This window comes from Lactuca saligna, chromosome 2 (assembly GCF_052625555.1).
Source record: "Lactuca saligna cultivar CGN05327 chromosome 2, ASM5262555v1, whole genome shotgun sequence".
NCBI classification, from domain to species: Eukaryota; Viridiplantae; Streptophyta; class Magnoliopsida; order Asterales; family Asteraceae; genus Lactuca; species Lactuca saligna.
Window position 1 is genome coordinate 108,676,212 of NC_136418.1, and position 72,089 is coordinate 108,748,300.

The window sequence follows — 72,089 nt, forward strand, 5'->3', positions numbered from 1 at the left end:
GTAACTACAACACTTGTGTCAATTATGAATCAAAAACATGAAAGCATGCATGATGCTTACTCTATGACAACAAAATTTCAATCAAACACTTCATACATGCACTACAAATAGTCAACAAATAATTGGAAACCCTAGAAGTCCTTGTTTAAGTCAATTTTGGACTAGGACTTCCTTATTGGGTCCAATGGACCAATAAGCTTCCAATTGGAATATCATGGGCTTAGACCTCTTAAATGGGCTCTAATTAGACCCACATTCATTTATTTCAATATTTTGGGCCATATTGGGCCTAAAATGAAATAAATTATTTAAATGGACCATATTGGGCCATAATTAACCTAATTTAGCCCTAATAGGTTATAAAAATCATATTTATATTTATTTGGGCCAAACATCACTTAACATAACCATGAAATAGGCTTAAGCATACAAGGCCCAATCCTTTTCTTTTTCCCTCTCCAAATCTCAGTCCAAGCACAAATGAAGGGATGAGTTGACTTTTCCTATGCCACCTCACAATTGCATAAAGGATTTCTATGCAAAGATAACCCATACATCCATGCATTTCCCATATTTCCATGAAAGCACTCTCTTCTCTCCTCTCTTCTTGCTCTTGGCCAAAACCAAACATACACACACACACACACTTCATTCAACAATTCTCTCAAAGAAACTCTCTCCCAATTCTCTCCAAATTTTCAGGATCTAAGAGGTGTTCAAGGGATTTCTTCCATAAAAATTGTCACACCCCCGAACCAGACGGCGGAAACGTCCGAGGGCTATCGTGACTCATTGAATACCATCACAATGCATATACATGAAACATAACATTCTACATCACCAACATTTGGAATAATACAACTGGTAACGTTACATTCATTACATTGTTCAGAACATTACATTCTCAAAAAAAAAAATAACTGTTTGATACTACTTAAACCACAGCAAAACGTCATAGAGTACAAATCATCCTTCACCTTATCTGTTACCTGAGAATACAAGTATTTTGAAAACGTCAACATATGAAATGTTGGTGAGTTCATAAGTAGTGTTTGAAATCCAATGTATTGTTTGAAACCCATCAGAAAATCCGATATTTTCTAAAAATAGAATAGTGTAAAAATATGTGTTGATCCATGAGTATGCTTGTTTGAATTCTATAGATGTAAGCGTAAGAGTTGTGAAAATTCGACCGGTAATTCATAATTGTAATTGTTGAAAACCCTAGGAAAACCCGACGTTTTCCTATCACTTTGCATTACTTAGTTTGTATACCATTGTTTCGTTGCATTAGAGGAAATCGTTGAGCTCCGGAGGCATTGAGAATACAATGGGTGGTGAAGTGTTGTGGCGTACGTTAATGAAAACGTCCAATCGACAACCTTACAAGCGATCCCTTAGGCGTCACTCGTAATTCTTCACACAACTCGATCCTCCCGGACTTGTGTAGTCCCACGACATGAGGGAAGGAGAGAAGGTGCGAAACCCTCGGTATTTCCCCGCATCGTTCAAGACCAATGCAATTGCGAAGGGCCCGAAGCCCAACCCGCAATCGTGAGTTACCAACTTTACTAGCAGCACTGAAGGACCCTTGGGGACCAGCAGTGTAACGACCCAAAATTTAAGACCAAAAATTTCTTTAATAAATCATTACTTAAAGTAACATCATCATTCCAAAACATAATATGAGTATAAGTTTTCAAAACATATGTTCGTTATCAGAGTAAACATTCCCAGGCTGTCTAATCTATGGTGTGTGCCATGCGATCACCCCGAGCTCTATCCTCCGCTACCGGAAGTACCTGAAACCAAAACTGAAAACCGTAAGCACGAAGCTTAGTGAGTTCCCCACCCTACCACATACCATGCATAACCACATACTGCACATACTGGGCCACGCCCCCTATCTTGGGCCTCGCCCCCTTCCTCGGGCCTCGCCCGCTACAACGGCCCCGCCACTCCAGGCCCCGCCTGGCTTCGAGCCCCGCTCGGATACAGATCTGTTTTACTTAGGCCTCGCCTGTCACAGGGCCTCGCCCGTCAACAAATAATAACACATAAACATTTCATAACACATAACTAACACATGTAACTGGTCCTGTCCTAAGGCCTCGCCTTTCCTGGGCCTCGCCCATGTCCTGCTACTGAGGAGTCATGGAACCCCATCCATGCTCCTAATGGTAGTGAGGTACGGCCTAGCCCACTCTTACTCCTGTTCTAATTCGGGCCTCGCCCCTAATCTGCTGCTAGTGAGATATGGAACCCCATCCACACTCTGCTATTGGTGAGATACGAGACCTCGCCCACACTCACCTCCCTACCAGGTACATACATGTATCACACAGACAACAAGTATAACCTATCATATATAAACAATTCCTTGGGCGCCCGCCCGCTATTACTGGACCTCGTACTGCAAACAATGCTAGCATACTGTGCCTAGGGCTAACCCCCAGGTCTTCTACTCATAACTACATGGGCCGGCATTGTGGCCTTAGACCCATTCACACAAAGCGAAACTCACCTGAACTGGCTGAACTTGCTGATGATCTCACTAGCTGCTTCCCGACAACTCACGGAACTCCTGCTCCCCCTTGCTCCCCGAACTACCAATATCAATGCAACACTGAGTCTAACTGACCCCCGAAAGACAATCAAGTCCACCCTGGTCCAAAGTCAAAGTCCGGGTTAAAGTCAACCTTCCAGGTCAACCCTACTCGCCGAGTCACCCTACTGACTCGCCGAGTTCAAAATGATTCGATTCCTTTCATTCGCGACTCGACTCGCCGAGTTAGTCCATGACTCGCCGAGTCTACCGATTTCTGAGTCCAGACCTGTTCAACTCACTGAGTCTCCACCCGACTCACTGATTCGAGTCACAATTCGAAGGGTTTGGGGTTTCGCGACCTGACTCGCCGAGTCCAAGAACAGACTCGCCGAGTCCAAGGCAATCTTCATACGACTCGACGAGTTGTTCATCCCACTCGTCGAGTTTCTCCACAACTTCATGCTACTCGCCGAGTCCACTCAAAGGACTCGTCGAGTCCCTTCAGATCTCCTTACATGCAGAGGATTTTTGAGTCATGCATGGACTCCAAACTATAGATCCACCCTTCCCAAGCCTATTCCACACGTAAAGTTGCAAACTTTACGTGTAGAGAAGGAGATCTATGCAAAATATGCCATAAACTAGAGTGTAAGGCCAAGGGACTTCAAAATCGACTCAATGGTTGATACTTTATGCTTCTCCAGGCCCTAAAACACTTGAATCTGAAGTAGCAACTCCAGATCCGGCTTCTAACCCAAAATAATAACATTATGGCAAAAGAGCCCCAACTACCACACATAGATCTAGGTGCAAAAAGGGTCCAGGAACTAGTTTATTACCTCAAAGTGCTCAGAATGAACTCACAATCCTAGATCTATAGCTCCTTCTTGCTCCTCCAAGTTCCTTCTTCCTTTTCCAAGCTTAAATGCACCTTCCAAGGCTCAACTAGGAGATATGACGGCTAGGGTTTGATATCCAGGGCTAAAGAGGCAGTAAGGAACCCTAGGAAGAAGATTAAGACATTTATATAGGCCCCAAGTCCCGAATTTAGGGTTTTCCACGCACAGACCAGACTCGCCGAGTCGGTCGCTTACACCTTGACCCGGATCCCGCTCGGACTCGCCGAGTCCCTCCTTGGACTCGCCGAGTCGGCCCTTTAATTAGGGCTTTTCTTTCCTTTCATGGCTTTTGAAACTTTGGGTGTTACAACTCTCCCCCACTTAAACTAAACTTCGCCCTCGAAGTTTACTATACTCTACTGTCGGCGATCAACCTCCAAAGCCCCACCATCCATTCTAGCACCAGCTGCCTAACTTTGCTGGCCTTCCGTTCAGTCATTCAGACCAATATCAATCCTTACAGATAATAATCTCGGGTCCATCCCGAGCCTGGACATCTTATAACACAACTTACTCAACCGACAATCTTTTGGTAATTTCCAAATACCGCACTGACCCCGTAGGGTTCACCCTTTCTTTCCTTACGCGCTTTCCTTGCCTCCCCAAGGCAATGTTCCATAACCATCTATCCCTTCTGCCGCGGTGAAGACCCTTTCCTCACCAAATCTATTACTCCCGTCACTCCCAGTACGGGTCATCGTTGCCAGTACCCACTGGGCATTCTTCTTACTATCATTCGGTGTCGAGCACTCCACGATCGACTAACTGAATCCCACCATACTCTGCATCCCCGCACTGCTACTGACTAGAAATCCTGCTATTCTTATCTGGCTTCCGAATGAACTGAGACCATCCTGGTCCCTACCAACCTATCAATATCTGGATTACCGACTCTCACCGATTACTGACCCAGCACAACCACTAGTCGCTCCCAGCGACATTCGAAGATACTTCCGCCACATATACTGCTTAATCTATTCCACCATGCTAGCACTACAATTTCCTGGGATCCCCGATCCCTTTGCCTAGACGCTAAGATCCTACCAGGTCCTACCTGTGCTGGTAAAATTCACGGGCCTCGCCCATGGGTCTCACCCAACCATTCTACTGAGCCACCCGGCTCTCAGGTCTCACCTATACTGCTATCCTCATATGGGCCTCGACCACGGGTCTCACCCGACTGTATCCTAGAGAGGCCTCTTCCAAGGTCTCATCTCTCCATGGCTATACAGGCAACTCCATACCATTCTCATCCATTCCCCATTCCCGATCCCTATCTGAATGTTAAGAGATAAGGGCCTCGCCCCGACCCCACCAACGAAGCTACTATGAAATGCTACGGCTACCCCGTGGTCTTACATCACTTTCCACCACTGACTGCTGACCCGAAAACATCTCCTGCTATTTGACCTCAAGATCCCCATTCCGACTCACGCGAGCTCTACATGTGGCCCTTTAGCCTGAATCCGAACCACATACCCACCATTACCCTTTACACGCACGCACTGATGGGAAGTTCTCAAACTCCCAACCCTGAACTTTTAAACGCTGAACTACCCCTTATCCTTATCAGAAATCATATACCCGCTCTGGATTTGCGTGCCCTTACCCTTATACACTCGGAGGATTCTCCCCCACTTAGATCCTGCTCACACCTCGATGATCGATGAGAAGAAATCCCAATCCTTGCTACCATAATCAATCCGCTGAGGAATCCCAAGCTTACCATAGCTAAGGATCCAACCTGTCCATTTTAAAACTTATACGGCTCCGAACTAGCGAGACATACCGAGTCCCTCCAAGGCATGCTACGGATACTGCACTCAAAGTAACCTTCTTCGATACAACTCATCCCTTAATTACTAACCAATAACCAAGGTATGCAAATGGCATATAACTCGATCCCAATGAACCCGCTCGAAAATAAAATTCTCAACCGCTAATGATGCAGAACCATAACAATATAATCATGCACAAAATAAAAGAACTGAAAACGGAAGTCGCATACCTGCAATGTCCGGTGTTGCTCGCATCTCCAAAGTAGCCATCTGAAAAGCCCTGCCTCCTACCGCAGGCGCCTCCGCACGGCCCTGACGGCCGTCTGCGATCCTCAAAGTTGCAGGAGCGGGTGCCATCACCCGTCCTGTTGAAAACAAACTAGGGCACTGGGCCTTCTAGTGGCCCCGCTGATTGCAGTGAAAACATATCAAGTCTGATCCCTGGGTGATGGTAGCAGTACAATCTCTGCTAAAATGACCTGTCCGACCGCACCTGAAACAGCCAGACTCACCACCACTACCACTCCTGCACGCGCCCCCGTGCGTCCTGCCACACCTTCCGCATCGACTGCGGTCCTGATAATCCCTCGACCTTGAATCCGTTCCCTTGGGCCTTTTTCCCGAACTCGCAGCTACCTGAACCTCATCCGACTTCCTCTTCCGGATCTGCTCCAAATCAATTTCCCTCTCCCTGGCCCGAGAAATCATATCCTCCAGCGTCTTACATCCGGACCTGCTCACGAACTCCCTGATGTCATCCCTCAGCATCTCGTGATATCGTGCCTTCTTCATCTCCTTATTCGCGACATACTGCGGAACAAGAAGGGCTCTCTCTCTGAACTTGGCGGTGATCTCCGCCACAGTCTCAGTAGTCTGCGTCAAATCCTGAAACTCCCGGGCCAACTGTTGCACCTCAATAATCGGCGAAAACTCCGCTCTAAACCTCGCTGAGAAATCACTCCAAGTCATCACGTCCAACGCGGCATCATCCCCCAAAGCGTGACCAATCTCCTCCCACCAATCCCTTGCTCTGTCCTTCAGAAGACAGGAAGCGAGTCTGACCTTGTCCTCCTCAGGACACCGGCTCGTACGGAATGCGTTGGCAACATCAGCCAACCATCTGCTGCTAGCGATGGGGTCCCTAGCCCCATGATAATCTGGTGCCCCGCAAGCCCTGAACTCCCGAAATGTCAAGGTACGCGCTCCCAACAAAGCCATCATCTCAGTACGGAAGGCTCCCAGCCTCTCATCCAAAATCTCCAATATACCCTCCTTGACCGTGCCAAAGATCACAGGAGTCTGAGCTAGAATACTGCGCGTAACCTCCGCTGATATCAACTCCCTCATCCGCTCCTCGAGCTGCTCGGCCCCTAAACCCGAGCCTAATCCCTCCCCGGCGCCTGATCCGCCCGCTGGTCCCTCTTGCAATGTCACCATACTGAAACATACAACATAACCACTATCAGAATACTCCTCGCTGCTGCGAGACCAAACATACTCACTACCAGGTTTCCGGTCTTGTCTCGGCCTTCCCTGAATCGAGTACGGATCCTCTGCTTTCAGTAGTACGGGCCCATACTACCTTCCACATCTATCCGTACTTTCCTCAGGAACTGCTTTGACTCCACCGGGTCCCTTTTTCTACTTCTACTGCTCCCAGCACTACCTCATCCTAGGCTTACCCTAGGGAAACCTTTGACTCAACTCAACCAGTCCTCAGGTGCTGAAGGCCTCCTCGCAATGCCAATTAGCAATCACCTGGATACCATCACATGTGATGAGGCTCAGATAATCCTTCAAGTAAAAGACTCGTTCCTACAACGGTTGGACTCAAACAAGAGCTGCGCAATAGGACCAAATCCAACACTCTGAGATTATTCAACCCTGATCACATGTGGCGTGACGTATCCACCTAATGGCTAACTCCCATCACTTAGAATCCCACAATGCACAAAGCAAGCAACATTCAGACAAGGGAAAATCTAACCATGACATACTCAAGCAATCATATCCACATAGCAAGAATCTGAGCTAGCATGCAACACAACTCATAACTTAGGCATAACCTAATCAAGTTATCCTACTACTGACTATTCAGCACTATCATGCAGATCAAAAGCACATATAACAAGCACATAAGGCATCCTCCCTAGATCCTTAGTCCTAATCTAGCATGCTGCTCTATTAACTGATAATCAAAACATAAACTTGTATGGGTATTTTGGGGTACTTACTTGAGCTCGGTTGATTGCATGCACCACACCTCTTTTCTCTTTTCAAGTTCTTTTCTTTCTGAATTCTTTTTACTTTTATAAATCCGTTTTCTTTCTCAAAACTCTCTTTACAAAACTATCTTTTCGCTTTTTGAAAACTTTTTATCCGACCCCTCGGTTTGAGTTCAGGCACACCCGAGAGTATGCCCGAATCCCTCAAACCAAGGCTTTGATACCAACTTGTAACGACCCAAAATTTAAGACCAAAAATTTCTTTAATAAATCATTACTTAAAGTAACATCATCATTCCAAAACATAATATGAGTATAAGTTTTCAAAACATATGTTCGTTATCAGAGTAAACATTCCCAGGCTGTCTAATCTATGGTGTGTGCCATGCGATCACCCCGAGCTCTTTCCTCCGCTACCGGAAGTACCTGAAACCAAAACTGAAAACCGTAAGCACGAAGCTTAGTGAGTTCCCCACCCTACCACATACCATGCATAACCACATACTGCACATACTGGGCCACGCCCCCTATCTTGGGCCTCGCCCCCTTCCTCGGGCCTCGCCCGCTACAACGGCCCCGCCACTCCAGGCCCCGCCTGGCTTCGAGCCCCGCTCGGATACAGATCTGTTTTACTTAGGCCTCGCCTGTCACAGGGCCTCGCCCGTCAACAAATAATAACACATAAACATTTCATAACACATAACTAACACATGTAACTGGTCCTGTCCTAAGGCCTCGCCTTTCCTGGGCCTCGCCCATGTCCTGCTACTGAGGAGTCATGGAACCCCATCCATGCTCCTAATGGTAGTGAGGTACGGCCTAGCCCACTCTTACTCCTGTTCTAATTCGGGCCTCGCCCCTAATCTGCTGCTAGTGAGATATGGAACCCCATCCACACTCTGCTATTGGTGAGATACGAGACCTCGCCCACACTCACCTCCCTACCAGGTACATACATGTATCACACAGACAACAAGTATAACCTATCATATATAAACAATTCCTTGGGCGCCCGCCCGCTATTACTGGACCTCGTACTGCAAACAATGCTAGCATACTGTGCCTAGGGCTAACCCCCAGGTCTTCTACTCATAACTACATGGGCCGGCATTGTGGCCTTAGACCCATTCACACAAAGCGAAACTCACCTGAACTGGCTGAACTTGCTGATGATCTCACTAGCTGCTTCCCGACAACTCACGGAACTCCTGCTCCCCCTTGCTCCCCGAACTACCAATATCAATGCAACACTGAGTCTAACTGACCCCCGAAAGACAATCAAGTCCACCCTGGTCCAAAGTCAAAGTCCGGGTCAAAGTCAACCTTCCAGGTCAACCCTACTCGCCGAGTCACCCTACTGACTCGCCGAGTTCAAAATGATTAGATTCCTTTCATTCGCGACTCGACTCGCCGAGTTAGTCCATGACTCGCCGAGTCTACCGATTTCTGAGTCCAGACCTGTTCAACTCACTGAGTCTCCACCCGACTCACTGATTCGAGTCACAATTCGAAGGGTTTGGGGTTTCGCGACCTGACTCGCCGAGTCCAAGAACAGACTCGCCGAGTCCAAGGCAATCTTCATACGACTCGACGAGTTGTTCATCCCACTCGTCGAGTTTCTCCACAACTTCATGCTACTCGCCGAGTCCACTCAAAGGACTCGTCGAGTCCCTTCAGATCTCCTTACATGCAGAGGATTTTTGAGTCATGCATGGACTCCAAACTATAGATCCACCCTTCCCAAGCCTATTCCACACGTAAAGTTGCAAACTTTACGTGTAGAGAAGGAGATCTATGCAAAATATGCCATAAACTAGAGTGTAAGGCCAAGGGACTTCAAAATCGACTCAATGGTTGATACTTTATGCTTCTCCAGGCCCTAAAACACTTGAATCTGAAGTAGCAACTCCAGATCCGGCTTCTAACCCAAAATAATAACATTATGGCAAAAGAGCCCCAACTACCACACATAGATCTAGGTGCAAAAAGGGTCCAGGAACTAGTTTATTACCTCAAAGTGCTCAGAATGAACTCACAATCCTAGATCTATAGCTCCTTCTTGCTCCTCCAAGTTCCTTCTTCCTTTTCCAAGCTTAAATGCACCTTCCAAGGCTCAACTAGGAGATATGACGGCTAGGGTTTGATATCCAGGGCTAAAGAGGCAGTAAGGAACCCTAGGAAGAAGATTAAGACATTTATATAGGCCCCAAGTCCCGGATTTAGGGTTTTCCACGCACAGACCAGACTCGCCGAGTCACCTTGACCGACTCACCGAGTCGGTCGCTTACACCTTGACCCGGATCCCGCTCGGACTCGCCGAGTCCCTCCTTGGACTCGCCGAGTCGGCCCTTTAATTAGGGATTTTCTTTCCTTTCATGGCTTTTGAAACTTTGGGTGTTACAAGCAGCATGTTTGCCATTGAAAGTCCTTTTACGTTATGTCGGATCGGTAAAACCCAACACTTCGTAAGAGAGAGAGATCTTCGGGCCTTAAGATCAGGTCATTGGGCTAGCTAGGCTCAACGAACAAGATTTTACACTTTTGGGGCCCAAAGATGGTGCGTAGACGTCTGTGCACACTCGCATGTATAGTGAATTCTCCATCGTTATTAGTTATGAATCGTAATGTCGTAACGTCGTCGTGTTAGTGGTTTCGGATTTTTATTGGTTCGAGACCGAACCAATTCGTTTAACAACGACTTTTGGTATTGTAATGTATTGTATTTCGTCGAGAAGCGTGGTACCATCATTTGGTCAAATTGCATGTATTAACTAGCCTTGAAGATTCTCTGTTTTCAGCCCCTCCTTAATTGTAGAATTTACCCTTTTCACCCCTTTATTTAAAAACTTTCCGGTTTGGTCCTTAAATCAATTTTCTTGACATTTTTAACACCAAAAATTATTGAAATAAGTATTTTCCAGCATATTTATCATAGAAAACAGTTTAAGTCCTTGAAATTGCAGTTTTCTCGGTTATAACCCCTCTTTTTCGCAATTTTTACATTTTTGACCCAATTTGGAAAAATTTTGCAACTTTGGTCCTTTTTAAATTTGAAAAGCATTTTAAACCTTTGAAAGGTACATGGAACACTTATAGTCCACTTTTTTACAGAAAAATGCAGTTTTGGTCCTCCAAATTAGAAAATTTCGCATATTGGGCCTCTTTGGGCCGAAAATGTCATATTTAGCCCAATAAGCTTGGAATTTATGTTTTTAACCCTCTAAATAGTATATTTTCAGAAAATACATTATGTAAACTGTTTTGACTCATCTCACCCATCAGATTTCGAGATATTTCATTTTAGGCCCTTTAACTTTGTATTTTCAACATTTTATGTCAAAAAAATGAGTTTTTAGCCCAAATTAAGTGTTGTCAAGCCATTTGGCCATTTTTCTTAGTATACTTTGCATGTAATAGTATATTTTATGCTATAATAAAATACATGTCTCGGTTTTTAGCATTTCATACTAGATCTATCATCAAAATCATACAAAACATGCATATAAGCATAGAAATCAACCACAACATACACATAATGATGGACCTACACCTTTGCTTGTATTCTCCCCCACAAAAACTTATAAAAACCGAAAATAAGGGGGTATGAAACTCACCTTGGGTGTTGATTCGGTTTTTGAAGAAAGGATGGAAGAAATGAAGTGATTTTTGGCCTTTACACTCCTTGATGAAGTTTTCGAGTTTATGGAGTTTTCTTAGATGATGATTTTTGTGGAAGAACTTCCATGAATGCTTCCTAAATCTTGAGATTTTGGATGGAGAAGAAGAAAGAAGCCTTGAGTGATTTAGAGAGAGTTTGTGAGTGTTTTGTGTGTGTGTGGGTGTTGCTCTCGGCCGAGTTCAAGAAGAAGAGAAGAGAGAGAATTGAGTTGACAATCCTAGATGCATGTTGGTCCATGCATGGAGATATGTGGGATATAAGTGAGGTGGCAAGGCTTTAAGTCAACTCTTCCTTCTTGGTTTTGGGCTTTTGGGCCGAGAATTTGAAATGGAAAGGAAAAAAATTGGGCTTTAATGTCCTAAACCCATGTAGATGTTAAGTTGGATGGTTTTTAGTCCCAAAAGAAATATAGTATGATTTTTACACTTTGTTGGGCTAGTTTAGGTTAATCATGGTTCAAAATTTTGTATTTATTTCATTCTAGGCCCAATATGGCCCATAATATTGAAATAAATGAATGTGGGTCCAATTAGAGCCCAATTAGGGTTCTAAGCTCATGATAGTCCAATTGGAAGCTTATTGGTCCATTTGGATCCAATAAGGAAGTTCTAGTCCAAAATGGACTTTACAAGAACTTCTAGGGTTTTCCAATTGTTTGATGTAGTGAATTGGGGTTTAGTTTCCCATTGAGTAAGCATCATACTTGTTTTTGAGTTTTTGATTTCAACATTTACTTGAGTATAGTGATTACAAGACATAGAATTTCTAGTTGTGACAAAAATCATCATTCAAGGTAAGTTGGTGCTTAAATCTATGATCTAACTCACTTCTTTTCATCAAAAATCATCTTTTAATCCATTCAAGTTCATGATCTTGCATCTTAGAACCCACTAAGTCGAGATCCATCCAAGGAACTTGCTAGGGCTGAAAATAGCACCAAACTTCTCCAAATCTTCTTCAAAACCGATCCACAACTCAAAGTGAGTTTCATACCCCTTATTTTCGGTTTTTATGAGTTTTATGGGGGGAGAATACAAGTAAATGAGTAGATCTATGTGTAAATGTATGCTATGTGTGATTTGATGCATGTATGTGTGTGATATCATGTGTTTGTAATGAATATGTTATCCAAAAAGTGTGTAAAACCCGAGATCTAAAACATGAGGGAGGAAATAAACATAACTTAAACTATTTTACACTAATCAAGTCAAGAAAAATAGTTTATATGGTTAGGATGAACATACTTGAACATAAAACCCATTTTTGGACATAGAAAGTCAAAAAAAAAAAAAAAACTTAGGGGCCAAAACGACAAATTATAATTTATGGGGGGTTAAAAGGGTCCAAACAGTTTCTATAATAATTTTTCTGAACATCAACATTGTTGAGGGGCTTAAAATGTAAATTTTGAATTTAATGGGCTAAATTTGGGCTTTTCGGCCCAATAAGCTTCAAAATGCGAGATTTCTAAATTTGAGGGGCTAAAAATGCAATTTTCTGTAAAACAGGGAATTTGAAGTGTAATAAAACTATTCCAATGGTCAAAAATGCTTTTCAAATTCAAAAAGGATCAAAAATGTAAAAAAATTCTATTTTGGGCCAAAACTATCAAAGTTGCGAAATTAAGGGTTTTAACCGAGAAAACATCAATATGGAAGGACTAAAGTTGTTTACAAAAATAAATTTTGGCTAAAAATGTCTTTTCAACAATTTTATGATACAAAAGTGTCAAAATAATGTTTTAAGGACTAAAATGAAATTCTTTTATATAAAGGACTAAAAGTGCTATTTTTATAAAAGAAAGGTTGTGAAAAGGTAAAAATCTTACTTTTAAACAAATTAATTCATTAAGAAAAAATACAAGATCCACGACTACCGATGAAACGTAAAAACAAATACACTCTCAACAACCAATATCGTTATTAAACGAATAGATTCGGTCTCGAATCAATAACAAAACAAAAATCAATAACCCATAGTATTTCAATAAATGTGTGATAACTACGAGGAGTCAACATTCAATCTTTGAGCTTGAAAGTTTCAAATCGTGTTTTTTGGGTCTTGCTAGCCCAATAACATGATCTTTGGGCCCGGAGGGAACGCGCTTACATGTTAATGGGCCTTCTATGACCCAATTACATGTAAAAGGACTTTCAATAGCTCTATTGTGCTATTGGGCCCTAATGATCCATTAGTACTGCTAGTGAGGTCGAGAAGTCAAATGCGAGTCGGGCCAAGTGCCTTTCGCATTCCCGATAGCCTTGAATAACTTATGGAAATAAAGGGGGCTTCGTACCCTCCTTTCTCCTCGGTTGTTGGGATTATGAGAATTCGAGTAATCAGATTCGTGGCGTTAATCAAGAGAAGTCAGGGTGGTTGGATTGTGTGAGTAGTACGGACGACGCCTTAGGGATCGTTCGTAACTTGTAGTTATAAACTAGTCATTTTCATTAATGTGTGATTGTAACCACTCACAAACCCTAGTTAATCCAATGTCACCTGGGTAATAAAAAACATTCGTCGTATCGGTATAACAATAAACAAGTCATGAAATTTGCGTATTGGGGAAAACATCGGGTTTTCCCGGAAAGTTCAACATTTTCACTTGTGTGATGTATACAAAGTTCAACAATTATACATGTTTTCAAAATCGACAAGCATATTTATGGATCTTCACACTTTTTTTTATAAACAAATACTCTTTTCAGAAAATATCGGATTTTCTGGGTGTTTCAAACTTCACAAAAATCATTTTTCCATAACATTACTTAGGAACTCACCAACATTTCATATGTTGACGTTTTTCAAAATAACTTGTATTCTCAGGTCATAGGTAAGCCGGAGAATAAGTACCAAGTCATGTCATGGTGTTTTGCTTAAACTATCTATTAGATAGTCTATGTTATGGAATTGCAACGTTTAAACAATGTACTGAATGTAAACAATATCAGTTGTAATATTCCAATGCATGGTGATGATTTGTGTTATGATTCATGTATATTCATTGTGACGGTATTCAATTTGAGTCACAAGAGCCCTCGAACGTTTCCGCCGTTCGGTTCGGGGGTGTGACAGGTTGGTATCAGAGCTCTGTTTCTAGTGAACTAGCATATCTAACCACACATTGATATGCAACTATAAACCAAAAAGAGGGACTAACACAACTCTGAACAAAACAAGTAAAACATAACAATAAAAACACCTTTGCTTGTATTAGGAAAAAGAACATAATACCGAACCAAACAAGATAATGCTAGTATCTCGGTTAAGCCAGGACTGTTCTTAGTCATATCAAGGAGTGGATGTAGCCTGATCAACTACATTCCCTCCAAGGTACAACTATCACATGTCCTGAGGGAATCGTGATAGCTAGGGAACCTAAAAACACACCCATTTACCTCCAAGAAGAGAACCTCAACTCAATCTATGCAATAGTTGTAGAGTCATAGGAGTAACAATCATTTATTCATATACCTCCTCCCAGTCTTCATGGAAAGAGAGCAGCAGGGCATTCAGTTTCATCAAGTCCTAGTAGCCCACGGGAGGGTCAAGGATGAGCCAGAGGTAGATCAAGGAAAGACACACGACATTAGACCTAAAGAGGAACAGGACGAATATGTGATGGTTGATCTCGATTATGATGAGTTGGACCAGGAGACAGATGAAGAAAAGGGCGTAGAAGAGGTGTGTAGTGAACCTCACCAGTTGGAAGCCCCGTCAAATTTCCGCATGTTTCAAGGGGTGGATACAAAATACTTATGCGCCCTCGAGGAGGTAGTTATCAGCCTGAAGCTTCAACTCATCATGGCCAAGGCAAGGGCCACGAAAGCCGAGCGGAAAGTAGCGGTAATCACCCAAGAGGCGGATGAACTGGCTGAACTTCTGGTGCGTCACATCGACGATTGAGTGTCGTCGTCATCCTTAATAATAGGACCTACTCTACTACCCGCTAGATAGGTTCCACCGTACGAGGGACTAGTTACACTCGTCTTTAGTTCTAGTACTAGGATCTATGCTATGTACCCCGACTCTATGTTTAAGTGACTACACTACTCATAGAGCCGTTATGCTGTCAAACTAGTACCGCTTATGTATGCTCTTTCGAGCAAAATTTTCATGTATCAAAGTGCGGGTAATAGTAATGAAAGATTTTACATGTTTTATTGTGACGTTATAATCTGCTATGTGTTACGTATCCATGATTGTATGCTAAATTGTAGAATTACTTAAGTTCGTGCCACGCACCTAGTCTATAGGATCACAACCTCACAAAAACCACAGACACTCAACATCTTTCTGTTCCATGACAGAAAGATGCCTCAACGACCCACTCGCGGAAACCCTAGGGCAACCCCACCCGAGTCGACTCAGCTGCATTCCAAGCAGCTGTATCTGTTGCGGTCACCGCATCAATGGCACAAATTCACCAAGGGAACAATGGAGTAGTCAACGGACAAGGGGCCGGAAGTTCGAACAACGGGATGAATCAAGGACCCACCAAAACATGTTCCTATAAAGACTTCACCAACTCCAAACCACGAACCTTTAACGGCACTGGAGGGATGATCACCCTGAAACGATGGATCGAGAAGGTGGAATCGGTATTCGAGATATGTGATTGTCTTGAGGAGATGAAGGTGAAGTTTGCCGCATGCACTTTCGTTGACCAAGCGCTCACTTGGTGGAACGGACACGTGGAAGCCATGACACTCCCCGTAGCCAATTCCATGCCATGGGCAGAAATGAAAGAAATGTTGATGGCCGAATACTGCCCTCGTGGTGAACTTCAGAAAATGGAACAAGAGTTGTGGAATCTCACTGTCCGGAACACTGATATAGAAGCCTACATATCAAGGTTTAGCAAACTGTCTCTGTTATGCCCTGGCATGATTACCTCAGAGGGTAAGAAGATCTAGCGATTCATCTGGGGACTAACCTCCCCGATCCAAGGAAACGTGATAGCTGCAAATCCCGAAACTTTCGACAGTGCCAAAACATTGGCCAAGAAGCTGTATGACCACAACAACAAGAAGGGTGAGAAGCTAGTGGAGACTGAAGTTAAGAATGAAAATGATAGCAAGAAGGGGAAGAACAACAAGAGAAAGGGACGTCAAGGCTCTGAATCAATCAAGAAGCAGCAAACAATGGCAGTTAATGTTGCAACCGCTCAAGTTCCATCCACACCACATGCTCCAGCCTCAGCTGCTCCAAGTGCTCCTAGACCTTATTCCGATAATCTTCCCAAGTGCAACAAGTGTGGTCTCCATCACAATGGAGAATGCAGAGAGATGCAATGCACCAGATGCAATCAGAAGGGACACACGACAAAGTATTGCAGGACCTACCCTCCTCATAACCAACAACAGGGAAATAACAACAACACCAACACCAACACTGGCGGCAACAATGCAGGACCTAGCCACACCTGCTATGGATGTGGCGGCAACAATGCAGGACCTACACATGACGTCCTCTACCCCCGAACGTTTGCTACGTTTCAATTTGGGTGTGTGACAACATATCCAAGTTTAGTATGTTCATGTAAAGTTCTTCAAACACATATCATGTCGTCCACAAGTTTTGGTTGTTCAGCTAATTCGAGGAAGTTTAGGAGGATCCAAAAATCGAGTTCCAGGTTTGTGTTCAAGATGTAGATCTAGGTTTATAACCCATTCACGAAAAAAAACACATGAAATAGAGAGACTAAACTATGAGTTCGAGATGTGCATCTAGATTAAGAACCCATTCAAGATAAAACACATAAGTCCATATTTTGATGGTTCAAGTGAAATCTTATATATACTAGATGTGAGACACGTGTACTACACAGGTTGATTAAAAATAGTTAAACATCAAATGTTTAATTATTAAACATTTTTTAATGTAAAATTTTGAAATAAATACAAACGAAATGATAAACAGATGATTACATCAATCTATACCAATAAAAATAATATTGATGTATTTAAATAATTATGTTGAATATCAGTATGTAAACATTAAATATTTTATTAAAGTAAACTTTCAAAAAAATGCAAACGAAAAGATGAATACATATATAATTCAATCTACACTAACCTTATAAAAGAAATATTAAAACCATACTTATTTATTTAAGCAATTGGACACCACACATACACATATACACAAAGTGTTGTGCATGCCTGTTTATTTATGGTTGTGTGTATACAATGATGTAAAACAAAACTCACATGACATGGAAATGCTAAAATATCATATTCATGGATGTAACGTACTTTTAAAGAACGATGTTTTGATATGTAAAATTAAACAAAATTAAATTACGAAATCATCAAATTTACATATGAAAAAATATTAATGTCAGAATCTCCTTTGTAACTCCCTAAATGGAAAACTCTACCTCCCAAATAGGCTATTATGCGTGGACTTATATGAACCACCAAATTTATATATGAAAAATATTTATTTTAATGTAAAAAGATAATCCACAATAAACTACGTATATATGTAACTCTCCCATATGAAACACTTTGATAGCACTTCAAAGATCAAATGTACAACCACCAAAATCAAAACAGCCAAGTAAAGGAAAACATAAACAACCCTCTTTTTAAAAAAATTCATTATAGCGTATATGTATAACTGTCAAAACAATGAAATATTTGTAAGAAATCAAGAAACAAAAGCTTTTAAAGCCTTCTACTCTAATTATTGTTATGTATCAAGAGATAAATTAGAACCGAAAATTTTCAAATCTAAAAATCATCAAGTGAGTGTGCACATGTGTTTTGTGACAATCTAGAACCTCGTATGCCTCTCTGTTGTTTTGGATGATAGGCTAAGATTTGCAATTTTGGAATCATAAAAAAGGGACCATACATAACCATGATCACAACGTCATATGGGCTAACACTTTTAAGTTGTAGACAAGATTGTAGCAGAAACAGAGAGGTAACTGATAATCTGAAAGATTTTTTAGTCCACTACATGGATTTGGATATTCAAATTTTGAATTAGTATTAGTATTATTCACATGTGATTTGGTTTCCAATACTAAGGGAGTGTGTAGAAAAAAATTAGGAAAAAAACTATAAATTGAATCCATTCATTTATATAGTATTAAATATAATTAGTATTATTAGTTGTCATTTTATTAAAATTGAAAAACATATAAAAAAAATGATAAGTGGAAAATAATTAGTTCAAAATTATAAGAAAGTGACATGTGGCAAATTAAATGAGAAGATAGCATGTTGCAAACTATATTTATTTATTAGGTATGATATATATATATATATATATATATATATATATATATATATATATATATATATATATGGCTAAGTTATTTTGTTTCTTACATCTATTGTGTGCCAGAATGCATAGATGTAGACCATCGGATGTAATATAATCAATGGTCATGATCCGAGAGTTTATGATATTACAATGGGTTAACATGTACCATATAATCACACAAATTTCAGCATAAGGGTATTTTAGACTATTAACTATATTTAAAAAATGAAATTTTCATATGTTTAGAGATAATTAATTCTCCTAATTTTTAAAATCCGGAATTTTTATATTAATTCAATTTTAATTCTAATGTAATCTGTAAGCATAACCGATTTTATTCCGTCAGAATGTTTTTTTTTTGTTAGAATGATGTTCTTTCAGAATTTTATTCTATTAGAATATCATTGAAGAATAACATAATTCTTGAATCCCCGATTAAAGAATAACAATATTCTAATATATTTTTATATATTCAAACTTACATTCAAATTCTTATATATGCTAACAGACTAATCGTCTTATACATTTTAGTATAATTATACATACTCTAACAGAATATCAACAAAAATGAATAAAATTCTTAAAAAATAACAACATTCTTAAATTGTGAGTGTGATCAATCTTTTATTCATTATTCAAGTTATTCCTATCATATCTTCAACCCGTTATTCCAGCCAATCCCATCACAAATACAAAAAAAAAAAAAAAAAAAAAAAAAAAAAAAAAAAAAACCCCGAAGAATGGTTAAAAGCATGTTACTTGTCAACAAACATTCTTAAAGACATTATGACAGAATGTATTTATACAAATAAATTCTGATAAAATACGTCACAGAATACACTTAAATCATATTATTTCTATGTGACAAAAAATACATCACAATTTTTTTTTTACTTTTCCTATATTGACAAATAAGGAGATTAAAATCTAATTTTGCCGGAATAATAAACATTAAATTGATGAGTGTTACTGACCTCATTCTAAAATAATATTTTGTTTTCTCATTATATTGTATATGTTTTGTTCTTTGGTTATATCCATCAAAGACCTATATATTAAACACATACAAGCATGTATATACACATCAAATCTTATCAAGTGAAATACAAATAGCAGAATACATTCTGCTAGAATACACATATCATGTAGTAAGATAAAGTACAACCGAACACACTAACACACTAATCAAATTCACCTAAAATCAATCATATACAAAATCAATCATGAGATAACGCACATCCAAAACCACCGATCAAACAATTTGTATATATTATACCAAGTTCTCTTTTAGACATTTTCACAAACACCTTACATGCAATAAGATAAAGTACAACCAAACACACTAACATACAAATCAAATTCATCTAAATTAATCAAATACAAAAAACAATCATGTAATAGACAATCAAATTTACAGAAAGGGGGAAATGGCAAAAAGGGTTGATGCTTACAGAAGCAACAATATTGTACTCCTCAATTGTCTTGCACTTGAATAAGCCACGGAATCCTATCAAATGAAACCAAATCTTGTTTACAACCCAAAAATCTAAAAAACCAAGTCAATTAAATTAAAAACAACCATTACAAGTCTTGATGTCTTGCTTTGTTGCCTCCCGAGTCATTTAAAGGAAAATATCATGAAAGTGGAGAAAATTAACTGAACAGTTTAAGGAATGTTGAGTACCTTTTGGAGAAGTTGTTGTCTGATGTGACATATATCTTGTTATTCTCACGAGAAATCGTAACTGAATCACCAAGATTACCAACTTTACCACCGACTTTGATTCTCTTTTGAAGAAACTTCTTGAGTGAGGCTATCACCATGATCCTATCCTTGACAGGCTTCCCACAATCAATCATAAAAGTCACTGACTTCTTCTTTTCCCCCTTTGCTCCGGTACCTTCTTCTCGACTTATCTTTGCTTCTTTTTCTAAATCTCCCTCTACAAACAACAACAATAAAATCAACAAATCACAAGCTTGAATAACAATTTTTAGATGTTTGAAAAGGATCACATACAGAGAAGGATAGAAGATTGGTTGTGCATGCTTCAAAGACAACAAGCTGCAACCTATGAATGTGAAGAATAATCAGTTGTGTTCTTTTGCATGAGGATTGGTAAATGTAATTTAGGGTTTGCGTTGAATAATTATTGCCGTTTTAAATAATGGATGTGAATCAAGAATAATTATTAGTTTCCTAATTTGATTTACCAGTTTACTATACTACCCTTATTTATTTAATTAATGATTTAAATTTTTCTTGAATTCTTATTGATGCATACATGCACACATTGCTAGAAACATTTGAAAAATATATATATATATATATATATATATATATATATATATATATATATATATATATATATATATATATATATATATAAGATGGGAAGGGCAATCCGTAAAAATCATGTTGGCCGGATACGAAGATGTTATTGTAGGTGCATTTCACAAAAAAAAAAAAAAAAAACAATTTTACGTGGTAATAATTATGTGTGTTAAACAAAAACAATGCGTTAAGGGCTAATAATACATTAAAAAAAGTAATTAAAGTCTTAAAAAAAAGGATTTCCCAAAATATAACTCAAAGGCTCAAAGCTTCCACAGGAAGTCGCAAGAAAAACATGTTTCTTGCTTCTTTTTACTGCCGCGTAGGTCGCCATTTCTAACGATCATTTTCCGAGAATGGCCACCGAAGTAGGATTTGAATCTGCTCCCGAAGTCATCGGTCCGCCGACTCCCCCCATTCCCATCGAAACCCCCCAAATCTCATCATCCCCATCGCCTCAGATCCCGACAGAGATCGTCAGCGACGAAGAAATGTCACTAATCGAAGCCGCTTTCTCTTTCTCTTTCGCATCCCGCTCCTCTCCCACTTCCCTCCACGTCCACCGTAATCCTCCGTCTGTAACGTCAATTACCCTGCTTTCGAAACGCAGCTGCGTGGGCGATATCGAAGATGGAATTGGAATCGGGAGAACCCAAAAGAAGAAAAAGTTCACTGAATCGTTGTTGTATCGTTTCAGAAGGAAAACAGGGTTGTTCGTTACTGATATCACGTCTACGGTAATGGGTTCTTTCATTAATCTTTCTATCAATTAGGTTTTCACTCAAGTTCCCTGCTTTCTAGAAAATTAGTTATTCAAAACTGATTGATGAAGTTGCTTGCTGATGGGTATTTGGTTCTTTCAAAATCAGTCATCCTAGGTTTTGTTTCATGCTTATTAAAACCAGAATCTGTCATTAGACATGAATATGTGTTTCTTTTTGCATTCTCTATGTATCTGTGTGTGATATTGTACCTAAATTTGTAGATTTTATGTGAATTTCACCATCTTCGGTGTCTTTTTTATCAATTCCAGTGATTTTTGACATGAATCCAAAAAATTTCTGTTGCTTTTTTGCTTTAGGAATGGTGTGAAAAACAGCAGGAGTTCTTTCTTCTTCGTGGAAAGCCGAAAGCTAGTAAAGCCATGAAAGCAGGAAGTGCTCGTCATGCAGTACTTGAAGCAGAGGTACCTTAAGCATTCAAAAATGATTAATTTCCATTTGCATTTGTTATTATTATTATTATTCTCTTCATATTATCATTTTGAGTGATATGTTAACAGGTTATAACAACAGTAGAAGTGCTTATAAGATCATCTGAAGAACGATGGGCTTTGAAATTCATTAATTTCATACATGGTACTAATCAATTATTTCTTGAAGGATTAACACGCGAGTTGCCAATGTAAGCTTGATTAACTCTTTAATCTTTATATTTGTTTTGTTACTTCTATTCTAGACAAACATCTGGCACTTCATTTATCGCATTATGTTTGCTTCAAACAGATTAGGGTTTGTGGAAGGTGTATGTGTGGTCGGAGTTATTGACGAAATTCGTGAGACAACAATAATTGAAAATAGACATGTTCCAACATTGGTGGAAACAAAAACGCGTTCACAAAACAATCTTCCATCTGAACCCCAACAAAGAAACGGAAGGCTTCAATTAATGTGCTATAAGTACCTTTGGGATAATTTAGTTGCTAATCCTTTTCCTACTTCACAATTTTTAAAATTATTTTCCTTAAATCCCAATTACGTTTTATCCAAAGAAATCCAAGAAAGTGCTATTCAAGCAGGTGTCGAGGCTCAGGTAATTTTGTTCTTTTTCTCTTCTTTTTTTATACAAAAAAAAAGTTATCTTTTAGCAACCCCTAAGTTGGTCCACACTGTCTAACCAGCTGCATCATGTGAGAAGTAAATCATATGCACAACAACCCTTGAGGTGACCGACATAAACCCTAAACCATAAACACAGAAGTCTTAAAAGTCACCTTGAAATCCAGTCAAAACATAGGGTTTAGGGTTATCGTCAAGGTTTAGGTGTTAAGGTTTAGGGTTAGTTGTCAGCTGTCAGGGTTTAGGGTTTAGGGTTAGCTGCTTAGACTCAAACCTTTGACATTTTTTTAGCAAATGTATCACCTCGGAACCAATTGTGCTACCTATTAAGGGCACTTTCGTCTTTTTCTCTTTATGATTAAACGTGCTTCGATCGGTCGTTTTATTAACTTTGATGTGGTTGCAGACACTTCATGACGTACTAACACAATACCAATATATATGTTCCAAGCTACCCAAAGCTCACAATGAGCTTTTGTTAAGGTAAGTTGGTAGCATTTTTTTTTTATAAAAAATAAATTTTAAAGATCTAATTTGCATATTCTTCCGAGTTATATTGATAAAATTGTTTTTTTTAAACAATGGGGATAGATACGAGTACCAAAAAGATCAATCTTTGATAGGCGAAAACCAATATTTATATGATTCTGATTGGGTCACGGGTCAAATTAAGTCAAGTATTGAATTCTGGAAAGGTGAAAGAGAAGCTAATTATGTTCTTGAAGATGAAAGATGGAAATGCAGCTTTTGTAAATATGCATCTATGTGTCCAATAAATGCTAAGTCTGAAGAACATACAACAAACACCACTAAAGAATAGACGTGGGTATGTGCATAGTTGAATATGCCCTTCATTTTTTTTTTTTTGTAGGTTTAATCTTTTCATTTATATGATTTGTTGTATTAGTTGGATGTAATAGTAACTATAGTAAGGTTATGGTTGTGTTATTAGGATCATGTAAAACATCCATATCTGAATGCACCTGATCGAACTTTCTTCACCATTTTGTTATGGGTTCACTTGTTCTTATTTGTTGTACATGATAAAAGTTGGATTGAGAAAAAATAACAGAAAACATTTTACACGAAAAAAAGAAACATCAACAATAAAGTAGTAAAAGATTATCACTCTATCATGTTGAAACAAAATAAGATCAAATTTATATGAGAAAATCACAATTTTTAAGCAAAACATGTAAAAGAGGTCGGTTTTACACGAGGAAAAATAGGTTTTATCAAATACCTTACTAAACATTTGTTGTAGTAATAAACTAGCTAGGGTTGAAGCAGGTGAAAATAAAAAGCAACCAAATAAATGATTTGGTGGAAACCCTTGTGAGAGAAAAAACATAAAAGCTTATATACTTGGTGTCTTTGGTTGCTCGTGTGGATAACCATGGAGGTGTCTTTGCTTGAACATTGTCTTAACATGAACATCTATAAGTTGATCTACAAATGTACATACACCCTATGGTTGTTGTTGGTTAAGGCTTTTAATAGACGATTTGCTACATGTTTTGATGTTTGTTCTTCTACAACCCTGTTGCATGAGGAGCAGAGGGGGACTAAAGTTTTGGTTATCATAGATGAAGTTGGCGACCGATGATCTAGAAATGGTGGGCTGTTTGTGAAGGATAAGGTGGAGACGATAGGGTTGGGGTGGGGTGGTGGGTCAAAATTCAATCCTATTATACTAAACAATTTCTTATATAATAAAAAAGCAAAATTCAATTATATAAAAGTTTTACATGGATCAAAAACAAACACTCTAAGGTTTGAAAACCACAATAATATATTGTATCAGTTTTATGAAAAATAGAACTGAAACTTCAAATTCGACCAAACCATAGGGATCAGTTCTATAATTTAGTCTAAATTAAATAATAATTACACACTAGAATTTTCTTCATGTGCGTTGTGTAACGCCCGTAGATCCAGACTAGTCAATTTAGAGGTAATAGGGGTCAAAAACGAATTTTCGACAAAAGACTATTTAGAATAAATAATCTTAACCAAGTTGTAGAATATGTCACAAGGTTTTCGTACATATAAAGAGCGTCGAAATCCGAGTTATAACGAAGGAGTTATGATCCGTCGAAGTTTCGCGACGGAACCGACACGTCACCGGGAAGCGTAAATAGTGAATTTACGATAAAGCGAGATTTAGCCTTAGTGATATAAACGAAAGTCGTAGAATATGTTAAACCGATAACATACAAAAAAGAACACCCAAATCTGATTTCGTATGAGGAAGTTATGATTTTTCTAATATTCGACTTAGCAGTGCACGACCCGAAACTCGAATTTTAGTTCGAGCGGTTTTTGGCTTACGCGACCTAAATGAGAGTTGAATATCTCATTAATAGGAACTCAGCGGTAAAAAGATAGACGAAAACAGAGTCCGTATGTAGGAGTTACGAATTCTTCGCGGTCATTTAACAGTCTAAATGCCTCCTGCTGTTAAATTTAAGATCGGTCGAGAACTAGCTAACAGAGTCTAAATGAAAGTTGTAGATCTTGATTTTACCTACGCGTTGAAAAAAAGAACGTCGAAAACGGAGCTCGTATGCGAGAGTTATGATTTTTCTAAGTTTGAAGGCTGATACGCGATATTGAGTGACGTGGCGCGATCACAGCCATTGCTTTCTCTTCAAGGAAAGCCATCAGACGATGACACGTGGCACTGACTCGGCAAGTCAGTGAAACGACTTGGCGAGTCCGTCAGGATTTCACCCTATAAATAGAAGTGTCGGGTTTCTCCATTTCTCACACCTTCCAAACACTTCTTTCTCTCTCTAGAACCTCTCTCTAGCCCCCCTTAAGCCCCCTAAAGTCTAGGTAAACCCCCTAGCACCTGAAGTTGTAGGTGATGAATTACGAGTTCATGCAATGTTGTAACTACGTATTCATGCAATGATACTCTAACCCCATACTACGAATTACGAGTTCAGACGATGTTATGACTACATATTCATGCGATGATACCCTAACCCTTGTTGGGCACGTATTGAGGGAGTAATCCCTGAATCAATATTGTCTATGTGATGTAGGTGATGATCCTTAGGGAGAGTCCTTAGGAACAAACATATAAGGAAATGCGATGTAAGGAGATTAGAGGTAAATATGATGTAGGAGACAACCCTTAGGATAAATCCTTAGGGAAGGTACTTACGAATAAAGAAGATAATGAGGATGGGTAATTGGGTTAATTGTTTGACGATTGAACATAATAATTATATTATTGTGGGTTGAAAACCCTATGTACTCACCAGGTTTCCCAACCTGACCCACTCAGTTTACTTGTATCACAGGTGATGATGTGAAGTTACATTACACTAAGAGATTAAGGAGATATAGATCACTAGTGTAAATGAATGTAAGTTCTGTTCATGCTTATGTTTCTGTATTGACGATGACATCCCAAATGTTTTAAAATGAATAAAAATACATTTCTTCGGAAATGCTTTGATAATGAAATTATCATGTTTTTCTAGGAACAAATTCCGCAACGTTTTTATTACAAGAGATACTCTGATTTTTTATAAAGCATAAACAATAATTGGTCTTTTCTAGGCCGTGAAAATGGGGATGTCACAGTTGGTATCAGAGCATTAGTTTAAGCGAACTAGGAATATAGATTTATTTCTAAACTTAAACTTAGAATGCTAAGCGATGATCGTGAGGAGTGTGTCTAATATATTTTAGTAACTACACCTGAATAGACACAAGCACTAGCTTAATTAAGGAAGATGCCTAAAATGCTTTTATGTGTTAAATGATTTATGATGCTTTATGCTATCGTTTGATCGGATCTATGGTCTGTTGCTGACAAGATCTTGAAATTTTATGTGCTCAGGTTTCTAAACGTTTAGTTACGATATTAGAACTGACATGTAACTTTTTGGAGTAATAAGGAGGAATAAGTGTCTAATTCTTCCTCTATCTATATTCTCGTCTCGATACACCAAACGTCTGCTTTGGAGAATAGAATGTCATGATAAGGACTCATAGAGAATTGAGTAAATAGAGGAAATGAAAATGCTTATGATAGTGAATGACACCTATCGGAAGATATCATAAGAGTGGTGGAATGATGGAATGATTGCCTTTAAATGGGGATGTCACCGTTGCAACAACATAGTAAACGTTTTCTAAGTTGGATTTTAACGATTATATTGATAAAAGTTAGCTACCGTTACATTTGTTGGTAGATTAATGTAGTATATAAGGTCGGTACCACTGACTAACTCCAATATATACCGTCAAATTAAAACGTATTATATGAGACTAAATTCATACGTAGTAAACGTACATAAAAATAATCACGAAAACGTAAAAAAAGGAACTGTAATTAATACCGATACGTACATAAAAATAACTAAGTAAGATTTTTTAAGTTAACGAACTAAAATTTAAAGAATAAAAAATATATTATGGGTATGTTTGGATTAGCTTTTTTACGACAAAAGTGATTTTTAAGAAAAATGCTTATTAGCTTATAGCTTTTAGGAAAAGTTGGTTTTAAAAAGTGTTTGGATGCGGAAAGCTGTTTTTTTCAGGAGTAAAATGGTTAAAGAAATAGGATTTTCCAGCTTTTGGAGAGCTTTACTTTGTCTCATTCAAAAAGCTGTTTTAAAAAGCGCTTTTTAAATAAATAAACACTTTTTTTTTAACTTATTAGCATTTATAAAAGCTAAAAAGCTTTTTTTAAAAGCTATCCCAAACACCCACTATATGTGACTCGACTCATACGTAGGTAATGAATATAAAAACAAGCACGAAAACATCAAAAAAAATTATATCAAAACATATATAAACTCGAATTTATACTGAAAATGACATATACTAGGGTTAAATGAAGGTGTAATTGACATTTTAAAAAGTTTGAAGTTAAAGGACTAAAAATGATATTTTACAAAAGTAAAAATAAAAATTGTTATTTCTGAAAGTTATAAAAAGACAAGGGTAGAAAATATCATTTCTTAAAGTTAAAGGAGGTAAATATCGATCACCCACCAATTTTACCAATATATAATATAATATAATATTATTTTAAAAAATGAAAACCCTAAGATATATAGTTTAACTGACCGAAGAACATACGGCCTCCCTTTCTTCCTCGCCGAACTTCGGCCACCCACAGCCTCCCTTTCACTCTTCAGAGAGAAAGGCACCGTTCACCGGAGCACCTCACCGTCTTTCCTAGAAGCAGATTCGTGACTGCTAGTAGCCATGCCTAAACATTACAGGCCTCCAGTAAGTTTCAAACGAAACATACAAGTAATTCCTTAAACGGAAGAATACTGTTTTTTATGTTGCGTTTTTACTTGTGTTTTGCAGGGGAAGAAGAAGGAAGGGAACGCCGCCAGATACATCACCAGGTCTCAGGCCGTTAAGTACCTGCAAGTCAGTCTTTCCGTGTTCAGGTATTAATTTGCTTTGAAGCTTGGCGTATGTTTATGAGCTGAGATAAGAAGCACAAAAGCTCAATGTTTGGATTTACAATCGATGCTCGTGTAGTTAAATGTATATTCATATCGAGTGTTTTGAATGAGGATGTAAAACGAAGAATTTGAAAGAAGTTTTCGTTGTGAAACGTATTGATTTATCTTCAATAAGCATTAAAGGGGAGAATTTGAGATAAGTCCAGAACCCTAGTTTGAAGTGATAAGAAGTCCAGAACCCTAATTTGATGTCATTTAGTACCATGAAGGGTCTTATTGACATAAAAAGAAAAACATCTAATAGAGTGGATTTGAATAGTTACTCTTTTCTGTTGTATTTGATATCTATATGTTTGAGTATTCAGCCATAACATGCTATGTATTTTCAATTATGTTACTAATAATCTAAATGTTTTGGTTGTTTTTGATTCAATAGGAGATTATGTATCTTCAAAGGTGTTTTTCCTCGGGACCCGAAGAAGAAGGTGAAGGGAAACCACCATACCTATTATCACATGAAAGATATTTTATTTCTTAAACATGAGCCACTTCTTGACAAGTTTCGTGAGATGAGAGCATATGAGAAAAAGGTAAAGAAAGCAATGTCTAAGAAGAACAAAGATCTTGCTGAACGCCTCTTGACACGCAAACCTTCTTACACACTTGATATGCTTATCAGAGAGAGGTTAGAATGACTATATCCAAACTTATATACCATTTTTTGTTGCATTTCCTTATTATGTCCTTACTTTTTACAAATTTGACTTCAGGTATCCAAAGTTCATTGATGCATTAAGAGATTTAGATGATGGCCTCACCATGGTGCATCTTTTTGCTGCATTACCTGCTATAGAAAGGGAAAACATTCAAGCAGAAAGAATCCATAACTGTAGAGGGTATGTGTGATTGTCTTCCCATATTTTGAAATTTGAAATCGACCTTTGTTTTTATCCGATTTTATATCTTAATGGTTTATATGTTTCTTTAGGTTGAGTCTTGAGTGGCAAGCATATGTCTCTCGCACACATAAGTTGCGAAAGGCTTTCATATCTGTGAAAGGCATATATTACCAGGTACATAAATCATCACATATATAAATTTGATGTTATGTAGATTGTAAATTTACCAATCTACCCCTTTCAGGCTGAGGTTGAAGGGCAAAAAATCACATGGTTGACTCCTCATGCACTACAACAAGTAATGCCTCAAGATGTTGATTACAAGATCATGCTTACATTCTTGGAATTCTATGAGGTTTATGATAATCATCAAGCTTCTACCTTATGAATATTTTCCATTTGTTTATCTTTTGTTTCAACTCTTTACTTACATATAACATGATTCAACATGCAGACTCTTCTTGGATTTGTTAATCTCAGACTTTACAATTCGATTAATTTGAAATATCCACCTATTCTTGATCCTCGATTGAAAGCTTTAGCTGCAGGTATGATTTTTCTACCATATGATAAATTATCAATGAACATGATGTATTAAATTACATAAATCTTGATACTTTTTGCAGATTTATATGCTTTGACAAGGTATGTTGATGCTAAAGACAAAAAAGATGGAGGAAATCATGAAGAATCTGAACTTAGATTGGCTCAACTTCAAGACCAACTTCCTGCTAATGAACCTGGTGCATTAATGCATCTTGTTGAAAACACTGCTGATGAAAATGAAGATGATGAAGAAACAACTGCATGTAAAACCCTTTTCAAAGACATAACATTCTTCTTGAGTCGTGAGGTAAATAAAGTCGAATATATTTCTTTTTTTATAATTTATTATTTCTTTCATCTTGTTAAAGTGAGTGTTTTTGTTTATTTTTTTTACAGGTTCCAAGAGAATCATTGCTTTTTGTGATTACTGCATTTGGTGGGGTGGTGTCATGGGAGGGAGATGGAGCTCCATTTGAGGAATCTAACCAGAGCATTAATTATCAGGTATTTTATTTGTTATTATAGTATAAGAAATTCTTTTATATGTTTCTTATTAATTATTATTATTTTTTTGTAGATTGTTGATAGGCCAACTCAGAGTCACAGGTTTATTTCAAGAGATTATATACAGCCACAATGGGTTTTTGATTGCATAAATGCACGTGTTATACTACCAACTGAAGAGTATATGGTTGGGAAGTAAGTTTTAGTAAACACCCACTTTTTAAAATTAATTCTTAATAGAGTAAATTACATTTGTGGTCCCTAAGTAATGCTGCTTTTTGCATTTTTGTTCCAAAATTTTTTTTTATCACGATTTTAGACCTTGTTTGAGGTTCTTGTAATGTTTTTTGCAATTATGGTCCAAGAGTATGGCTGATTTTTGCAATTTTGGTCCCAAAAAGTGTTGTTTTACATTTTTGGTCCCAAAAAGTGTGTATTTAACAATTCTAGTCCTTATTTGAGGTTCTTGTATTGTTTTTGTTACTTGTTAAAAGTAAAACGACTATTTTTGGTCCCCGAAGTATAGCTGATTTTCACAAATAAGGTCCCAAAATGTTTTCTATTACAATTTTGGTCCTTTCTTGAGGTTCTTGTAAACATTTGTAGTCCCTTTTCACAAAAATTTCCACCTTTGGTCCTAGAGTATTGTCTGATTTTTTTTTATTTTTTATTATTTTTTTTTTTCAGATTTAGTCCTTATTTGAGGTTCTTGAAACGTTTTTGTTCCTTGTTCAAATTAAAACAGGCATTCTTGGTCCTTGAATATAGCTGATTTTTGCAAATTGGTCCCAAAATTTCAGGTTCTTGTAACATTTTTGGTCCCTGAGTATAGCTGATTTCTGCAACTTTGATGCTAAAAATATAGTGATTTTACTTGGAACAAGAACAAAGACCAAGAATGTTAATAGAAAACTTTTTTGGGACCCAAATTGAGATAAGTCAAAATACCCAGGGACCAAAAATGTAAGATTTTCTCATTTGAATTATGTATTTTTAACATTGTGTCAAAATCAGGGTTCTTCCACCACATTTGTCGCCATTTGTTGACAATGAAGCAGAAGGGTATGTACCTGAGTATGCAGAGACCATTAAAAGGCTTCAAGCTGCTGCTAGAAAAGAGATCCTCCCAATGCCAGGTGGCGAACAAGATGATCTCGATAATGCCCAAAATCTCCTTGCTGAAGGCATCATTGATCGTGCTAAAGCCAAAGAAGCTGCTGAAAGAAAACGAAAGGTTTTTAATTTACATTTTTGGTCCTTGTACTTTGGTCATCCTTTCCACTTTTATCCCTCACATGCCAATGACCGAATGGATAATGTTAAAAAAAATTTATATTTTTTTTTCTTGATTGACAAATGACCATTATACCCTTGCATTCCAAAAACTTGTTTTAGTGTGGCTAATCCAATATAAGCTCATTAAGTGAAAAAGAAACAGATTGTTGGTGTACGACCATGTGTAAAATGACGATTTTGCCCTTTTGGGATTGCAGATGGAGGTTTTTCAAGCGCAGTATCATGAGGAACTAAAAGCGGAACTGGAAGGGAAGACAGACACAAGCACACCCACTACACCTAAAGAGAGCAAGAAGAAGAAGAAGAAGGAGAAGAATGTTGATGATGAAGAAGAAGAAATAGAAGATGATGGAAATCTGAAGCAGTTTGCTGATGATAATGACAACATGTCAAAGGTTGCCATGTCACGTAAAAAGAGGAGACTTTATGAAGCCATGAAGGTTAGTTTGCTTTTTCAGTTATTTATTATTATTATATTTATATTAACAAGAAGCATATACATAATATGTTTTGTTTATTTAATTTGTGTTTATTTGTGTTCAGATTTCGCAAGAAAGGAAAAAGGCAAGTGTGGATACTCTCAAGACAAGGAAGAAAAATATTCAAAAATCCAAGAAAACGACATCTGACTGATTCAAGTTCCATTTAGAGATTCGAGATCTGTGCTTTTTTAAAAGCAGGGAATTAAATTTTGTAGTTATTTATTTATGTTTGAGTTTTTTAACTGTGGATTTTTCTCAAAACTTGGTTTTGGTTTGTTTCAGTATCTGATGATATTCTTAGTAAATCACTTATGGGAAGACTTTGAATTTGTTCCTTGTGAGTATTGTCAATTCGTGTTTATGTTTTATGTCTTTTAGAGGTTTGAAGAGCTTACAATTTTAAAAGAAACTGAATCCATATGATAATGATAGATAGCATGTCATCATTATGTTTTTCAAATAGCATTTTCAATGGGAGTGTTGTAAGATGTCAAATATTAATAAATACTTATCCCTTCGGAACACTGTTCACACAACAACCTTATTTCCCTTTATTCTAGACACACAACCACCTTATTGCCCTTTATTCTAGACAAACACACTGACATTTATACGAGAAACCCACACCTACCCGTTGATCAAATAATTACACAATTATGGTATCCCTAACACAATGAAACTGCCACATCTCAAGTCTATGACGACACAACCTAGGAGGAAAGCCATATTGATGTGTATGAGTCGGACAAGAGGTTCTGGTACACACATATCCCAACCATTCTAGATCGCAATGTGAGGGTATGGTTTCAAAAGTCTGGCACCAAATAGTATTTGAAACTTCACAAAGCTTTAAGAACTCTTCCTAACGAACTTCACCTAGTTGGGGAAATATCGGGAAGAATCTGAGAGATTATAGAATGTAAGCAGGTCGAAGGAGAGCCTGTCAAAGATAATTTCAAACACTTCAACAAAGCAACGCTTGATGTACCAGGAAAAAATGTTCACATGGTTACAGAAGCACTCACCCATGGTCTACTTCAGGGTCGTTGTCCTGGAAGTTATTGGGAAGAGTCCCAACCATGCGGCAAGAGCTTAATGAAAAGGTGTAATACTATTTGTGCTAGGAGGAAGGAACAACTGCAAAAGAAACATACTTGAAAGTCGCTGCCATCCAAACATCAAAACACAAGGAAGCCATCTACCTACCATTCACGTTGGAAGACCATAAAAAAATAGTTACTCATTATAGAATTCATGGTCATTTGAGCACCAGAACACATCATTATAGGACATACTACCCTTCTGCAAATCGGCATAGTAATATCCACCATACACAATCTGCTAAAGTTTACCACCAATGATGGAGTGGCAACAATCATAGCCACTCCACTCAGAATAACCAAGTACAACCAAATCATGACACATGAAGAAATAACCAAAGGATGCAAGCGAACAAGGGAAGCATAACCTAAAAAAAGAAGTCGTTCAATATACATACCAGACCAACAAGTTTGCATTGGCTCAACCCTACCAACCTCCACGATATAAAAATTTCTTTCCTTACTCAAGAAATACAACCACATCATCATCTAGGAACAAACTTATATGGTGAAACTATGTTCCGATATTACCCAACACAAACTCAACATGCAACCTAGAAGTAACATAGTCAAACAAAAATGAAGAGGCATGTTGGAGATAGGAATATAGCAATCAAATTGGACGTCACCAAACTCTTCTCGGTAGGTATTATGAGGGAAGCCGTCTTCCTAACCTAGATAGGCAATCCGATCATGGTCAAGAAACATGACGGAAGTTGAAGTATGTGCATTGTTTATACAGGCATGAACAAAGCTTGTACGAAGGATTACTACCCCTTCCAAAATTCGATCAGAAAGTCAAATCGATGGAAGAGGTACCGCCAAATCTTGATGAAACAAAAAGACGAAGAGAAAACACCATTTTACGTAGACCAGGACATGTTTTGCTACTAGAAAATACCGTTTAGACTAAAAAATGATGATACAACCTATCGACGCTTAGTCGATAAGATCTTCAAATATCAAATATGCCAAAATATAAAATTCTATGCCAACGACATGGTCATCAAAAGTATTGATGACACGTCTTTGCTGAGAGACATTAAAGAAACCTTAAAAGACTACGATGAAACTCAACCCGGTGAAATGCATTTTCACAGTAGAAGAGGGTTAGATCTTGGAACCAAATCTAAGCAAAATTAGAGACCTTTTAGAAACAAAGACCCCCCATGGATTGGAATATATGAAAGGCCTTAACGGGAAACTCACTGCCCTATGAAGGTTCATAAAAAATCAGTTGAAAATACCATGCCACCAAAGGGCTTCTAGCCCAGCGGTATCAAGTAGTGCCCTCCCTTCTTGAGGTTGAGGGTTCAGTCTCGTGGTGGATATAGCTGGAATGAGGTGTTAGTATAGGAGTAGATTATAATATTTGTATTTGTCGGTTCAAAAAAAGAAAAGTGTCATGCCACTATTCTAAACCCTAAACGGATGGGATGACAAAAGCAATTTCAAATGGACATCAAAAGCAGAAAAATCACTAAACCAACTAAAGGATGACATTTTGGAAGCATCCTACACTAGTTAGCCCTATTCTTGGGGATACCTTGTCCTTCTATCTAGCAACATCTCCATAATCAGTTTCGTACTTACATTAAAAAGGGATAAAAAGCAATCACCCATATACTTCACTAGCAGGGCCATACAAGGTCATGGATTAAATTAACATGTCCTAGAAAAATTGGTGCTCGCATTGATCTATGCTACCAGATGACTCCGAAGTTGCTTCTAAGTGCACTACATTGAGGTACTAACTAGCCATCCAATCTGTCAGATCCTCATAAAACCATAAAAGTAGGGATGATTAGCTAAGTTGGAAAATGAACTAGGAGAACACGATATTGAATAACGATCACGAACAAGTATTGATCGATTTTCCGACTGAATTACTCGAGTAAAAACAAGCACCATTGTACCATCAAATGGAAGCCAATAAAGTGCAACACAACAAAGAAATACAAGACATTTGGACCCTACACACCGAAGGTGCATCAAATAAGGAAGGGTCATGATCAAACATTGTATTAAAAATCCCTAAAGGAAAAGAGATTACATACACTCTCAGGTTCGACTTCTAGAGATCAAACAACGAGGCAGAGTTCACAACTGCTAGTTGGAATGCACCTAGCGACCGAGGTGGGTGCAAAGGATGTCGTAACCTGAGTGATTTGCTACTCGTAGCAAATAAAATCAATGAAAACTACGAAGTTTGGGAAAAATATATGTAGGAGTATGTAAACACGGTAAAAAAACTCGTCGACATATTCTGAGTGTTCACTACTAAAACAAATTCTGAGATCAGAGAACAAACAATTCGACACCATAAACAAATTGGCTTTAACCTCGTTTGACCATCTAGCAAAGAAGGTACTAGTAGAGTTACTTACCGAAAGATCTTATATATTAAAATGATATTGTTAATTAACATATGATTTTAAATGGCCACATTAACAACAAACTAATACAATTGATTATCTATTAAAAATTGAGTTTAATAAATATTTATAAACTTATAAAAAATTGAAAATTATTTATTTCATGAAAATAATATTTTTCAATAGTAGTTAACATAATATATATCATATGATATAATTTTTTAAGTTATGTACAAAATTTTGGAGTAGAAAGACTTTTTTATCTTTTACCAAAAGGTTAAAGTTTATATTTTACAAACTAGTTTATAAAAGTTACAAACTTGGCGTTCTTTTTTGGCTCTAAAGTTGGAGATGGTTAAGGAGACAAGGGGATGGGCTTTTGATTTAATTTAACTGAGATAATACATCTCTAGAAAGCATGCATGGACTACTTGATGTAGTATGAGACATTAGGGACATGATATGTATTAACGTGCTAAGGCCTTATGGTTATTACTTTTGCTTTAAGACCATTACTTGGATATAGTCCACAAAATGTGTTGAATCTTCATCTTTGTCTGCATCACTGACTCTTTCTAAAGACACTGTTTACGAACATATCACCTTCTTATATAATAGTAATATCATAATACATGTTGTATTGTATCACTTTATACGTCATCCTCTTTACAATCGAACAATAGATTGTAAATACAATACTAAATGTTGCCCGTGAGTCCTTAGCGAGATCAGTTGTACGCTAACTTATACTATATTGATTGGACATAAAGTAACATCATACATAATAAATGCAACCTGCCAGACCATACTGAGCACTTTTGGAAAACGAATCATTAGGACTTTACAACCGTTAATTGACGATTTTGTAAAAAAAAAAAAAAGAAGGTAAAATGGTTTTCTTCTGATGATGAGTGTCATCTTATAAACAAATAATTCAACCATTTGTATTTAATTTTACAAAAAAAAAATATGGATCCATAATAGTTATAGGGATAATGACTTGAGAAGGTAACCAACTATACCCTTTGGTCACTTAATTTTTTTGGTGCTCTCTTAACCGTTAAACTTGTTATTTGGTTCAAAAGATACCATTATTACTGGGTATTGAAGCTTTAGCTGGTCATGTTGAATTTTCCTACGAAGCTATGAATTTTCTGGCGAATGCAACCTGAAATCGAACCCTAGGTTTGAGTTACGACCCTTCATCCATGGGACCTTCGAATACCCATCACACCTCCACCTCTCTCTTCATCCATGATAGATCTCGAGTTCACCATCTATTCATCATCTCCATTAACGAATAAACATCACACCTCCACCCACAACACCTTTCGAATACCCATCTTATTCATCATCTCCATTAACGAACCTGCAACACCTTCATCCATGGCAGATCTCGAGTTCATCGATGGTATGTTTCTGGAACCCTTCATCTTCCTCGAGTTCAAACCATTCGTACATGGCAGATTTCGATTTGTTTATGGTCTTCATCTTCCTCGAGTTTAAACCATACAAAAACCCACGAAATCTTTTTTCGGACCTTCAAACTCTGATAAACAAGATGTAAGTGTGAGTGTGTGTTCTAGAAATCGTTTTGAAAATTCGTTTTTGATTTCTGGACCTTCGATTTATGATGAACAAAGAACTCGAAAACTAAAATAGTTTTCAGAAACAGACGAGCATATGCCAATGATTGTTCTTGAAATTGTTTTTAGATATGCAATTGTTCCTAACACCATTTGGCCGGAACACCCCGGGAGAAGACGACCGTGGTGACATATCTGCCGAAAACCTTCACCCGGGAATAATGATATCTTTTGAAGGAAATAACAAGTTTGATGTTTAAGAGAGCACCAAAAAGAATTAAGTAACCAAATATGTACAAAAGACATAATTTTTTACTCTCTCAAGTCATTATTTGATACTTCTGCCACCTTTAAATAAATAAATCTAAAATTATAATAATACATTGATACAAATTAAAAAACGAACTGTACAATTCTTAAGAGTCTACACTATACACATGGTCATGTATCATGCTGCCACAAAAACCCTATTAAAAAGACTTCAAAAACCCCTGTTTTCTTATCCATAACTGTTCTTCTTCATCCTCTCCTCTCCCAAAAACCTCCGTGAACTACTACAATGGACACAAGCTCCCTTCTAATACATCAGCCATTACCATGCTCATATATTTCTTCTTCTTCTTCTTCTTCTTCATGCTCGAAACCTAAAATTACTCTCAATTCCTCTCCTTCTTCATCGTTTACTTCTTATCCGTTCGGAAAATGCCTTCGGTGGAATGTCCTCCCGCCAACAACCACCGTGCTCTTCTCTCTACCTCAATCATCACTCTTCCGCACCTCTGCGCTTGCAGTAGAGGAGATTTTGGAAAAATCCACCTTGGAGGATTCTGTTTCCTCGCTTCCCAAAGTGCCTATGCCGAAAATCGATAAAAGCGGGAGGTTTTGTAGCCCTAGAGCTGCCAGAGAGCTTGCGTTGTAAGTCAAATTATACCTCAATATCTAGATCTCAGAGAATTTTGAATTTGTTTATGCGTATTCGATTTTACACACCATGAAAGTTACTGTTTATTGTTTGATTACTGATGTTAAATGTTAGGTCAATCATATATGCTGCTTGTTTAGAAGGATCCGATCCTGTACGTCTGTTTGAGAGAAGAGTGAATGCCAGAAGAGGTAAGTATATTATTTTGCTAGCCTTTCTTCATGATTTTGTGTGCTGTTTTAAGCAGAATTAACTCCTTGTAAGTTTATGATCCAACTCATCTACCTAATATCTGAGAGTCTAACCATGAAGTACATCTGAAAATTGAAGAACTAGGGTACGAATTTGATAAAGAGACATTGATGGAATACAATCATATGAGCTTTGGAGGCCCCCCTGTGAAAACAGAAACAGCTGAAGAAGCCGATGAGCTTCTGCAATTAGATGAAAAAGCCTCTGAAATTGGTACAACACAAATAACATCAACTACGACATTCTTCAAATTGATTCAACTTTTCTTTCTTTAAAAATCTTGGAATAATTTTGGCTTCTGTATTCTATCTCAGAGGCAGAAGTCCTTTCAGCCCCTCCAAAGCTAGTATACAGTAAATTAATCTTGCGGTATGCATTCAACAGAAGTAAAATAAGTGTTGATAAAATTCAACCTCTGAAAACTGAATCCCCTGATTATTATTATTATTATTAATTTTTTTCTTGTCTTCAAATGCAGCTTCACAAGGAAATTATTGGTGGCAGTAGCAGAGAAGTGGGATGATCATGTTCTTGTCATTGAGAAAGTTGCTCCACAAAATTGGAAGGTTTGAACCACCTTTTTAAATGAGATAAAAAGTTGCCACTTTTGTCCCCAACACAGTACAACCTGTTATGTTCTGTCGTGTTTCCTAGTATAACCTTTTTGGGAGAGACAAAAGTTACACTTTTTGTCTCATATAAACAACATTGCTCAAATACATGTCAAACACAGTATAACATGTTCTGTTTGGTTCTACTTTTTTGGAATGCGGTATAACCTCTTTTACCATGTTCCACCTTTTTGTGTGAGACAAAAAGCTGCAATTTTTGTTTCATTGACATCAACTCACTCTGATGCATGTCAAACACAGTATAACCTGTTTTGTTTTGTTCAGAATGAACCAGCAGGGAGAATCTTGGAGCTTTCAATTCTCCACCTGGCGATGTCTGAAATCGATGTTTTGGGTACACGTCACCAAATTGTGATTAATGAGGTTCATTTCTTCATACCCTTTTAAAGTTCTTATTAACCCTTTCCTATAACTACAACAACCAATTGATTTAAACATTTTTGGGTGTTTATTTATTTATTTATTTTTTTATTAATATAAAGGCAGTAGATCTTGCAAAACGGTTTTGTGATGGATCAGCACCCCGGACAGTGAATGGATGCATGAGGACATTCATAAAGGGCATAAAAGGAAATAGTGTGACTCTTGCACAAGATTTGGAGACTAAAAAAGAAATCATCTCAAATGAGTTGTAGAATTTATATTCTTTTTTGAGTTTGGGATATGCCAAATACAACCAGAATATATAGACTTTTTTAGTGAAGTCTTGTTGTAAGAAAGAGGAGTTGTTGTGCACTTGTTTGCAAAGTGGTGTGTGGAGCATTAACACCTAAAGAGAACGCATTTCTTCGTGTATCTAAAAGGGCGTTTTTTGATGACATATTCGTGTATGATATAATGTTTTTAGGTTGGAATTGAATATTCTGATGTTAAAAAGAACTTGCATTTGGCTTGTATTTAACATGTATAATTTTTATTTTCACTTGTGTTTGACCTATATGTACGTGCTATTTCTTTTTAACGTAATGGATCGTATGGAGATATAATCATTTGACCTATAATATTGATGTGAAAAAAGTGATAGATATTTGTGAGGTTAAGCATTGGAGATGACCTTAGAAAACTGCAAACCACACTGCGAAAGTTCTAAACCCTTTTATACGGTATGGTTGGTTTTTTTTCCATTAGGATACATGAAACCTTGGAAAACTTTAACCCTAACTTATATCTATCTATACTTATAATAGGCTTTCCCAAATCATATGGTTATAGATAAGTTGATATTTCAAATCATATTGATTTGAAACATAAAAACTTTTGTATTCTTTTAACTAATGACAGTTAGTAATTTCCTTTCACTCACTTTAAATTCCTTTTAAAAACTTATTTCATATTTTATAAAACATGTTTTCCTTCAGGTTTCAAGTGATCTCACAGCCCTATTTCGTTTGATCCTAACTCCATGAAGATTCCTTACAAATTCCAAGTCGAGACAAATGGTTAGAAACAAGATAGATGTGATTTCGCGAATATTCGGTTAATCAAACATTAGACTACACTTTTAATCATTTTGGTTCAAATCCAAAGTTCTCACCTTCTCTCAATATTCTTATTTTAGTATTTTATGCGTTCATTGCTCATTGATTCGATGGGCATGAATCATGAACGACTATAACTATATTTACGATATGTGCTTTGTTCTTGTTTTTTTAGATTTTTTTCGAGCTTGAAATGATGATAAATTGTTTTCCTTGTTGATTTGACTGTCAATATGATGACAAAAATGTATTAGCTCTATTTGATATCCCTTGATTCTTAATGTGATTGAGTTGAATTTTTAAGTTTTTAAATCTTACAACATGTTTGTTCATTTGAACATAGAATGAAATGATGATTAATAAGATTATCTATCAGTTTGATTTGTCATCGTAATGGCGAAATAAGTATTAGTTATGTTTGATCGTTCTTCAATTTTGATTTTATTTGCTTTCACTATGGTCTTTTTATATTCTTATCTATAATCTTATATTAACTTTCCTTTTATGGTTTATGATGTTTAATTGATGTTTTTGACTTAATGTGATTGAGTTGAAGTTTTTGAAATCTTATGGTTTTTATGTCTTTCAAATCTTACGATGCTTGTGTTAATTTGAAGGGAGAATGAAGTGATGATTATTAGACACTTGGTTGGTTTGATTTGTGAGCATGATGGCTGAATAAGTATTAGTTTTGTTTTATTTTACTTGTTTTTTAACAACCTAAAGATAAGAGATATAAAATTTGGGCTTTCAATGGTTTAAATCTATTATTGGACGTTTGGAACATTGAGCCCCTATCCCAAGAAAATAACTTGAAACTCAATTATTGTTAAAAATGAGGATTTAATGAAACATCTCTTACATATAGTGATTTTAAAATGATTTTAAATTAAAGTTTCTATCCCAAAATCAAAGTTCAAATTTTAAACATATGTGGATAAACATTTGGTCCCGATTCAGGTTTAGTTTAAAACATAGTGATGACATTGCAATCAATCTTAAACCATAGGTAGGACTACAACATTACATCCAATATCATCTTCTAAATATCTAAGCTCCCTTCATCTTTAACCTGAGCAACATGCCAAAATATAGCGTAAGACATGGGAATGCCCCGTGAGAATACATGTGGTCAACTCTTCGAGAGTAAAAGATGATGGTGATCATCCATACAAGTTGAACCTCCAAAATAGTTTAAATCAACAAAACATTTCAATACCCTTATAACGGGTTCAAAACAATATCCCTGACTAGGGAAAATATATCAACATATTAGCTTCACAACATTATAAGGAATCAGTGGCGAACGCAGAAAGTTGTCATAGCAGTGGCGTAATTTTTTTTCGTCCGAATATAATAACATAAAAAAAAATTAAAAAATACTAATACATCAAACCGATCCATTACATCTTAATATTTAAATTTGACATCTACGAGTACACATTTTTTGAAACCGATCTATTACATCTTCGATCTTCACTTTCATAAGTGCTTCTTTTTCAACATAAGAAATCATGACGTCGTTCAAAAAATCATCACCTATTTTGTTACGCAAATCCGTCTTCAACAACTTCATCGCTGTAAAACATCTTTCGATTGTTGCGATTGCAACAGGTAAAACCAAAACCAACTTCAACAACCTATAAACCATAAGATACGATCGATGTTTTCCTGTTTCCACCATCAAACGAGAAAGGTCGGAAATTCCTTGCAAACTAGTGAACCGATCATCTTTATGTAAAGTGTGATAGTATTTTTCAATTTCACCATCAAGTTGCATCCTCTACGCATCATCAAAATCTTTTTTGTATAACTCACTCAACTTTAACAACTTTGTTTTGTCAAATTTAGCAAATGAATCACAAGGACTCAAAGCCCCTATGTATTCTAGTAATTGGGTGCTAAGTTCACTAAATCAGTCCCCGAATTGTATAATTTGCATATCCATGACGGTGTTGAAAATTTCAACTTCAAAATGAAATTGATTAGTAACTTTAGTCTTACGGCCTCTTGATGTGACATAATTTTCCATCATCTCCACAATATTAATATCATGTTTTTGACAAAAAGAGAATACCTTCGATAAAAGTTTAGCAAACCCCGTGTCTCTTAAAGATTTCAATGCGTCCATTGTCCCTCTAACCAAAGAAACCGCTTCTAAAATATCTTGATCATTTTTTTGAAGATGCTTTGACAATACGTTCGTGAGATGTAAAATTTCATAGATCAAATGTAAGTAAAACACGAAATCTAATGTCTTGAAATATTTTAAGATACCAAATGCTTGATTTCGGTTACTTAAAGTGGATCCTTCCTCTTCGACATAAACAAGAACATGACGAACCTCCGGAAATATTTTAAGATACCAAATGCTTGATTTCGGTTACCAAATGCTTGATTTCGGTTACTTAAAGTGGATCCTTCCTCTGGGACACACTCAAACTGTTACGGGTAAAAACGTCATCTATGGCAGCTTTTAGAGTCAAAGAGGATGTATCCTTCACATGCACCACTCCAATGAATCTCTCCTTCACCACTCCACAATTGTCGGCATGCCTCAAAACTATGGTCATTTTTTTTTGGATACATCACTAGATTCATCAACCAATAAAGAAAACACATCTTTACCAATTTCTTTGCAAATATCTACAACTATCTCTGTTGAAAAGCATTCAACAATTTGCTTTTGAGTCATCGGGCACGCCACTTGATTATTTTGAGGAGCATTTTCTAAGGTAACAATGTGAATGCCTTCATCATGGTCTCTTAAGAAAGATAATAACGCCCTCTGTTAAGGAGTCACTCGACTCATCATGACCCTGAAATGGTAAACCATTTTTCAATAAAATTTTACAACACCAAATTGAAGCACCTAAACGAAGTTTATAATTACTCTCCTTAATCTTGGTTTGCTTCTTAAAGGCTGCACTAATAGATTGTTTTTCTTTCAATAAAAATTCACAATTTTCTTTTGCTTTGTAATGAAACTATCAATACCACCCATATGATCTCTTAATGATTGTCTTTTATTCCAACTATCAAAACCTTGTGAAACAAATGCATCTCTCCCATGTTGTTTTCCCACCATGTCTCCATATACATAGCAAAATAAACAAAATCCTTTGTTCTCTTTTATGCTATATTCTAACCAATCAAAGTCATCAAACCACTTAACAACAAAACGTCTTGCTTTTGAACCTATTTTCTTTGAAGGGAATGTATGACCCCTTGGTTGACAAGGTCATTGAATCAAATATGCCCTCCTTATTTCATCTCATTGATTTGGATGGTAAGTTGTAATCTTTGGTCTAACACCGAGGTCTCTTAGAAGATCTTTCTATTCAACAATTGTAATTAGAGTAGTTGTAGGTTGTGGATTTACATTAGAAACCGAAGGGAATGATTGATTAGAAGGCCATGGTATTTTAGAGGATTCTTCAAAACTTAAATCATTGGAGCATGGTCTTTTTGAGGATTCTCCAACACTCGATTTATTGATGCTTGTTCTTCCAAAAAAGGACCCAAATTTATCCTAACAATTCAATATCAAACAAATAAGCCATCCAATTGTTCAAAAACTCAATGGAAAACAAACTAATTTGAATAATCTCAAGGTTAACAATCTAAGTATCTAACATTCTAACAAGTTACAAGTAAACATGTAATTTCAAGGTTAACAACTACTAATTTCACCTAAACAATAAGAAATTTCAACAAAAAAGCAACTAATTTGACTAATATTATAAGCCTAAAATTATAAATACTTACTTGTTTCATTGTATTTGTAGGTTTGAAAGGATTGTGAAGCCAAGCCAAGCAAAATCGATTGAATGGAGGCCGATTTTTTTTCTCTTCTCGTTGGCTCGTTCCCTATTTGCAGCTTTCACAGAGGTGCTGTGACGTTTTTTTTTTCTTTTCAGGATCGATATCCTCTTCTTTTCTTTGGCTGCGATGGGTATTGGGTAATGAGTGGGTATGTGGGTCAATTGGGTTACAAAGTTAATAAGGAACTTGGGCCACTCACAATGCATTTATGCTAATGGGCTAATTTTCTTTATGTTTTTGGACTAGCATTTTTTACCCTTTATATTTTATGGGCCTCGAAAGTATAGTGCCACCCGAACAAATTTGAAGCCGGTGCACCTAATAGAATTTTTTTTGTTTACCCTTACAGACCGAAGCGGAGTAGTGGCCCGGGACCCCAGGGCACCACACACATCTGCACCTGGAAGGAATGCAATGCATATGTGCCTAACCCATTTCCCATGTTTATCCCAGTCCATCTCAGTCCAATACACGTTGAACATAGTATAACTTATTATGATTTGATTTTCCTTTTCGGAAGAGATAAAAGTTACGGGTTTTGTCCAATATAATTATCATTTGGGCCAATGCATGTCAAACATAATATATGATGTTCTATCTGGTTTCACCATATTGGGAGAGTTTTGTTCCATTGAAATCAACCTTAGTCTAATGCTTGTGAAATATAGTATAACCACTTTCATTTTATTCAATCTTTTTAAGCTGACATAAAAAGATGCAAAATTTTCCCATTAACATCTGCATCGGTTAATTACGTGTCAGATATACAAACACTATATAATATGTTATGTCTAGTTCCACCGGATTGAGTGAGACAAAAAGCGGCAATTTTTGTCTCGTGGACATCAACCCCATTCGAATACATGTCAAACATAGTATAATCTGTTTTGTCCTATTCTATCTTGTATCACCCACTTTACATATTGTTATAATTTTTTTTTAAAAAAATGAAGTAGATGGTAGTATCTTGGAGCTTTCTAAGATGCAAAATTTTCCCATTAACATCTGCCTCAGTTCAATACGTGTCAAGCAATTCAATACGTGTCAAACATACAAACACTATATAATATGTTATGTCTAGTTCCATCGGAACGAGTGAAACAAAAAACTACAATTTTTGTCTCGTGGACATCAACCCCATTCGAATGCATGTCAACCGTAGTATAACCTGTGTTTGTGTCATATTCTATCTTGTATCACCTACTTTACATATTCTTATAAATTTTGTTCAAAATGAACTAGCTGATAGCATCTTGGAGCTTTCTATTCTCCACTTGGCCATGTCTGAAATTGATGTTCTGGATACACGTCACCAAATTGTGATCATCAAGATTCATTTCTACATACCCTTTTAACGTTGTTACATTTTTTGAGATACAAATCCAACTCATTTAGAGATTTTGTGGGTAGTGTTTGTTTATAAAGACAATATCTTGCAATCATATAGTTCGCTTTGCTAACTTTCTCAAATGGTGTGTACGGATGTCAAAAAGTCCTGTGGGACCCCGAACCCGTGGGGTCCTGATCCCGAATGGGGAATATTTGTTCAAAAAATCAGGGATGGGGGTGGGGGCGGGGACAATGTTAACCACCATTTTAGTTTCGGGGGCGGGGGCGGGGGTGGGTAGTCCCGTCCCGAACCCTCAATGGGGAGCCCGTTAATATATTATTTATATTAATATATATTAATTATAAAAATATAATAAATAATAATAATGATATTGAACTTCCAAAATTCAATTAAATATCATGTTTTTAAGTTTATAGTATAACGTTTTTAAGATGTTATAATATTTTTATTTTAAATAGATAAACTTATGTTTTAAATAACTATTTTTATCCAAAATAGTTTATTTTAGCTCAAAAAATAACTTCTTTTAGCCTAAACAACACCTTCGTTCGCAAAAAAAAAAAAAAAATAAAAAAAAAATCAACCCAAACGAGGACGGGAAACGAGGGCGGGGGCGGTGATAGGGAGACTAGAGATTTTGGGGGCGGTAGCAAGGGCGGGGGAACAAGAAATTTTCGGGGGTGGGGGCGGGAAATGCAATCCCCGTCCCGTTTGCCTCCGTTGACATCCCTATGGGAGGGTTGCAGTTGAAGTTTCAATTGGAGGGAGAAAGAAAAGTCATGATCTTTTAATTTTTTCACATATCACTTTACATCTAAATGTTTACGAGACATCTTCTAAATCAAGAGACATAAATTCATATACAACCAAACAAACGTAATTCTTCTCTTAAATTTTCGATTTACCAATTTTGGTTTGAAAATAAGAAAAACTAATTGTTTTCGAAAAGATGAGCCCAAACCCTTAAAGGCCTAAACTTGATGCGCTATCTTTTTCTAAAAAAAAGCCCATAAAAGAACATAACGAAGCCGCAGCAACCTAGGGTTTAAACACCGTATCCCTAATTTAGATCTGTATATAAAATACATCCTCCTCATTGCAACAAAACAACTCAATCGCAGCTAGCTACTTCATCTCTTTGTAAATCTTATGTTTGAATAGCTTAGAATCCATTATCTCATCTTGCTTTCTACGTGTTTTTGGTTTCAGTAACAGTCAATTTACTTGTACTTCATCGTTTTGAGTCTGTTGAATGGTGTTATCATTAAGCCTGATATTGCAATTCCTTGATCGGAGTCCAATTTCAACGGTGGATTAAGGGATCTATCATTAGGCTAAATGAAGTATTTCGATCACATATATTTGAATTCTATATGTGGCTACCTTTAGCTCCGGATCTTCCTCTTTAGCTGGGGCTTTTCGGTGACAAGGTAGATACATTCATACTCTCTTATCTCTCCCATAAGAAAAAAACTCGTTTTTGTTGTTGTTATAAGTATGAGCATGATGAAAAAAATCATTCGGATTCCCAATGATTTTCTCTTTATGATAGTTTTTATTTGAAGAGGAAGGTGATCTTACACTCCATTTCTGACTCATTATACTACGATTTATCAAAATCAATTTAATCGATTTTTTTTACTGTTGTGGCCGTTGATGTAAGAAAGATATTTGCTACTCTTGATGGGATTATCCCATTTGATGATTCATTATCCACCAAGATCTCTGAGGCCTCTTCAATTTTGGATTTTTAATTTCGTTTTGAAATATTTCATTTCTTGTTAAAATCATTTTGTTTCTGTTTCCGTTGCCAAGTGATGAGAAAATAACTGCAACAAGATGATCGAACTAAGTGTTCGTGATTATTAGTATTTAAGTCTCTGATGCTCAACAGTTGATCTGATTTATACCTCTTGTTATGTTTATCGTTTTTTTGAGATATGATGAGCAAATTTATTGGTCCGTGTTTCTGAATTTACAGTGACGATAGATCTTTAACCAAACTCTGATCTCGATTCTCAATATTCGACATTATTCGTTTTTTGAATCTTCTATTTTATATTTGTATTTTGTTTTTGTCAAATATTATCTGTTTTGATGAATTATGAAACTTATCACATGTCAGACTTCAGAGTTTCTTTTAAACAAGGAAACAATGAGATTACAAGTTCATAAATCTGAACAGATTTGAAAATACATCAAATTGCGATTTTTGTGAATTGATTTATGAAAGGGCAATGATGATAAAACAGGAAAGTCATGCACCACTCTGATATTCATTGTGATCGATAAACTTTCTCATTACCCATATTATGTTTCTGAGCCTTTTTTTTTTTTTTTTTATTATCTGGAGGTTTACTATGATTAAACATTTTTTAATTTAGTTTTTTTGTATTTTATATAATTTTTGTGATGGTTTAAAAGAGGAACCAGGTGATGGAATTTCCCGATTAGGGAGATTAAACCATGATGCGGACCGTATGGCTTTTATTAGCATTTGGGGATAAATATTTGGTTTCTGATGGTTCCCCTTTTTATGTAATCATAAATCATTATCTTGTTTTTTGGGTTAAAATAATTTATCATGTGTCTTTAAATATTACTATTTTCATGACGCATCAGTTATTAACGTAATAACATCCAAACAAAATTTTAAAATTTTACAGTATTGTTAGCAAAACGTATAAAGCTAAAGACCATAACTGAAAATGTTTAAAGTGCATGCAATATAAAATGTTGATTAAAAAAAACAAAAGTAAAAACAAAATAATATGGAAAAGTAAGAAGCCAAACTTCTAATATTCGAGAAACCGACTGATATTTAAAGGGGATAATGTAATAAAAATCTTTAGTTTTCAGGTTTTTTTCGGGTGTTCCCAAAGTTTGAATTTTATGTTTGTTTTTGTTGAAAACTTGCAATTTTTTTTTAGATTTTCCTTTTTAACAAGTTTACCTGCAAGTATGAATATAATGTATATCAGGCTAACATTTGATTTTAATTATTATTACACTAGTTTATACCTCGTGATACTTCGGTTATACAAATAATTAAACTTTTAAAATAAAAATTAAAAATTATTAATAAATTATTTTAAATAAATTATTAATTAAGAGATTATTTTAATTAAATAAATTTCAATCATTGATTAAAATAAATATATGAAATTATATTATTTTATAATTTGTATTAAATTTATTTTAATTTTTATTCTAATGTTATTAATTTAATGTAATTAGAGTGGGAAAATTTAAAATTTGAAATTTGAAATGAAGAATTAATAGATTTACAAATTGCATGCATTATTAATTAGGAGATGATACATGGCAAAAGGAAAATAATATATGTATTAATTAGGATAGGTAATAAGATGATACGTGTCAAAAGAAGAATAAAACTATTGTTTTATTAGATAGGGAGATTGGTGGTTTGGGTTTGTATTCGGCCTACGAGGTTTTCTCTTACGTATTTGTAGTTTCGAGGGTCTAATCTTGGGCATTACAAGATCACATCTTACGTGATAGTGGCATATGTGGTATGGACTCGGATTATTTATGTGCTATGACTCGTCTCTGTGATACGATTCCGGGATTTGACTGTAGCGATTACACTAATAAGGACACCGTTCCCTCCAAATCCCAAAAAGTTTTGGCGTGTGGCCTTTTTAGCAAAATTGTCCAAGATATGGAAGTCAACTTCGAGATAATTGTCAGACAGAATGCAGTTTTTGAGTGTCTGCGGGCGCTTCATGCTCAAGATTATCTGCTAGTTATCCCTATTGATGGTTTTGGCCAACATATGTCTCCTGTGGAATACTGAACTATCCTTCATTACCTCTTCATGATTCCCATATTTTCAATTGATGAGATATGTCCAGTTTGTCGCAAGGCATGTTTGGATATATTTGGGGAACATGCAGTTCATTGTAGAGAGTTCCATGGTTTCATGTATAGACATGATGTGGTTCGGGATGTTCTCTTTGATGCTTGTCGGCGTGCTGGTATATCTGTGAAGAAAGAAGCACCAGTGAACTTTTTGACGGACCCGCAGGATGGCAGGTCCACATTTAGACCGGCTGATATTTTGATATTTGGATGGATAAGAGGGAAACATGCGTGCGTGGATCTTACTGATGTATCTCGGTTGTTTGGGGAGCGGAGGTTTCGCAGCTGGGCATGCCGCTTTAAAAGCTGCTGTGTGCAAAGTGGTAAAGCACGTCAATGCATGTAGAGAAAATAACATGTGTTTGTTCTTTTTGCATTCGATACGTTTGGTTTTCTCGCACCAGAGGCGGTGGAGCTCCTTAACAGAGTCCAACGGGTCATGCATTATAATGTAATATCTCCTAGATTCACAAATGTTGTTTTCAAAAGAATATGTTTTGCCATCCAAAAAGGACTAGCGACGCAGCTTGTTGTCTCAATTTCGGACTACCAAAAAAAATATATAATTCCCAATTTGATTATTATTATTATTACGTTTTTTCAATCTACATAGGTGTTTTTATGAAATAACTCTTTTTCGTATATAGGTATTTATAAGTATAACCTATGAATATTACGGGTGAAAAATATAAACAATAAAAATAAAAGTATAACGATTGATCATTGATTAGTGTATATATAATATTAAATTGGTTTGTATCATATTTACATTGTAATTGCTTAAAGTTTTTAAACTTCAATCCTATAACTTGATTAGTTCCAAAATCTTTGGACTTTCACCAATATCTTTTTTTTACATCATGATTTTCTATCGAATACCACCTGATGGACTTCATATCCTACCGTTACATATGAAAAGATGTATGAGAAATATAATGATGAATTTCTAATTTTTTTTGAAGTAAATCGAGTTTAGGGATGAAGTTTAAGAATCTTGGATGATTGCAATGAAAATTTAATGCAAAATAATATAGTTTGATGAGGTTACGTACCGAAGTTTATATATATATATATATATATATATATATATATATATAAGGTTGTTAGCAACTATTATCTAAGTTTATAAGTTATAACACTAATTTATTCTATTTACAATATATATATCTATAGTTGACCGTAGTACTGCATGTTTTATTAAATTAGAAAGAAATCATTAATGTTTAAGATATATAATAACTTTTTAATGGGAAATTAAATGTAAATTATACTTCATATTACCTTGTTGCTTGTTCCTTAATGATTATATTTCACAACCATGATAATTATTGACATCCATTTGTATTTTTCAATTTGTATGAAAACTTTTCTCTATATAAATGAAATTGAAATGTAAAATAAAGAGGTTTAGATTTTTAATCAATTAAATCAATAATACAAAATTTGATGTTAATAATTAAATTGGCAACAAAACTGAACCCATTAGTTGAAAGATCAATCGCATTTTTTAAACATCATCTTGTTTAAATTTTTGTAAGGATCCTTCTTTTCAATGCTTCCAATTGACAACTTCAAAAAACTGTTAATATAATATTAGCACCATTTAAGAAAAAATTAATTGTATACACTTAATTGGATTCAACGATTAATGAAGAAAATACAATGTTCAAAAATGTAACCAGTCTTCTTAATACGTGTAACAAATGACCAAGAGAATGGTCCATTAGATGAGCTTAAGATCAATAGTTGTGAAAACTCCAATGAAACTTCAGTCATCTATAAGTAGTGGAACTAATCCTTTTTAGATGGAAGCTTCGATCCTATGTAGGTGCAACTAATCCAAGGGATCTGCAATCTCCAATGAAACTTCAATCATCTATAGGTGGAACTAATGTAGTTAGAAATATGATCGCTTTCTATTTCCATGAGCATATGCTGAGCAAAAATCCAACATATGTTTACCAAAACTTCCGTTATGAGCTTGCTAACATAGACAATTCCCAAAACAAATCCTCAAGATGTTTCAATACAAAGGCCAAACAAAAATATTAAATGATGAAAAAGACCGAAAAACTACATCTGAATCGAAATGCAGTCAAACTCAAAGAAATAGCAACCTATATTTGTTGAATCCGTGATAGCAAATAAAGATTATCCGAAATAAAAACAATGTTTGAAAATATTTTTATGGAACATAAAAACAAAGAACCAACTATCATATTATTAATTGTGATCCAATAAATGAATTATAATTTGTCTGGCATAAACAAATGATGCTTACAGATGTTACATGGCTAGAAAAAAAAGCATATATCATGAATATTTGATAACAATATTGGATTTTCTTCATAAGAACATTTTGTCTCCAAAAAAGTTCAAGCAAAAATTTATAAAAGATTTCAGGGGGTCATTGCATCTTTATCCTATGAGTTAAATGAAAGAAATAAAACATATATACCACTCTTTTTTCCATACTATAACATTGTATATTTATTAAAACATTAGACTTTCAAATAACATTTGAACATTCTACATGAATAATGGCATGGCATAAAAACTTGTAATAAAGAAAATACGTTCTCATTTCGCAATCCTAAAACTTTCAACTTTAAGATTATTTATCAATTACCACAATCTCATTTGAATTTTTTTTTTCCAGAATTAAGATGGAGAAACTAAAAAATACACTCTATGCATAAGATGTGAAATGCATACCCACTTCCATATGTATCAAAATGGTAAAATGCTTTGTATAAATCCTTTTCACAATCTAGTTGGTGTCTATGCATTATTGTTGTGATGAACTCAATTGATCCATTTCCATGCACATCGGTCTGTAACAGTAACAGTTACGTAAGTCAAAGCCAACATTATATGACAATCTTAATATCTTGAAAGTTAGAAAAAGCATACAAAATCCATGAGTTGTCTAGCTTCAGACTTACCCGTGTCTAGCCAACCCGGTTTTAATTTCATGTGATTGTGCCACTTTTTTCCCGTCCATGTTCATAAACATCGATTTTAGCCCTTGGATTTCACAAGCTGATATTTCCAGCAATCACCTAAAGAAATTTATTAAAAATTATGCTCGTTGCACAATTAGGGTTAAGATGTATACCGGAGTATGAGGAAGTTGTGTTATTACCAAAACCTTAGAGATCGATTTTCTCGAGTTTGTTGATGGCTCGAAATTGCTTCACCCTAAAGGGTTGCACCGTTGACTGTTGATTGACTTGTCTGATGCTCCTCGATCTTCTCTAATCCGTGGATGCTCTGTATAATCTCAAAAACATGAACGGTATTAGTATTGTAATAATGTTATGAAGATGAAAAATTGCAAAAAAGAATTTCGAATCCCAAAATAACTGAAAAAGGGGAAATCGAATCTGTGAAGAGAATGAATATTATGAAAGAGATTAATTGTACACCACCAAAAATCAACGTTTGATAGAAGGAACTGAGATAGAAGAAAACTAATTTGAAAGAGACAAAATTTAAACACAAAAATGTGTAAAAATCAGACAAGTTCAAACCTGATGCTCTCCGCTTAGGTTTGAAGCACATAGATTTCAGAGGATCTTCACCTATAGAGTATCGAGAAGAGAAAGAGGCACAAGTGAAATGTCAGAAGATAAATGATTTCAGGATCGAGATAAGGGGCATCAGTGAGGTCCTAGGGTTTAGTGAGGAGTTTTGGCTTATGAAAAGGGAGGCGATGTATAAATCTTCATAGAAGAAGATACGATACGGCGTTATACATTTCATAAAATCATTTTGCTGATCTATAGGTGTCAGTTTAGAAAGTTCCAGATTTTATGCAATCTAATTAGAAAATTGGAAATTGAGATTTTGAGCGGGAAATTAAGAGAAGATTGGTATAGAAAAAGTGACACGTGGCAACATGGTTTCCAAAATAACGACAAGTGTCAATTTTAGGAGTGTTTTATTAGAAGAGGGGATTACTTTTTAAATATAAATACCTATATATATATATATATATATATATATATATATATATATATATATATATATATATATATATATATATATATATATATATATATATATATAGATATAGGTATAAAATATGATAATACAATATAAAATACGTTTAAAAATGTCAATACAATTTATATGTATAAAATGTTTTATACTTATAATAATGTTTTTATACCTATAAAAACATCTTAATACATATATAAACATATAAATATGTTTCTTATAAATAAATAAAGCGTATTAGTAGGTTTTTCTATGTAATTATCTATATACATAATGTATGTATAAAGATTTTTTTATTTTTTTTTATTTTTTATTTTTATTTTTTTGCATATTTAGAATGTGTATATGTATTTATTTCGTATAAAACATATTGTATACATATAAATATGAAAATAATATATAAATACATTCAAAAATATCTCTATACTTTTTTATATATATATATATATATATATATATATATATATAATGTTGTTATACATATAAATAAAGCTTTTTACATATAAATAACGATGTTCTACATATTTAGATGTATAAAAATGTTTCTCATTCACATAAAAGACATAAATATTTTTTTATAAAAAATAAATACATATATACCTAATAAATACGTTACGTATGTTTTTATGTGGTATATATGTTTTTTTTTTAAAAAAAATACGATTTTCAATAAATAAATACGCTCAAAATAATAATAATAATAATAATAATAATAATAATAATAATAAAAACAATAATAATAATAATTGTTCCAACATTAGACATTATGTATATTTTGTTAGGAGATTAACAATCCTTCTAGCCTGGTGGTCGAAGTGTATGCGAAGTTGGTGCGAGGCCTGGGTTCGATTCTTGGTGGTTTCTATTTTGTTGGCAATTTTTCATTTTACATTTGAGGGCAGCAACGCTTACGTGGCCAAGCCATGTCAGCCTCTTCCCTCCAATCACTTATGGGTTGACCGATTATAGAAGTTTAAGGAGCAAAGGTGAATATTTTTTTTCGGTATTTGAGGTATAAAAGAACATAAATTTCAACTTTACGTAAAAACCGATAAAACATGAAAACTTTAGGTTTTTTGTTACATTAACCCTACTTAAAACTGAAAAACCGACCTTAGAAACCGACCCATCCAACCCGAGAAACCGGCCCATATCTGATTGTGTTTTGGTTGCAGTAGACTATTTCGGGCTTTGGTTGTTACTTGTAATAGATTATTTGTTGTAAATTCATGTTTTTTGAAATATTTAACTTCACTTTGGTGTTTTTTTGAAGTATTTAACTTGTTGGTTTATTTATGGAAAATGGAATAAAAACCAAAACCCATGGGTTTAAAGCCAGAACCCTTGAGTGTATGAGTTGAACCCAAAAAACTGAAAAACCGCCCAAACTGACCTTAGAACCCAAGAAACCGAACCGACAGAAACCCAACCTATTGGGTTCTGAAAACCAGAAACCTACCATATATGGGTTGGGGTCCAAAACCGACCCATGCACAGTCCTATTTAATGTAACACGTCTGAAAGTGTGTCTTTACCGTCATTGTGGAAATTAAGACAACTGTTCTAATTCAACGAATAATCAATCTATGATCTGTATAAACCACCATAGTTACACGTACATCATATTTCAGAACAAAGAAATCCTCCCATTATCTTAAAAGATTTTGCATGATTGACATAACCACCATAATTACCAGTACATCATATTTCTCAACAAAGAAAACACACACACACACACAAACCATAAAATCACATTTAGGCAATGTCATTGTTATCCCTTTTGTGACCAGTTCATGTTTAGTTGACAGCCTATCAAGTACCACATCCCATCCAAAAAAAATTATTTTTAATGGGACCCAATTATTCCACCAATGTTTGTAAGGTAGCTCCAAGTAATTCTTCGATTCCCATAGTCTACGCAATATTTGATCGTGAACTCTACTGATGTTTCGATTTTCTTGCTCCATTTATCATCAATACTCTTGAGGTTATTGGCCTGTAATACTAGTTCACAACATATTCTTTCAATTTTTTACTCTTCTGACATTGTACCATGTAACGCCCGTAGATCCGGGCTTGTCAAATTAGAGACGATAAGCATCAAAAATGACTTTTTGATGGTGTAACATCCGGACTTTTGCCAGGTATCATGTAAATTGAATTTTGTTAAATTGTGAGGGGGACTCGGCGAGTTGGAGCTCAGACTCGCCGAGTAGAGATGCGGATTGGACGATGGATCGCGCCCGGACTCGGCGAGTCCAGGATATGGACTCGGCGAGTCTGCGCTGTGTAGTGAAACCCTAAATTTCCGGATTTGAGACCTATTTAAAGGGCCTTATGGCCGTCATTTGTGCTCACCCAACCCTGAGAGAGAAACCCTTGAGTGCTTGGACGATTTGAGAGAGAAAGGAGCATATCTTGACCTTGTGGGTGCCATTTAGCAAAGAAGGAGGTGATCCTAGGCAAGAGGAAGTAAAGGAGGTTGCTATTTCGTGGATTTGGAGCCTAGATCATTAATCTAGAGGTATGATTTCGGTTTATATTCTGTTTGGTGAAGTATTACGCGATTTAGGGCTTTTTGTGGATATTTATGGGATGATTTGATGCCCAATGGTTCCCTCCTTGTGCTGAGGTTTTGGATCTGGATCCATAGAGGTCCAGAGAGCCTCACTCATCAAGCTTTTTGTATGGCAATGGAGTTCATGACCTTGTGTTGTAGTATTTGAGTCAAAAACATCATATATGGTCATATAGAGGTTGTATGTGCATCAAGATTGTAACTTTACGTGCTAAATGAGCTTGGAAGGACTGGATCTATGGGTTAATGGACTGGATCTGACCTTATGTGCAAGTTTGAGTCATTGCATGGCACGGACTCGCCGAGTCCGAAGAACAGACTCGGCGAGTAGCATGAATGTTGCCCGACCACACAGTGAGTGGTCTCGCCGAGTTGGGAAGGGTGGACTCAGTGGGTCAGGGGGGGAGTCAGAGTGGACAGGTGGACTGAGTCAAACTGGACTCGCCGAGTTGTTCTTGAGACTCGACGAGTTGAGTCGTGGTGGCCCCACAACTCATGCCAGGTGGAACTCGTCGAGTTGGGAGAATGCTCGACGTGTCAAGGGAGGATCCCAGGGAAATTGGTGTATACGCTCAGACTCGCCGAGTCGCTATAGCGTACTCGCCGAGTCCGGTCAAAGTTGACCGTTGACCGTTGACCAGTGTTGACCTAAGTTGACTTGTTATAGTATGGTCAACCCTAGTTGGGAAAGTGTTAATTAGGGATGTATTGTGCTATAGGGGGACTATAGCTCGGCAGATCGAGTGATTAGCGATTTCAGATTTACGACTTACCGAGACACACGAGGTGAGTCTTCTCATCATACTTTACCTTGAGTAGGTAACCAGAGTTATGTGATAGAGTATTGGTATGCTATGTATGTTACATGTTGCACTGCATTATTTCTATGTGATTTATGTGGTGCATATTTATCAGGGCTAGAACCTGAGGGTTCACAGAGTTTGGGTGCACGGACCCACAGAGTTATAGCCTCGAGTGGCTAATATGTGTTATATGTGGTATTTTGGGGAACTCACTAAGCTTTGTGCTTACAGTGTTTGATGTTATTGTTTCAGGTACTAGTGACGATCGCGGGAAGGCGCCGGCTTGATCCGTACACACACACGCTCGGAGTTTGATATTATGATCTTGGGATTTTGTATTGTCTTGTTGGGATAATTAAATGGTTGTTTTTATGAATATCGATGGAATTATGTTTTATAGAAATTGAAAAATTTGTTTTGAAATTGAACGGTGTTACAATTGGTATCAGAGCCTTGGTTTGAGGGATTCGGGTACACATTTGGGGGTATTTGAACTCAAACTGAGGAATTGGAAAAGTATTTTCAAAATAAAACCAAAATTTTCTAAGAGTAAAAGATTTTCTTGAAAAGGAAACAGATTCCAGGAAGAAACGTGTGTACGATCAGTCAGCGCCCGAACGGTGAATTCCCAAAATACCTTTATATTATGTGATAATTAATATTAATACGATGTGTTTGCATGCTAGAGTAGGCTAGGTATTGCTAATAGGACTAGAGTGGCCTGATTTGTGATGCCTTAGCCTAGGGAGGGGTGAGCTGCTATGAGATGCTGAGAGTGAGTAGATAGAAGCTAGGGGTTTGTGAGAGATCTGTTAGAAAGTGATTTAAGCATAATAGAGTACTTGGGGATTGGGATCCGAAGAGGAAGATTTGGGGTGTGTACTGAGACGGTGCGGACAGTAGTATTGGGCCCGTACTACTGAAAGTACCGGTGCGGTACACGGCCCAAATAAGAATCTTGGGATACCAAGAATCAAGGAGGGGTGGATTGTCGAATGTAAGAGTGTTCGAGTGAATTCTAATTATCGCATGTTGTATTTCAGAGGTTGATCATGGTGAGGACACGTCACATGCCAGAGGATGCCGGAGCTAGTGATGAGGAGATTCGACAGATCATTCATGAGGAGGTGGCTGCGGTCATCAGAGCTGAGATACCAGAGATGTTTGGGTCTATTAAGACCGCGTTGATTGAGACATTTGACGAGCGCTATGCCGCTCTTTCTGAGGCTGCTGTCGCAGCGGCTACCGCAGCGATCGCTGCGGCGAGGCCCCAGGGAGGTGATGCGTCACTGTTTAGGGAGTTCAGCAACACCAAACCACCAGAGTTTGATGGTACGTAGGATCCGGTGGCAGCTATGAGGTGGATATCTGACATGGAGGGATGCTTCTTCACTTGCTCGTCCCCTGAGCATTTGAAGGTTCGGTTCACGCTGAACCAGCTTCGCTTGGGAGCGAAGGATTGGTGGAAGTTTGTGACGGCGCACTTCACGCCTACTGAGCTTTCGGCAGTTCCCTGGGAGAGGTTCACTACCATGTTCCGAGATGAGTACGTTCCTCAGGTGGAGAGGGAACGTCTGGCACAGGAGTTTCTGACCCTCAAGCAGGGCACCGAGTCAGTTACAGCGATTACAAGGATGTTTCATGAGAGGGCGATGTTCTGCCCTGAGCACGTGTCCACCGAACAGGCACGTATGAGCCGTTACCTGAGCATTCTGAGACGGGATATACGGGAGTTCGCTGCGAACTCCTCGTATCGGACATTTTCTGAGCTTCAGGCAAATGCCCGGAAGAGGGAGATTGAGCTTGAGACTCAGGCCAGGGAGGAGGCGGAGTCTCTAGGGAGGGATCGGCGGCCGGCACAGTTCCAGCCGGCAGCCAAGCGGGCCAAGCCCGCTGATCCTAAATCCGGGAGCCAGAGGGGCCGCACTTGTGGGAAGTGCGGCAAGGGTCACGATGGAGTCTGTCGAGCAGGGTCTTGCTACAAATGTGGCAAGGAGAGGCATATGGCCAAGGACTGCCCCAAGGGGTTTGCAGTGTGCTTCCACTGCAACCAGACCGGACACCGGAAGGCAGAGTGTCCGCTGCTGCGCGGAGCGTCTCAGGGATCTGCTCCCGCCACCATCAGAGCTACAGAGAGTCGGCCCGTGAAGGCCGAGGCACCGAGAGCTCGAGGGAGAGCCTTTCAGCTGATTGCGGAAGAGGTCCGCGCTGCACCCGACGTTGTGGCTAGTACTTTCCCTTTTTATTATTTATTTTTGGTGTTGAGATATTATGCTTATATTATGCTATGAATAGGTACCTTCCTCGTGAACTCTGTACCTTCTTTAGTGTTATTTGACTCGGGTGCGAGTCGATCTTTTGTATCTTTGACATTTAGTCAGCATATCAGTGTTAGTCGTGGGGCACTGAGTCGGCCCCTGCGGGTTTCCATAGCCGCCGGCAAAGTGATTTGTGCCACGGAGGTCCTCCGGGGATGCGTATTGGAGATTTTTGGGGTTGAGTTCCCGATCGACCTGATTCCTATTGCGATGGGTGATGTCTGTGTTATAGTGGGCATGGACTGGTTGAGCCGTTTCGGCGCAGTTATCGATTGCGAGCGTCAGCTGGTGACCATACGAGATCCTAGTGGGAGAATTCTTTCGGTTTACGGCGAGGGTACACGTTCGGGATCAGCCTTTTGTTCGGCCGCTAGGGCGAGGCAGTGTTTACAGCAGGGCTGTAAGGGTTTCGTGGCGTACGTGATGGATACGCGAGTGATCTCCGAGAGACCGAGTTCAGTGGATGAAGTTCCGGTGGTGCGCGAGTTTCCAGATGTTTTTCCCGAAGAGTTACCAGGTGTGCCTCCCGTGAGGCAAGTGGAGTTTGGTATCGATTTGGTTCAGGGAGCCGCGCCTATCGCTAAGGTGCCTTATCGCCTTGCGCCTCCAGAGATGCAAGAGTTATCCTCGCAGCTTCAGGAGTTGCTGGGGAAGGGGTTTATTCGGCCGAGTAGCTCGCCGTGGGGAGCACCCATTATGTTTGTGAAGAAGAAAGATGGCTCGCATCGCATGCGTATTGACTACCGAGAATTGAATAAACTGACGGTCAAGAACCGTTACCCGTTGCCGAGGATCGACGATTTATTCGATCAATTACAGGGAGCATCTTGGTTCTCCAAGATCGATTTGAGGTCAGGCTATCATCAGGTGAGAGCGCGGGACGAGGACATCCAGAAGACAGCATTCAGGACGCGTTATGGGCATTATGAGTTTGTGGTGATGCCTTTTGGGCTCACCAATGCCCCGACTGTGTTCATGGACCTCATGAACAGGGTATGTCGGCCGATGTTGGATCGGTCGGTGATTGTGTTCATTGATGATATTTTGGTATATTCGAGATCTAGAGAGCAACACGAGGAGCATTTGAGGGAGGTTCTTGGAGTTTTGAGATCGGAGAAACTTTATGCAAAGTTTTCCAAGTGCGATTTCTGGTTGCGGGAGGTCCAGTTTCTGGGGCACCTCGTTAATCAGAAAGGGATATTGGTCGATCCGGCCAAGGTTGACGCAGTGATGAGGTGGGAGGTGCCAAAGTCACCTTCGGAGATCCGGAGCTTCCTTGGGTTGGCGGGGTATTATCGGAGGTTTATTAAGGATTTCTCCAAGATTGCAGTGCCACTCACCAGATTGACCCGGAAGGGCGTTACATTTTTATGGGGTCCCGAGCAGCAGATCTCCTTTGAGACGCTTCGCCAGAGGCTGTGTGAAGCTCCGGTATTAGCTCTTCCGGAAGGGATGGAAGGTTTTGTGGTATTCTGTGATGCATCAATATTAGGACTGGGAGCGGTACTGATGCAGAAGGGACATGTGATAGCATATGCATCGAGGCAGTTGAAGCCTCACGAGACGAGGTACCCCACACATGATTTGGAGTTGGGGGCAGTGGTGTTCGCCCTCAAGATTTGGCGGCACTACTTGTATGGGGTTCGTTGTACGATATACACGGACCATAAGAGCTTGAAGTACTTGATGGATCAGCCTAACCTGAATATGCGGCAAAGGAGGTGGTTAGATGTGGTCAAGGATTATGATTGCGAGATCTTGTACCACCCGGGCAAGGCTAATGTGGTAGCCGACGCGTTGAGTCGTAGGGCGGAGAATACTCCACTGCGAGAGGTATGTTTGAGATTGACAGTGATAGCTCCAGTTCTGGATGCCATTCGTGGGGCACAGGTCGAGGCTGTGCGACCGGAGATGCAGAAGAGAGAACGGGTCGTTGGGTTGGTTTCTGAGTTTGTATCGGATAGTCGAGGGCTTATGACTTATCAGGGCCGGATCTGGGTACCGTATGTGGGCGGTACGCGTACTACATTGATGGAGGAGGCTCATAGATCGAAATTTTCGATCCATCCCGGGGCTACGAAGATGTATTTGGACTTGAGGAAAGAGTATTGGTGGCCTTGTATGAAGAGGGATGTCGCATGGTTTGTCGAGAGGTGTTTGACCTGTCGAAGGGTAAAGGCCGAACACCAGAGACCGCATGGCAAGTTGCAGCCATTGGAGGTTCCTGAGTGGAAGTGGGAACAAATCACTATGGATTTCATCACCAAATTGCCGAGGAATGCCAGAGGAGTCGATGCAATTTGGGTGATTGTGGATAGGTTGACAAAGAGCGCTCACTTTCTTGCCATCAGTGAGAGTTCTTCGGCGGAAAAGTTGGCGGAGATTTATGTGAGGGAAGTTGTATCTCGGCATGGGGTGCCGATCTCGATTGTTTCAGACCGTGATGTGTGTTTCACTTCCCGGTTCTGGAAGAAATTTCATGAGGAGTTGGGTACTAAGTTGCATTTTAGAACCGCATATCACCCCCAGACCGACGGCCAGAGTGAGCGGACGATTCAGACACTTGAGGACATGCTTCGAGCATGTGTATTGGATTTTGGGGGTAGTTGGGATACGTATTTGCCCTTGGCAGAGTTTTCCTACAATAACAGCCATCATTCGAGCATCGGTATGCCGCCCTTTGAGCTATTGTATGGTAGAAGGTGTCGGACTCCCATTTGTTGGGGAGAGGTTGGGCAGAGGGTAATGGGCAGTACAGAGATCGTGATTCAGACGACAGAGCAGATACAGCAGGTCAGACAGAGGTTATTGACCGCCCAGAGCCGACAAAAGAGTTATGCGGATAGACGCCGGTCCGAGCTGGAATTTCAGGTCGGCGACTTCATTCTCCTGAAGGTTTCTCCTTGGAAAGGAGTGATCCGGTTCAGGAAGAGGGGCAAATTGGGGCCCCGGTTTATAGGTCCATTTCGTGTGATTGCAAGGGTAGGCCGGGTAGCCTATCGGTTGGAGTTACAAGCAGAGTTGGGGCAGATTCACAACACTTTTCACGTATCGCAGTTGAGGAAGTGTATAGCCGATGAGTCGGCAGTGGTTCCATTAGAGGGTATTCAGGTTGATGCAAGCCTGAATTATGCTGAGAGACCAGTGGCCATCAGGGATCGGAAGATCAAGGTTTTGAGAAACAAGGAGGTACCTCTGGTTCTGGTTCAGTGGCAACATCGGAAGGGATCAGAAATGACCTGGGAGCCAGAGCATATGATGCGGGAGCAGCACCTGGAGCTGTTTTAGAGCGAGACTTCGAGGGCGAAGTCTAGTTCTAGTGGGGGAGAGTTGTAACATCCGGACTTTTGCCAGGTATCATGTAAATTGAATTTTGTTAAATTGTGAGGGGGACTCGGCGAGTTGGAGCTCAGACTCGCCGAGTAGAGACGCGGATTGGACGATGGATCGCGCCCGGACTCGGCGAGTCCAGGATATGGACTCGGCGAGTCTGCGCTGTGTAGTGAAACCCTAAATTTCCGGATTTGAGACCTATTTAAAGGGCCTTATGGCCGTCATTTGTGCTCACCCAACCCTGAGAGAGAAACCCTTGAGTGCTTGGACGATTTGAGAGAGAAAGGAGCATATCTTGACCTTGTGGGTGCCATTTAGCAAAGAAGGAGGTGATCCTAGGCAAGAGGAAGTAAAGGAGGTTGCTATTTCGTGGATTTGGAGCCTAGATCATCAATCTAGAGGTATGATTTCGGTTTATATTCTGTTTGGTGAAGTATTATGCGATTTAGGGCTTTTTGTGGACATTTATGGGATGATTTGATGCCCAATGGTTCCCTCCTTGTGCTGAGGTTTTGGATCTGGATCCATAGAGGTCCAGAGAGCCTCACTCATCAAGCTTTTTGTATGGCAATGGAGTTCATGACCTTGTGTTGTAGTATTTGAGTCAAAAACATCATATATGGTCATATAGAGGTTGTATGTGCATCAAGATTGTAACTTTACGTGCTAAATGAGCTTGGAAGGACTGGATCTATGGGTTAATGGATTGGATCTGACCTTATGTGCAAGTTTGAGTCATTGCATGGCACGGACTCGCCGAGTCCGAAGAACAGACTCGGCGAGTAGCATGAATGTTGCCCGACCACACAGTGAGTGGTCTCGCCGAGTTGGGAAGGGTGGACTCAGTGGGTCAGGGGGGGAGTCAGAGTGGACAGGTGGACTGAGTCAAACTGGACTCGCCGAGTTGTTCTTGAGACTCGGCGAGTTGAGTCGTGGTGGCCCCACAACTCATGCCAGGTGGAACTCGTCGAGTTGGGAGAATGCTCGACGTGTCAAGGGAGGATCCCAGGGAAATTGGTGTATACGCTCAGACTCTCCGAGTCGCTATAGCGTACTCGCCGAGTCCGGTCAAAGTTGACCGTTGACCGTTGACCAGTGTTGACCTAAGTTGACTTGTTATAGTATGGTCAACCCTAGTTGGGAAAGTGTTAATTAGGGATGTATTGTGCTATAGGGGGACTATAGCTCGGCAGATCGAGTGATTAGCGATTTCAGATTTACGACTTACCGAGACACACGAGGTGAGTCTTCTCATCATACTTTACCTTGAGTAGGTAACCAGAGTTATGTGATAGAGTATTGGTATGCTATGTATGTTACGTGTTGCACTGCATTATTTCCATGTGATTTATGTGGTGCATATTTATCAGGGCTAGAACCTGAGGGTTCACAGAGTTTGGGTGCACGGACCCACAGAGTTATAGCCTCGAGTGGCTAATATGTGTTATATGTGGTATTTTGGGAAACTCACTAAGCTTTGTGCTTACAGTGTTTGATGTTATTGTTTCAGGTACTAGTGACGATCGCGGGAAGGCGCCGGCTTGATCCGTACACACACACGCTCGGAGTTTGATATTATGATCTTGGGATTTTGTATTGTCTTGTTGGGATAATTAAATGGTTGTTTTTATGAATATCGATGGAATTATGTTTTATAGAAATTGAAAAATTTGTTTTGAAATTGAACGGTGTTACAGATGGAATATTATTTAGAAGGATTAATCTTAACCAAATTTTAGTCTATGTCACAAGGTTTCTGTGCATATAAAGAACGCCAAAATCCGAGTTATGATGAAGAAGTTATGACCTGTCGAAGTTTCACGACAGAACCGACATGACCCAGCACGATCCAGCGCGACGTAAATAGTGAATTTAAGGTAGATAGATATCTATCCTTAGTGATCTAAATGAGAGTCGAAGATTTCTTCGATAGTAGTCCAACGGTAGAAATACAGACGAAAACGGAGTTCAGATGAAGGAGTTATGAATTTCGAACGAAGTTTTCCTATCCCGGCCTACTTTAGATAATATATAAGTAATATACTTATAATATATTAAAAATAAAGTCAAAATTAGCCAATGGAGTCTAAATGATAACTCACCTTCGCGTCGATATAAAGAATGTCGAAAACGGAGTTCGTATGCGAAAGTTATGAATTTCTGAAGTTCGGGGCGTGAACCCTAAAGCTGTGTCAGAGGCCACGACGTGGCAAGCAGTGCCATGACATGGCAGGTCTTCTGACACCTCCGGGAGTCCCCCAGATGCAACTTGAGATGACGCATGCAGTGACGACCAAGCCCACGACGTGGCAAAAGGTGCTATGACGTCGCAAGGGCCAGTTTTGCCCTATAAATAGATTTGAAGGGCCAGCCGAGTTTGGTTGCTCATTCTCTCATCTCTTTCCCATATTACATAGATTTACATGGAAAGAAGTACCCTCAAAGCCCCGGTATCAACCCCGAAACCCGAAGCAAGTCCCGAAGCCCGAAGATCCCAAGAAGAAAAGAGTTTCCGAGCTGAAGCTCTGCCCGCGAGAAACTAGGTGTGTGAAGTGATCCCGGTTTCATCGAAGAATACTACTTCTACAAGTCGTAGTGCTGTCCGATCATCTTCTGATCAAGTGAGTGTATAGTCATTTTCATCCTACACATAGATATGGAGTATTTTATAAAATACGTGCTATGTGTATATATATTGTTGCTTATATGTGTGAGTGTTTGGTTACTTTCTTCTAACGCATAAATACGAAGTATTTTATATGAAATATGTGTTATGTGTATATTTTGTTGTTATATGTGTGACTGTATATTCACTTTCTTCTACCGCATAAATATGAAGTATTTGCTATGAAGTACGTGCTAGGTGTTTATACATTGTGTGTTTACTTGAGATAGATGTTGAAATCATGTTTTATACATGTTTTAAAAGATTTAAACTGTATATGTGTTTGAATCTACAAATAGTTTGGGTAGAACATGGGTAGATGAACTAGTTGATGTGAGACGAAATAATAAGTATTTTAGAACTCTATGTGTTCACTTGGTATTTTTGGACTCAATGTGTTCATTAGGTATTTTAGAACTCTATGTGTTCACTTAGTGTTTGAACTCAATGTGTTTATTAGGTATTTTAGAACTCTATGTGTTCACTTGGTATTTTTGGACTCAATGTGTTCATTAGGTATTTTAGAACTCTATGTGTTCACTTAGTGTTTGAACTCAATGTGTTGATTAGGTATTTTAGAACTCTATGTGTTCACTTGGTATTTTTGGACTCAATGTATTCATTAGGTATTCTAGAACTCTATGTGTTCACTTGGTATTTTTGGACTCAATGTGTTCATTAGGTATTTTAGAACTCTATGTGTTCACTTGGTATATTTGGACTCAATGTGTTCATTAGGTATTTTAGAACTCTATGTGTTCACTTAGTGTTTGAACTCAATGTGTTCATTAAGTATTTTTGAACTAGATGTGTTCACTTGGTGTTGTTGAACTGAGTGTGCTCACTAAGTGTTTTAGAACTAAGTATTCACCAGATGTTTTGAATTAACTGTTCACTAGGAGTATTAGAACTAGGTGTTTGTTACGTATGTTGAACTAAGTATTTACCAGTCGTAATTTGTGGACCTTGGCAGTGGTGGAATTGTGTCAATTCCTTAGGTTAATACTTAGGAATAAATGGATAAAGGATAGTTAATTCTTAGGGTAAATCCTTAAGAAATAAAGGAGATAATGGGAATGAGTATTTGGTTGATTGTTTGATAACTGAATATAATAAATGTATTATTGTGGGTTGAAAACTATATATGCTCAATAGGCTCCCAAGCCTGACCCACTCAGTTTAATTGTATCACAGGTATCGATACGAAGCTGTTTTGCACTGAGAGATTAAAGGAGATGTAAATCACTAGAGTAAATGAATGTATGTTCTGTTTATGCTTATGTGTCTGTATCGGAACATGACATCCCGATGTTTTATTATTTAATGAAAATACATTCTCTTTGAGAAATGTTTTGATAAGTTTTTATCATATCTTGTTTTGGGAACAAATTCCACAACCGTTTTCTTTAAATGAATACTCTGATTTATAAAACAAAGCATAAACTAATCGGTCTTTTTTGACCGTGAAATCGGGGATGTCACAGTTGGTATCGGAGCATTAGTTTAAGCGAACTAGGAACTTGTAGGAAATTTCTAGACTTAAACTTAGAATGCTAAGTAATGATTGTGAGGAGTGTGTCTAAAATATGTTAGGTAGTACACCTAAATTGACACAAGCACTAGTTTATTTTAGGAATGATGCCTAAAATGCTTTTATGTGCTAATTGTTTTGTGTGATAGCTAAATTGATGCTATTATTTATTCGGATCTATGGTCTGTTGCCGACCGGATCTGGAAACCTTATGTGTTTAGGATTCTAAGCGTACGACTACGAAATTAGAACTAGCATGTAAATGTTTTGGGGTGATAAGGAGATTTATACGTTTATCGTAATTAAAAACTTTCTTATCTTAAAAATTCTCGCTTGGTACACCAAATGTCTGCTTGGATGTACAAGAGGTCATGGTGAAGACTCGTAGATAAATTGATTAAATAGAGGAAATGTAGAAGGCTTATGATAGTGGATGACACCTATCAGAAGATCCTGCCTTTAGAGGATGTCTTATGAAATAACAGTACGTTTAGAGGAGTACGATACATCTGAAGTACACCTTCGACTGGCAGAATGATGGACCGATTGATGAAATTCATGAAGTTGTCTCATCGTCTGGTATTTCCATCACCAATCGAGTGAAGTAGAGTTGATGATTGAAGATTGAGCAATGAAGAAGTCCTATTAGAGTCTAGGGAAATTGTTTATGATTATTTGGACACATTCGTATGTGTTAAATTGTTTTGTGATTTTCTTGTGTGGTGACTTGGTCGATTGCGGGACAATACTTGGGACGAGTATGAGTAGGTGTGAAAGGTAGTAGATGCATATACTACCGGAAGCACAAGACTCACACTTGGATCGGGGAAAGTCACAAGGTTACCAAGAAGCTAGTAATTGATTCCGTTTTGTTCAAGCGTGTCATTACCCTTGTTTCGGTAGTGACTAGTTAGATGGTTGTTATTCCAACCCTAGTGGTCATATCAAATTGAGTCCGACTACGAGGAGTTTGTTACACGGTTCATAGAACCAAGTTCGAGGTAGCCTCTGTGACAACCCGTAATTTATTTCGTCACTATAAATCGTTCCCGTTAAATAAAACCGTTCGTATTCAAATTTTTACGTTAACCTTAGAGTTAAATTAAATTAATCGCGACTTTTAATTCGGTTTCATAAGTGTCGGGATGCGTTAAAAACATTAAAATATTTTCCATATTTATTTGGAAAATTATTAGTTTCATTTAAGTCATGATTACGGTAATTTATCGGGTACGACCAAAAGCACCGTCTAACGGCAGTATCGGGTAGAATTCCACCGGGCCATAAACTCAACCCCTATATAAGGGAGTGAGTGACATCATTTTGAAGCTTTTTCTCTCTCTCTAAACACTTTCTCTCACTACTCTCTCTCTAGAACTCGAAATTCATCCAAAAACCCCATTTTAAGCTTCAATTTGGTAAGTACTTCATCCTAGCTTGTTGTTTAACTTGTTTGGCATGCAAATTCATGTTTGAAACTTCCAAAAACACCCAAGAACAAGTGTTTACGGTCTAGGGACCCTCCCAAAACCGTGAACACTCCTTGAGAGGGTTTTGAAGCCCTAAAACCCCTCCAAACCCATTCTAGTGCTTAGATATGGCTTAGAAACTTGCATGCATGAACTTAGGACCCCAAATTCGTACCATTTGAGTATTGGACATGAGTTTACGGTCCAAGAACATGCTTGGACCGTAAACCCACATTCATGGACTATAAACCCTTTTTAAAGTGTCAAAAATGCCCCTAAACACCTCCAAATGCTTCCATGATGCTTCCATGAGAGTGTAGAACCTTATAATCCTTCATGTGATGCACCAAGACTTATGTAAATGGATCAAACTTGAGTTTATGGTCCAAGAACATTCTTAGACCGTAAACTCATCTCCTTAGGCCATAAAATCATCTTCTTGGACCATAAACTCTTCAAATGGGTGTTAAAGTGCCTTTAACACCTTGTGTGGCTTGGAATTGAACCTAGAACCTTGTATGCTTAACCATCAACCACAAAAACGCATGATTCATAGACAAACATGAGTTTAAGGTAGTAAACTCATGTGTTTAACGTAGTAAACTCCCCAAGAACATTCTTAGACCGTAAACTCATGGGAATATGGTCATAGGACCGTAAACTCATGGGAATATGGTCATAGGACCGTAAACTCCCCTAAGGGCTTACTTTTGAAGAGTAAACTCTTTATCTAGGCCCTACACACCCTTAGATGCTACCCGGACCACTCCTAACACCTAATTAGAGTGTTTTCACGTCTTGGGGTGTATAAGCTTATCTAATTAGTGATTTAAAGTCTAATTAGATACATCTGTGTATCATTTCATATTACATAGGAACCTCGCACATTTTCAAGCCTCGATCCGATGTTTAGCATCTTAGTCGACACATTTCCTCGTCCGGTGAGTTCATACCCCTACCCTTTTTCAATGTTTTTCACTGTTTTCAGGGGGGAATACAAGCAAAGTACAAGTAATACTTGTACTCAAAACTTATTTTATATGTGTTGTGTTTCATACTACATATGTTTTTAACACTGTTAATCATATCAGTTAACCGTTTGAACTTGCAGATTTCATTATCATAGTATTTGTGAAAAATGTTATAAATTGTTATACTTTATATTTTCACAAATGGTTTCCATATTATAAATAGTTAAAAACATAATCTTTGAACTTTGAACAAGAAACTTAGTATATCGTTTTGTACTCGGTAACACTCCACAGAGATACGCGAGTGGAGGATAGTCTTTTTAGATAGAACTTAAACAGGACCTTCCTCATTATTACTTGTAGATTTGTTATTCCAATAAATTGGAGACACATCCTCGGAGAACACTCCACAGAGATACGCGAGTGGAGGACCGCTCCTGTAACCAAAATCTCTTAGATAGGGAGCGTGACGTGAGTGTGTAGATCTATATGGGATTGACTATCCCGCACCTGGCTGCTAGCTACAGCCGAACCGAAAGGTTCAAGGGTGACAAAAGTCATATTGATATTGGCCTTCCTTTGCCATATTTAGTCTTTAGTATGGTTATAGAACTCGCAATTTGGATAACAAAAATTTACATTTTTAGTAATAATGGATATAGTAAATTAATAACCATAAGAATTTGTTTACTATGATAATCAAGTTTTCGGTATACATCTTTTACATTTCATTTTTGGGTTGGTAAACAAACACACACTTCACTAATCAGGTTTTCAGTACACATTTTTCACATTAGGAACATATAGGATTTTCCTGGGGTAATCACAATTCGTAACCAGAATAGTGTAACATAATAGAACAACTAAACTTTACTTTTAAGAAAATATGGGATTTTCTTGGGTCTTAACATTTTCAGAATTTAAAAGGAATCTTGCACATTTTCATAAAAAAAACCGCTTATGAACTCACCAGCTTTATGCTGATTTTTAAAATGCTTGTATTCTCAGGTTCTACTTACTTTTCAACTGATGTAATGAAAACTATGTAATGTAATGTTTTGTGTTTTACTTTGCTTACTATGTACATTGGTTATGATATTCACATGAAGTCACCTCCACCCCGAGATGTTTCCGCCTTCGGTTTCGGGGTGTGACAACATCTGACTCAAGGCAAAAGATTGAAATCAGTGTGATTGATAGTATCGTGCTCATTAAAAAAAAGGAGTTTGTAGCTTGGCATGCTACATGTTAAAAATGTGATTATATCACATTAGAATATCAAGGAAGGTATATTCCATTCTGGAATTTGACTCTAAGAGACTTGAGTCTAAGCGTTGCATCATACGATGAGAGGTCATTAGAACATGACCCATTGATCTATTGCAATAGATGAATGAAAGTACTTATCCTAAGAAAAAGAATGAGTCCTCAATAAGAATTTATTTTGTAACTCAAGAGTTATGATTGAAAGTACAACATAGTACGATAATCAGATGCAAGATTGGGCATCGTCTGCGGTCAAGAAAGCCATAGAGTTAAATACTCTTTCGAGGAAACATAGAAGTTACGGTTATTACCTAGGATGAAGAGATAACGTGTGGAATCATTATGCAAGCCCTATTTCATTGATGATTCCGGGACGTAATCATCCTAAGGGGAGATAATTGTAACACCCGTAGATCCAGGCTAGTCAAATTAGAGACGATAAACATCAAAAATGACTTTTTTATGGAAGATTATTTAGAAGGATTAATCTTAACCAAGTTTCAGTATATGTCACAAGGTTTCCGTGCATATAAAGAACGCCAAAATCCGAGTTATAACGAAGAAGTTATGACCTGTCGAAGTTTCGCGACAGAACCAGCATGACCCAGCGCGACCCAACGCGACGTAAGTAGTGAATTTAAGGTAGATAGATATCTATCCTTAGTGATCTAAATGAGAGTCGAAGTTTTCTTCGATAGTGGTCAAACGATAAAAAGACAGATGAAAACGGAGTTCAAATGAAGGAGTTATGAATTTCGAACGGAGTTTTACTGTCCCGTCCTACTAAAGATAATATATAAGTAATATACTTATAATATATTAAAAATAAAGTCAAAATTATACAATGGAGTCTAAACTATAGTCGTAGAGCATAATCTCACCTTCGCGTCGATATAAAGAACATCAAAAACGGAGTTCGTATGCGAAAGTTATGAATTTCTGAAGTTCGGGGCTTTAACCCCAAAGTTGTGTCAGAGACCACGACGTGGCAAGCAGTGCCACGACGTGGCAGGTCTTCTGACACCTCCAGGAGTCCCCTAGATGCAACTTGAGATGACGCATGCAGTGACGATCAAGCCCACGACATGGCAAAAGGTGCCACGACGTGGCAAGGGCCAGTTTTGCCCTATAAATAGATTTGAAGGGCCAGCCAAGTTTGGTTGCTCATACTCTCATCTCTCTCCCATATTACATCGATTTACGTGCAAAGAAGTACCCCCGAAGCCCTGGTATCAACCCCGAGACCCGAAGCAAGTCCCGAAGCCCGAAGATCCCAAGAAGAAAAGAGTTTCCGAGCCGAAGCTCTGCCCGTGAGAAACTAGGTGTGTGAAGTGATCCCGGTTTCACCGAAGAATACTACTTCTACAAGTCGTAGTGCTGTCCGATCATCTTCTGGTCAAGTGAGTGTATAGTCACTTTCATCTTACACATAAATATGGAGTATTTTATAAAATATGTGCTATGTGTATATATATTGTTGCTTATATGTGAGAGTGTGTGGTTACTTTCTTCTAACGCATAAATACGAAGTATTTTATACGAAATACATGTTATGTGTATATTTTGTCGTTATATGTGTGAATGTATATTCACTTTCTTCTACCACATAAATATGAAGTATTTGCTGTGAAGTACGTGCTAGGTGTTTATACATTGTGTGTTTACTTGAGATAGATGTTGAAATCATGTTTTATACATGTTTTAAAAGATTTAAACTGTATATGTGTTTGCATCTACAAATCAGTTGGGTAGAACATGGGTAGATGAAATAGTTGATGTGAGACGAAATAATAAGTATTTTAGAACTCTATGTGTTCACTTGGTATTTTTGGACTCAATGTGTTCATTAGGTATTTTAGAACTCTATGTGTTCACTTAGTGTTTGAACTCAATGTGTTTATTAGGTATTTTAGAACTCTATGTGTTCACTTGGTATTTTTGGACTCAATGTGTTCATTAGGTATTTTAGAACTCTATGTGTTCACTTAGTGTTTGAACT

At 37.6% G+C, this 72,089-nt stretch overlaps 3 protein-coding genes and 8 non-coding genes across 12 annotated transcripts; all 11 read left to right on the forward strand.

Moving 5' to 3' along the window:
* Positions 1 to 21,011: 21,011 nt before the first annotated feature.
* Positions 21,012 to 23,581, forward strand: LOC145031341 (exonuclease V, chloroplastic-like). Its single transcript, XM_078979881.1, has 6 exons — positions 21,012 to 21,479; positions 21,824 to 21,928; positions 22,025 to 22,146; positions 22,248 to 22,554; positions 22,987 to 23,063; positions 23,172 to 23,581. The coding sequence occupies exons 1-6, from the start codon at positions 21,099 to 21,101 to the stop codon at positions 23,398 to 23,400; spliced, it is 1,221 nt and encodes a 406-aa protein (XP_078836007.1). The 5' UTR covers positions 21,012 to 21,098; the 3' UTR covers positions 23,401 to 23,581.
* Positions 23,582 to 27,648: 4,067 nt separating this feature from the next.
* Positions 27,649 to 32,095, forward strand: LOC145031342 (pescadillo homolog). Its single transcript, XM_078979882.1, has 13 exons — positions 27,649 to 27,836; positions 27,921 to 28,006; positions 28,461 to 28,709; positions 28,795 to 28,920; positions 29,013 to 29,097; positions 29,168 to 29,278; positions 29,378 to 29,471; positions 29,550 to 29,776; positions 29,866 to 29,973; positions 30,047 to 30,168; positions 30,988 to 31,207; positions 31,467 to 31,709; positions 31,813 to 32,095. The coding sequence occupies exons 1-13, from the start codon at positions 27,813 to 27,815 to the stop codon at positions 31,900 to 31,902; spliced, it is 1,785 nt and encodes a 594-aa protein (XP_078836008.1). The 5' UTR covers positions 27,649 to 27,812; the 3' UTR covers positions 31,903 to 32,095.
* A 5,179-nt stretch (positions 32,096 to 37,274) lies between these two features.
* Positions 37,275 to 39,438, forward strand: LOC145031343 (antitermination NusB domain-containing protein). 2 transcript variants are annotated; one of them, XM_078979883.1, is made up of 7 exons: positions 37,275 to 37,727; positions 37,849 to 37,925; positions 38,047 to 38,199; positions 38,301 to 38,355; positions 38,465 to 38,552; positions 38,883 to 38,981; positions 39,101 to 39,438. In XM_078979883.1, exons 1-7 carry the CDS (start codon positions 37,372 to 37,374, stop codon positions 39,251 to 39,253), a joined length of 981 nt encoding a protein of 326 aa, XP_078836009.1. In that variant the 5' UTR covers positions 37,275 to 37,371; the 3' UTR covers positions 39,254 to 39,438. The 2 variants fall into 2 exon arrangements, with proteins under 2 accessions (XP_078836009.1, XP_078836010.1); XM_078979884.1 differs by having other exon boundaries at positions 37,279 to 37,727; positions 38,065 to 38,199.
* Positions 39,439 to 40,285: 847 nt separating this feature from the next.
* LOC145033261 (small nucleolar RNA Z102/R77) lies at positions 40,286 to 40,365 on the forward strand. The gene has a single exon (XR_013677493.1). It is a non-coding gene; the product is annotated as a small nucleolar RNA Z102/R77 (small nucleolar RNA).
* Positions 40,366 to 40,438: 73 nt separating this feature from the next.
* Positions 40,439 to 40,524, forward strand: LOC145033260 (small nucleolar RNA Z102/R77). The gene has a single exon (XR_013677492.1). It is a non-coding gene; the product is annotated as a small nucleolar RNA Z102/R77 (small nucleolar RNA).
* A 6,245-nt stretch (positions 40,525 to 46,769) lies between these two features.
* LOC145033250 (small nucleolar RNA R12) lies at positions 46,770 to 46,871 on the forward strand. The gene has a single exon (XR_013677482.1). It is a non-coding gene; the product is annotated as a small nucleolar RNA R12 (small nucleolar RNA).
* A 49-nt stretch (positions 46,872 to 46,920) lies between these two features.
* Positions 46,921 to 47,005, forward strand: LOC145033109 (small nucleolar RNA SNORD24). The gene has a single exon (XR_013677349.1). It is a non-coding gene; the product is annotated as a small nucleolar RNA SNORD24 (small nucleolar RNA).
* Positions 47,006 to 47,078: 73 nt separating this feature from the next.
* LOC145033247 (small nucleolar RNA Z199) lies at positions 47,079 to 47,161 on the forward strand. The gene has a single exon (XR_013677479.1). It is a non-coding gene; the product is annotated as a small nucleolar RNA Z199 (small nucleolar RNA).
* Positions 47,162 to 47,207: 46 nt separating this feature from the next.
* LOC145033112 (small nucleolar RNA SNORD18) lies at positions 47,208 to 47,285 on the forward strand. Its single transcript, XR_013677352.1, has one exon. It is a non-coding gene; the product is annotated as a small nucleolar RNA SNORD18 (small nucleolar RNA).
* A 73-nt stretch (positions 47,286 to 47,358) lies between these two features.
* LOC145033252 (small nucleolar RNA R64/Z200 family) lies at positions 47,359 to 47,460 on the forward strand. Its single transcript, XR_013677484.1, has one exon. It is a non-coding gene; the product is annotated as a small nucleolar RNA R64/Z200 family (small nucleolar RNA).
* Positions 47,461 to 47,504: 44 nt separating this feature from the next.
* On the forward strand, positions 47,505 to 47,598 carry LOC145033254 (small nucleolar RNA Z221/R21b). Its single transcript, XR_013677486.1, has one exon. It is a non-coding gene; the product is annotated as a small nucleolar RNA Z221/R21b (small nucleolar RNA).
* Positions 47,599 to 72,089: the final 24,491 nt, after the last annotated feature.

Coding starts and splice junctions, on each gene's coding strand:
- LOC145031341 (XM_078979881.1), top strand. CDS start 21,099: ATGGCCACCGAAGTAGGATTTGAATCTGCTCCCGAAGTCATCGGTCCG. Junction 22,147..22,247: donor TTAACACGCGAGTTGCCAAT/GTAAGCTTGATT, acceptor TGCTTCAAACAG/ATTAGGGTTTGTGGAAGGTG. Junction 23,064..23,171: donor CACAATGAGCTTTTGTTAAG/GTAAGTTGGTAG, acceptor CAATGGGGATAG/ATACGAGTACCAAAAAGATC.
- LOC145031342 (XM_078979882.1), top strand. CDS start 27,813: ATGCCTAAACATTACAGGCCTCCA. Junction 28,710..28,794: donor GATATGCTTATCAGAGAGAG/GTTAGAATGACT, acceptor ATTTGACTTCAG/GTATCCAAAGTTCATTGATG. Junction 29,974..30,046: donor ACCAGAGCATTAATTATCAG/GTATTTTATTTG, acceptor ATTTTTTTGTAG/ATTGTTGATAGGCCAACTCA.
- LOC145031343 (XM_078979883.1), top strand. CDS start 37,372: ATGGACACAAGCTCCCTTCTAATACATCAGCCATTACCATGCTCATAT. Junction 37,926..38,046: donor AAGAGTGAATGCCAGAAGAG/GTAAGTATATTA, acceptor CTAACCATGAAG/TACATCTGAAAATTGAAGAA. Junction 38,356..38,464: donor TACAGTAAATTAATCTTGCG/GTATGCATTCAA, acceptor CTTCAAATGCAG/CTTCACAAGGAAATTATTGG.